A 72,089-nucleotide genomic window follows, 5' to 3' on the forward strand; every position below is an offset into this window, starting at 1 on the left:
TTTCTCTAGGTTTCTAGGAAAATTAAAAGTACATAGTTCAGATCTAAAGGCCATCTCAGCTGTGCTATACAAATTAATAGTTCATCACAGACTGAGAATGTCTTCCATTTACCAATGCAAGGTTCATTACTAATTGCTAGTTATTATTTTACTTAATATTTTAAATCCTTGTCTTCACAAAAGAGACTCTTTTTATGTTTAAAAACCATGAATTTGAAGAGTCTGAAATACCATGTGTTCTGAAGCTCGAAAAAAGATTTCTAACCTAGAGATGTGGGGATTCAATACACAGAGATTATAATCCATAGGGGAGATATCTCTCTGCCTTTGAGATCTGGCCATAAATCCTCTGAATCATTCTTGGATTTTAATAACTTTTGAGGAAGAGGAAATCTGTTCTCCAGACTGTGACCTATTCCTCCATCAAAATTGAGACTTCCAGTGTAATTTTATCATGCAGGCATATGAAAAAGATTTGGGAGACAGGTCAACATGGAAGATTAACAATATTTGCAAAAGAAAAGTGAATACATATGATGCAGATGTATTTAAAAATGAATTAATAACTTGACTAGGAGAACAAGTATCTAAAATTGTTAACTTGCATGGATGAAAACATATTTTATTTCTCCCTCATGTTTCTGAGCTTCCTTTCATCTTTGCGAAAGAAGGGAAGAATGTTTGTTATGTTGTTATCATTGTAAAGATTGAGGCAAGGAGCTTGTCCATAGAGACAGTACCATTATCACAACTAAATTGTAAGGAAATAATTCATGGAGACTTAGAGAGGACACTTTGTGAAGAAATGATATAGAATAAATTATTTTTCTTATAACAGCATTAAATATATTTTCCTACAGGCAATATTTGGTACTTTAATTTTCATTAAGTTGACTAATAGGCCACAGAAGTTAAGAATCCAAGATTTTGAAATTAATATGCTTTAAGCATAATGAACATGTTTAATAATTTCTTAGGATTTCAGAAGCTTTAAATTATTAGAGTTTCTTAATCTTCAGAAATACTGTTAATTAAATTTTGTTCTAAATCATCTGCATGGATATTTAGAAGAATGTGAAAGAATGTAAGATCTTTCATACTCAAAGCAAACATGGAATGAATCCCCCGGTTGATGGTGTGTGTAGGTGGTGTTTTGACATTTTTTTTTTAAATTTCTGATTATTTAGTTTAGTTTTCTTATGAGCAAAAGTCATGGAAAATTTTCTTTAATTTTTAAGAACTTTTAAAATTAACTCGTAACCCATGAGATACCATCCATAAGATCATGTACCAGCACTTTGCAGGTTATGAGTGTGAGTGGATTAAACCTTAAGTCTATGAGTCTTCACTACTGATTAACTGGAGATTAAACAGATTTGGAAAAATATTGCTTTTTTGGTTAAAATATAGTATGAGATTGACTTAGTGATACAGTTTCATTAAAGCAGATAATCTGTACATGTTTAATTATGTTTACATGAGATCAAGTTGCTTCTGTTCTCCTTTCAAAAAAATATGTGACAAAGAATGACAGTTGTAAGAAAAATAGTAGGGTCAGTAGGTCAGGCAAAGGCATGGGCAGTTTTCATACTGACAGCAAAGGAGGGGTGTTCTAAGATAGGTAAGACCTGATTCTCATTTTCCATGCACTGCAAAGGGTTATTTTTTCAGAAGGTGGATTTGTATTACATGTTCAAATGTGTTATTTCTGAATAAATTGAAACATAAATGAAAGGAGTTGATTTTTTTACTTGCATAAGAATTTGGTTATAAAAATTTGTTGTTTTGTCCTACAAGATCAAACAGCTTGAAAGCTGTTTCTGATGATTTAAGTATTGATCAGAATTTAATATTCACTAGACTTAATAACACCATTATTAGACAGTTTCAAACAAGAGGCCTGAACTTGTTTGTTATCTCTATTTTTCTGTCTCTATACCTGATTATTTACATTTCTATACATGTATAGATCTTGAATGGTTATGGGAACATGGTTTTGCTATGCTAGATGGGTTTCCCTTATGTCTACTTTGATGCAATATTTGTATTATTAATTTTCTTTTTTGCTCTTTTCTGCGTTCTTGGTAAATTCAGATCAGAGTCTAATTGTAATTTAGAGTACCAAAAACTATAAATAGGAACTGCTATTGGCATATATCCCTTATCACTAGTTCCCAAATTCAACTATCTCTGACAAATGGAAGTTCTGCCATAGTCCACCGGGAGCACTAATGGACTGATCCAAATGAGGCTGTTGATGAAGTCTCTCTGAACCCAGGGATGCCGATGGCTGCATAGTTTCTTGCAGAAACACTAATGGGTTTGCATCTATGCTGCTCACTCAGATGCTTTTGAGGCCTTACATGATGTCTGTTTCAAGTACTGCCTCACAGTTCTAAAATTCAAACCATTTGTGTATTGGAGGTCATCTGACTCCCAGATTTCACAGAAGGAATTGTGATTGTGTTATGAACCAGCTTTCCCATCAGCATAAATATTCTGTATGAAATGACTGCAGATACAAAATAAATAATTACCTCCAAATTATTTTTAAAAGGAAGAAAAATGACTATCATGAGTCTGAAGAGGTTAAAGAGATGTGACAGTAGAAATGAATCCAGAATATTTCATAATTTCACTTAAGTCCCCAACACTCAATTACTGGTAAAGTCAGGAGACAGACCCTCGTTCCCAGACCAGTGTTGTATAAGGCAGAGATCCCTCTATCCCACACAGGACAGGTAGCCAAAAAGGGAAGCCCTGAGCAGTGAATGCCAGGACAAGAAAAGGGAACAGTTACTGGGAAAACAGTGTGGAAGACCAACAGAGGGGGACATGAAAGGAAATTAGCAGAATGTTATTTTATTTTATTTTCCAAAATAGGCAAAAATTGGTAATTTTAATTACATATTATAGATGAGAAAGATGAGATCTCAGATTTACATAATGACACATGTCAGAAGGTGCCAGAATCAGCATTCAATTGATATCTGCTAATAAGGGATTTTTGTTCAATGATTTTTTTTAAAATTAAGAGATCAGTGAATTATAAAAAATAACATGTTCCTGATACAACAGAGAAATATGTTCTGCTCAGTTTTATAGAAATAAATGGAAGATAATTATAATGCCAAAAATAACCCAATAACACTGGCTAAACAAATATTTCTGTTTTCAAATGTACAATGTATCTGGAACTAACTAACTTCTGAAGTATTATGTATTAGAAAAGCAGTATTTCACAGATAGACAGAGCTAAGCTTAAAAACTGGTTCTGTTTTATCTCATGTTACTTAATTTCTTTGAAATGTTTTCCTATTCTGTGAAAGACAGGTGAAGAAATGTTGTTCATAAGTTTCATTAACAAGAATAAATAAGAAGAGATTTGTAATGTTCCTGGTGCAGTATTTAGCACATAAAGTAAAACTATTCTCAGTGTTCTCATATTATTAAAAATATCACTATATAATGAGGATGAAGGTGATTAAAAACATAATAGCAAAAGGCTAAACCATTGAAGTCAAGGGCGAACCACAGGCTGCTACTGAAACTTTGCCCCAGGGTATCCCAGATCAAGAACAAAAGTAATGAGACTGCAATGAGGATGGATTAATGATGACATTTTGTAAAAGTGATTTTCTATAGTGTTTTATGTTTTCTTTCCTTAATATTTAAGAAATTTGTGTCTATTTAATCCAATATTACTTTTATTTATTTGAAGTAAATCCTGTTTCCAAAACGGATAACTGAGGCTTCCGTATGGGGGCAGTGAAGGCACGGTGAGGGAGATTAGCCATGAGCTGCAGTGTTACCTGAATGAGTGAGTCAATGAAGAAAATTGAGGACTCTAGTTTCACACCTAATCCTCATATGACCTCTTCAATCTCCTGTAACAAAGTTTTCAGAGATCTTTTTTTTATATATAAATTTTTTAATGTATACAAGATCTGGAGTAGAGGCCAGAGGTGTGGGGGGTTAGAAGATTCACCAGAGACAGAGAGGGGAACAGAACAAGCAGAATGACTGAAATACACTGCTGAGGGGAGAGTGGGTGAGGCAGGAGAGGTCAGCTGTGCCATGTGGGTAGCTCCCTGGCCGGGGATCAAACTCCTCTGCAGTGGCTGCAGATAGCTTCATAGGTTGTGTCTTAACCCCTTGTGTCACCAGGGAAGCCCAGAAGATCTTCTTTTAATGACCCATTCTCATCTTCGTTCACCCAGAAAGGCCTCAGTCTTCATCATGCCATTGAGTTCCCTTTAAATAATGACCATGGAGTTGGCAAGCCCAGTCATCACTTTGTGGCTCATTTATTCCACTCTTCACAAAATCCCCAGTGATGAATTCTTCATGCTGCCTGAAGTTATCCCAAGTGGTCTAAGTACACACTAGTTAAAGTTCTCCAGGAGTTTCCCCAGATTTTGCTGTGCTTTCCCCAATGGCCTTAAGCCCTGCTGTGTAGTGAAGAGGGTCTGAGAGAAGAGCTGCGCCTTTTTCTCAGCTGTAGCTGTCTTCCAGATATCCTCTCCAGATATTCCAGAGCCTCTCCAGATATCCCTCTGTGAACTTCATTCAAATTCTACACTAAGAACACAGCAAAAGATACATGTCCAAGATCAAAGTGCTTGCCTAGTCAGGTCCTTTACTTGAGGTCAACTGATTGACTTTGTATGAGAGGGGAGGGTAGGAGGACACCTTCTGTGTGATCTCTTTTATAAAGGAACTAATTCTGTAATAGGGCCTCTTTCCTCATAACTAATGACCTCCCAAAAGTTTCACTGCCTAATACCACATAACCTTGGTATACATAAATTTCAACACATGGATTTTAGAAGAGCACACCATCATAAAAACCCTCTACTCAACCACTAATTAGAAAGCAAACCCACAGGTGCTGATGTTGGTCTACCTTATTTCAAATCTAGCACACCACCTGGCATATAGGAAACACTCAGTAAATATTTATGGTATGAACGCATCAGTCACTGTTCCAAAGCAGCTCCTAACACTGGCCTCCTGCCCTCAGAGCACCGGGCTTCATGTATCCCTCCAGCTGTGTGTAATGCTCTAAGGTGAGAACCAGGGTGCAAGTGTACCATCACCCTGACTTTGCTTTCCCGCTAAAGTCCTGATGGCTTAGTAGCAGCCAAGGTCTTAGCCCTTTTCCTGATGGAGGGCAGAATTTTTGTTGCCACTCTTGTCCAATGAAGTAGGCAGAAGGTATACAAAAAAAGATGAGACAAGCCAGAATAAATGCAACACAAAGGAAAAACAAGGGGGTCATTTAGCTTTTTTGTCAGACAACAGAAAGTATACTTCAGTTTTATTTTTTTTTCATATTTTCAAACAAATTGACAGAAAGAAGGAGCAGCATCACAAGATGTCCATTGCTAATTCAGTGGTGGTTTTTTTTAGGGTTTCTCTCAAAGCTTACTGAGCTGTCACTTCTCCCATCCTTGCCTCATAATTCAGGCTTTCAAAAAGTAAGAAGCATATGTTCTTGGGTAACATCAATTGTGCTCAAACAGTTTACTCTGGGAGAGCCCAGAGTAAAGTTGGCCAGGAATCAATGGCCATTCTAGAACTTCACTCAGAACCAATACAAATCTTTTCCCCCTAAAATGAATATGGTAGAAATTGTTGCTATCATGTTCTTTTTCTACACACAAAGAGATCCTGTGCATTTATAATTTGCTGCACTTCTTTCATGAGACGAGTGTGCCATTTAACAAATTATCATTGGTGCATATGCTGGATGGCAGTAGACTGGAAGAATTATTGCAGTTCCCAAATGCCCCTACTTAAAAGTCCAAGAGGATCTGACTTATCAATAATCCACAGATAAATACTTTGAAACCCATTTGAAAGAATATATTATCATACAATTAAAATCATATCACTACACCTCATCATAGATTATACAAAGTCCTCAAAATCTTCTTACAATCTGTGAGTAATCATTTGCCCATTGGAATCTCAACATATGTAGTCAATAAAATGTTCGTTTGGAAAGTTGTGTGATGCTGGAAACAACCTGCAATGTTCTAATGTTAGATACACCCTAACAAGGCCTTGGAGCTTTCAGCTACAAAAGCTTTTAATTACCCCAATAAAACCCTCTTATTTTTGTGTTGGATAAATGATTCTTCTCTACTTAGGAACATGAAAAAATTCAACAAAGACAAGGCTAAAAAATTGAGAAGCATTTGCTGGACAGCAGTATGGAAACAGAGATCCGCCTCTGTGCAGGCGGATGGAGATGGGTCAGGGACCCAAGTATTCAGTAGATGGTTGGAGGAAGGATGGAGGTCCCAGAGAGTCCTTGAAATCATAAGAAGACTAAGGATGAGAGATGATCTCATTTTTGAGTTAAAAGAAATGTTTTAGGGCCTCCCTGGTGGTGCAAGGGGTTGGGCACAGCAATGTGAAGCTATCAGCAGACTCTGCAGCACAAGTTTGATCCCCAGCTGGCCAGGGAGCTACCCATGTGGCACAGCAGACCTCTCCTGTCTCACCTGCTGCTCCCCTTAGCAGGGTATTTCAGTCAGTCTGCCTGTTCTGTTCCCCATTCTCTCTGGTGAATCCTCTCACCACCACCGCCACCCCGTACCTCTGGCCTGTACCCCAGTTCTTGTATGCAAAAATAAATCTTTAAAAAAAAGAAATGTTTTATTTTAATAATCATTAACTGGTGAGCTTAAAATTCCAATAGGTGGGAAGAAATTAGAACAAACTGTCAAATTACAAAATTGCATTCACCTGAAGGAGACCAAGGTTGAGTATAACCTCCTGCACTTTGAAAAGGACAAATGATGCCACATCAATTCAATTTCCTTCCATAATGGAGTGACAGAACTTTAGACTTCAGGTGATAAAGACAGAAAATGTAATCTCTCCGTGCTTGAGGAAGAATTTTCTCCTGCTGCAGGGAAAGCTGTCCCAATAAGACAGAAGGTAGTATCTACTATGTGGGTGGGTGATTAATTATGTGAGGGTTACAGAAGGCAATACAGGGAGGAACAGATCATGCCTAATCTCCAGAAAACATTCATTGGAGATGACTGTGAAATAGGACCTCCGTGGTGGCCTATAAGTTTAGTCTCAACACTATCACTGCTACAGCCTGAGTTTGATCCCCACCAGGGAACTAACCCACATATGGCACAGTAGACCTCTCCTGTCTTCCCAGCTGCTCACCTTAACAGCATTTCAAGAGACACACTTATTCTGCTCCCCATTCTGTCTCTGGAGAATCTTCTAACCCCCATTACCTCTGGGCTACACCTTAGTTCTTGTATGCAAAAAAAAAAAAAAAGGCCTGAGGGCCTCCCTGGTGGCAGAAGGAGATAAACACCACACTATGAAACAATCCGCAGCCTCTGTAGCACAAGTTCAATCCCCTGCCGCCAGGGAGCAACCCACATGGCGCAGCAGACCTCTCCTGTTTCACCCGCTGCTCCCTTCAGCAGTGCACTTCGGTCAGTCTGCCTGTTCTGTTCCCCACTCTGTCTCTGGTGAATCCTCTCACCCCCTGCATCTCTGGCCTGCAACCCAGCTCTTGTATGCAAAAATCAAAAAATAAAATCTTTTAAAAAAAAAAAAAAAGCCCTGAAACGAACTCATTCCCATATACTCAAATAAGTGGGTTATTGACTTAGGGTCATTTTTGTAAAACATTGCAGAAAGAATCTTAATATTGTGAAAAGAATCTTAATATTTTGAAATTTAGCTACAGACCTTCCACATACATAAATTTGCAATCAGGAAATAATTTTAATGTTTCAGTGAAGTCTCTGAACTGCATAGCTATTACAACTATCTTACATCTTGTAATAATCATTTATGCTTCAGGTCATGCTTATATCTAAGTGCTCAAAAGTTTAATAAAATAAATAATTAGACCATTTTGAATGCTTAGAAGATCCACACAAGATGAAATGTAAAATTGAATCAACCCTAGCAATTAAAGAAATGCAAATGAAAGTCAAACTGTGGCAAATGTTTGTACTTGCTAAATTAGTATTTCAAATTATAACACACAAAGATGACAGGTTAAGGGGCATGAATTACTCTAAAGTTTTGATAGCATTCTAGATGGATACAATCAATATCTGACATTATGGAAACCATAAAAGTACACTTATGCTTGATCATTAGCTCCGGTCCTGGGAATTGATCTTAAGGGAATAAGGTCACAGAGTACAAGTGTGCTTTTTGTTTATTTATGTGCCTTATATTTATTTGTAAAGAAATAAGACTAGGAAAGGTCCAATGTACATTTGGAAGAACAATGGATAAATCAATCCTATCAGGTCAGTAGAATATCTTGCAAGCACAAAATTAAACATCATGATATCAGGAAGCATGATGTAAAATAATTATAATTTTCAGAAGTGGTAAGAATAAGACTGAAGTGGAATGAACTGTGAAGCAGCTCCAGGAGTTAGAAGACCTGACATGCAGGCATGGTGTGCCTCTACTCCTGTATCCTTACAAGGATCCTCACCGGGAGCAAACTCTATTCAGCTATGTCTCTTTGTGAGGATGCCTGAATCTTGGGGTCTGTCCTCAGCATGGCTAGCCCAAGTTTAGTAAGAATTCTGCCCTTTCAGTTTAGGGAGAACCCTTCATCTTGATATCTGATCAGGTTCCCCTTCCTTATCCTTGGCATTCAAGTCCTTGGTTTGCCATTTGTAAATTTCCTGTTGGGTCAGATTAGCAAGCATGCCACCCTACTACTCACACACATTTAATGTCTTCTCCAAGTAATTTTCCACCCACTGGCCTATCCATGCCCTGGCTATAAATCCCCAGCCTTGGTGGTGGTATTTAGAATAGAGCTTGCTGCTCTTCTGAAGATGCCCATATTGCAAGGCACTAAATAAAAACAGCCTTTATGACCTTGAACTACTATCCAACCAGTTTCTCTTTCACAGTACCTCTAAGAACCTCTCAACATGCTTGTAAAAACAAGTGAAATAGTCTCTACCTTCCATGCCTGACTTCCTGACCTTTAGCAATATAACATGTCCATGAAAAAATCTCTTCTCTGAAGAATGGGAAAACACACAGATGATTTGTTCATTTATAATGTGAAATATAATTGTTGTGTGTAGAGCATACTGACACACACACTCTGTCCTTGAAGAAGGACCATGTATGAAGTCAGATTACTGGATGATCTCTTCTTATGTATGATATCAGAACAAAGGCACTTTAATTATTGGGTTTGAAGTTTTAATAGCATGAGGTTTTGTTGGCAGAGAGATTCTTCTCCACTCTGGTTAAATATGTACTACACAAGCTTTCTTTTGCAAGGCAGAAACCAGACAAGTTGAATGGACACAGTTTATATCTATTAATGCTTATTGACACATTCTTTCTTTTGGTATACTAATCCTCATAATCAGATTATAGTAGGTTAAGTTTGCTGAGGACATACTTTATTCTTAAGGTGACTTTGCATATTACTGCCAATCTGGCAATCCTTTCCTTAAAGTAGAATCCTTAAAGGAGAATCTGGCAATCCTTAAAGGAGAAATCTGCAGGATGTCCCCAGAAATGGTGCTCATTGCCCAGCTCAGACACCTGTGCCTCACCTGAGGAAAAAGGGTCTAAGTGTCTATGGGCTGTGTGCACCTAGAATGTGAAGACTTTTATGGATATTATGAAAGAAATTTTACAGCCATAAATTAATTTAAAAACATATATTACTATTTCAACTCAATTACTAATGTTGTGATGAAAATATAATATACAAGTTAAGATAAGACCTGAACTTAATGAAACTCTCCTACCCCAATACACATGCACATTCTGAATATCCCCTTCCACAGCAATAGGGACTTTGTGGATGTGATTAAAGTCCTTGCTACATCAAGAGTAGCCTGGATGAAACTGATGAACCTACATAAAATCTTGAGAGATTTTAGTGAAGAAAGAGGAGGTGATAATATGATGGTCACAGACACTGCCTTGCAGATTTTGAAGATGGAGGAAGGGTCCCTGGTCTATGAGATCTGGAGAAGGTGAGCAAACCTATACTCCCTGGGGTCTTTGAGGAAACATAGCCTTATTAGCACATGGGTTCTAGTCCAGAGAAATTAATTTCAGATTCTGACCTGCAGAACTGTAAGAGGCTATGAGGATTTCTCTGGCTTTAGGCCTCACATTTTTGAGAATGTGTTATGATGGCCTAGAAAGGCACTCCCCCACCCATGCTCAACTTTCCATGCTGAACATTCCTGTGATGCAAATGCACTTCTTCATTCTCAGACTGACTCTTCAGGTGTTGGGCCATCCCATGCCCTCCTCCGCCTTCTGAGATATTGAGATGTGCTTCAAGTTATCACAGAGTCCACCACAAAACCCAACTCTATTACCACAGCACAAGCCTGGATTGGTCTGTCCCAGCTTATGCCTTAGATCTGAATGGTTCAATGAATGGGAGAGAAGGGGAAGAGTTTGGTCTGTTAAATTCAGTTTGCAATTTGGTGTTCTATTACAATTGAATAGTAACTTATAAAGATCTCTATCATCTATCTATCTACCTATCTACCTACTGACAAATATATGCATATTTAGCTTTATGACAAGAAAAATAATAATAAAACTAATTTAAATTGACATCAAAGGAATACTTTTTAAAAATTATAGTGTCTTTGTTTTGCAAATGTTAAAAAGACTTAAGCATGTAAATATTGAATTTCTTTTCATTAGCTTTATAGCCTGAGGCATCTCTAGAGTATTATATCATCTGAGTATGCCCTTTCAAAATTCATATGGAACTTTACCCTCAACACCATAGTGTTAAGAGGTGTGACCTTTGGGAGGGGATTATGTCATGAGGGTGGAGCCTCAGGAATGAAGCTTAGTGCTCTTATAAAAGAAACCCAAGACAGTGCCGAAGTTCCTCTTGTGCATGTGAGGTCAGGCCACATAAGAACCACCTTCTAGGAAGTAGGAAGCAGGTCGTCCTCACCAGACACTGAATCTACCAGCACCTTGATCTTGGACATCCAGCTCCCAGAACTGTGAAAAGTGAGTAATGTTGTTTATAAGCCCTCAGTCTGTGGCATTCTTATGATAATCCATAACAGAGAGTGATAAGAACACAACAGTCCCAAATGACTCTTGTTCTATGCTCATTAAGATTTAACACCTAACTGAACTATAACTTTATTTTATTTATTTATTTTTTAACAGAACAGTTTCTTTCTTTTTTTTTAATATTTATTTATTTATTTATACAAGCACTGGGTACAGTCAGAAGCGCAGGAGGGTGAGAGAATTCACCAGAGCCAGAGCAGGGAATAGAACAGACAGACTGATGAAGTACACTGCTGAGGAGAGCAGCGGGAGGCAGGAGAGGTCTGCACGCCATGTGGGACCCTCCCCCGGCGGCCGGGGGGGCAGCCTGGGGTCGAACCAGTGCTGCAGAGGCTGTGGGCAACTTCGCAACCCAGCGCTCAACTGCTGTGCCACCAGGGAGGCCCTGAACTATAATTTTAAACTCCCCTAGGAATGTTAGTCTTAACTGGTCAGTGTGTAATTTTCTGATCAGCACCAATGAAGCAATCATTTTCATTCCCCATAAATAAATTAACTAAACCTGAAACAATTCCCTTTTTCTTTTCCTTCTTTTTGCCTACAAAACCTTTCATGAGAATGGCTTTTTGGAGCACCTTTCCACTTGCTACATAGGATGCTGCTTAATACATGAATTATTTAATAAAGTCTATAAGATCTTTAGAATTAAGGTAGATGGATTTTTGTTATTTAACAAGAGAAAAACTATTTCCTATGGTTGAGAACCAGATATTTGCTTATTGTACCAAAGGTGGAGTTGAAATATCAATCATTCTATATAGGTGAGTGCGTGTGTCTTTGTGTATATGAAGTGTATGTGTTGGTGGCAGAGTTAACTGTGTATTCATAGTAAGATAGCTAAACATATCTGAGAGGTTGCTGCAAAACAAAGAGAGAGGAGGGAAAGAATGAATAGAACACAACAGGATGACTGAGAACTTTTTTCCTTGGCCCAGTGATGGTAAATCAATTTGTAACATGAAGTTTTCTTTCTTCTCAAGTTTCTCTTGAATTTAATATGCAACATGGCACAACGCTTGTCCCTGAGTCTCACAGACAGATATTTAATTTGGTAATAATGTGCAAGCTCTTCTCTACCCTGCCAATATATCATTCCAAGGGAAGGGTTTCCTCCTGAGGTGCTCTTGGCTGCAAATGAGTGAGAAAGTGAAATATTCCAGTCATGCTCAGCCCACATAATAAAGGAAGGCAATCAACTATTCAGGCAGATGAAGCGGAGCCAAGGTGTAAGACTGACGCCTTAGTATAGCCCAAGGGATGCTAAATTACCCATCAACCTACTCAGCCCAATCAATAGACACCAGAAAACCTCCATGAAGAAAAATAACTGCCATGGAGAAAATGTTTCTGGCTATAACATACTATGGATTAAATCAGAGTTTGTATTAATTACTTAGATTTGAACCCTTGTTGTGCATTAAGTTACAAATAGATAATCGTGGATGCATTTCCATACCTCTAACATAAACACTTTGAAATACTGCAGCATAACTTTGAAATATTAACTAAAGTGCCTTTAATGTTTAGCTTTCATGGCTGGGAACATTTAGCTATGAAGAGCTTAAGACAAACCAGAATATTTCTTATAGTGTGTATCAGATTGATTGGACGATTCAATGGCAGTGGTGTCTTTTGCAGAACAACATGAATTATCAGGATGTCCTGTAAATTCTTCTTTTGCAAAGTGTCTCTAGTTGGGTCACCTGTATTACTCTGGTTTAATGGGGAGGTCGCATTTATTGGCAAACAATTGTTTAAATAAACTTGACAGTCTTAAACAAAGAGGCACTCTATCCTCCAAGTTCATTGATATGTCCCCCTTTGTCTCTTTTAAATTTTATTTTTACTTTAGAATAAATGTTTTTCAATAAAAAATTATAGGGAGTTTCACATTGAGTAATTTTCCTTTATTTGTACTTTAATTCAAGCATGAATGAAAAGAATTCCTTGTATTAACTCATTGTCTGTCCCCAAATGCACTTGTAAAAGCATGCCAGTGAGCACAGAACTGGTCTGACAGTCTACTGAGGGGCAAAATCACTCAGTCTGGGCCTTTTAAATGCTAGCTATTCTGAATATTACATGTAGTTAGTAATCATATGTATTTGAGTGAAAATTATATATCATGACTCTCTCCTTTCTCTCTTTTCATTTTCCTTTTTTCACCCCTCCTTCAAATCATTCCCTTGTTCATGAAGCTACACTAACCCCTAATTCTTCATCATTTATTGTCTAAATCTGACTGATAATTCTACCAGTATCTACCCACAACTTAGGTACTTACTCCCAGCAGAAAGCTTGCTTCCCTCTTTTCAAATCAATATCCACCATTTCTCTACAATAAATGAATATTTCCATCCTTATCCCTGTTTTCCTGTTTTTTTTTTTTTTAATCCGCTAGACAGCACTCCATATCTGTTTTTACTGATTGTTTTATAGCTGTTCATCAGTTCAAGTTTATAGCTCAATATTTTTTCCTCAAGTTCCAGTGTGTGTATTTATTTATCTTACAACCATTAGGATATCATGAATGTCCACTCCCTGCTAGGCATTGTTTCAGGAACAGAAATGCATGATAATGATCTTAAAGGTCTTGCAATCTAATGAACCAAACAAAAATTTTAAACATTAAATATTGCAAAAAGAGTTGCCAAAAATAATGTCAGATTAACTTTCAAGTGGATGGTTAACTCATTACTGAGATCTTGTAGAGAACACTGTTTTCATCAATTTTTGGTGCATCTCCACCACACCAGCCCAATATTTAATCAGGAGAGCTCCTCAAAGCACTATAGGAAGGCAGGGATGCCCTGACACTACCAGCTGAATTTTGCCCAACATAGTTACAGAGCTTTTTCAGGACCACTCATGCCAATTTATGCACACTTGCCTCTCTCTATGAAGAATGACTACACTTCAATTCAAAACAGATCTTTCTTTCCCCTAGAGACTGACAAATGAGAGAAATACCTATGAAGGCAGGATGGAATATGAATCCAGAAGACCTGGGATTGATTCCATGTTTATCAGTTCCTCTTTTAGTTGCTTAGTGCACTGAGCCTTCATCCATTTGTCTATAGACTGAGGATACTGACACCTCTCCTGCTGCCTGTTGTGAGGAGACCATTCGATGGATTGGATGCACAGGCATATAGTGACCTGAGCTCATTGGGGATCTATCAGCTCTCTCTCCCTCTAGTCATTTAAAAGATGACCTTGTGAGAAAATACTACATATAAGAACTGATACACAGCTAAAAGGGTTTTTGTTTGTTTGTTTTTTACCTCCCAGCATTATATTAAATGAGCAATCATAACCTATACAAAGGAGGAGATGGAGTTCAAAGAAGACTTCACTGTTGGACAGTGTCCACCATAGTCTCCCCACAATGAACTCCAGGGAAATTATGGCAGGTATTTAAATATTTGCACAAATATTTAGACTTATTTTGTTTTACTCATTCACAAGGCAGGATGTATATATCAAATTATGTCTCATTAAAAACGAATATAAGTCTTTAGCAGGTGAAACAAATAAGAGTACATGTTGAAAAATTGTAAGATTTTGATGAAATATCGCTCAAATAAACTGAAATACCAGAAAGGGGCATATCTACCCCAAGCCATTTTGTTGATTAAACTAGCCACATTTTGGGGTAGAAAACTATTTTACCAAGTCCTAAAATCCAGCCATCTCTTTATGTTTCCCTACGGTGCACTTTCTGTAATATTAAGCAGCCGATGAGTACATAGATTGAAATTTTTGATATGAAAGATGGCCATTTACCAGACTAGCACCAAATGAACTAAGATTGAAGGCTATATTGCCTTTTAAGCAAAATTGCAGTGTAAGTCACAAAATTTGTAGCTTCATGGTTATGAGGAAAAAAATAAATTGTTAGCTTGTGAGAAGCCTGGCTATTTGAAACAATGCAAATATTTTTTGAATGCTTTCAGCCTACTGTTTATAATGTTTCTAACCTATTTCCTTATAGTGAGGTGTAAACAGAAGTTTAATGCTGCTTAAATGGGTGCTGCAGAGAGATGGACAATCACAGGCAAGATGCTCATACTTAGTGCCAATTAAGGATAATGAAAATTTACCCACAGGAGAAAGAGGAAAGCATCTTCTCTGAATGTCAAGAAATTGACAAGCTCTTTCAAATTGGAAAATCAGGGGCACAAATTGTATTGAAAGCCATGACTCTCGAGTTCTTGGTTCAGCTTTTGGACAATTATCCGTGAAGTGCTGATTGCAATCATTGTTTACTCATGGTTCAAAAGTCCTTAGCGTGAGGGTGACTGTTCTGGGAATGGAACCTGATCTTGCAGGACCTTATGGGCACATTACTATTTCCATAGAAGAGTAAGTTGTAAAATTGAGGAAATGTCATTTGGGTAAAAATTAATGTGTTAACTAAGACAAAAGGGAAGGTAAACAAGATTTATTTAGAGACAGAGTATCCATAAATAGAGAATTAATACATGAAAATATAATCCCCAAAATTACCTCAATCCAGAAGATTTGACCTAGAACTGACTTCTCTGTAAGAGGCAATGACTTTTTTTACAAATGTGTTGAATTTAAAGATTTCCACTAAAAAGTATGTACTTCAGTGACATTGAATTCTAAAGAGTCACTAGATTCATATTTGTTATTTTTAATGAACTTAAATTTTTAGAGCTCCTTTAAGTTTACAACAAAAGAAATGGAAATAATCGACTCCACATATGCTCCCTGCTTCCTCCATCATGTGTGACCTCCCCCACCACCAACATCCTTGACCAGATGGGCAAATTTGTTATAATTGATGAAGTTACATTGGCATGTCATTATCAACCAAAATCCACAGTCTACATTAGGGTCCATTTCTAGTTTTTTACAATATGTGAGGTTGCACAAATGTATAATGACATGTGTCCACCACTATACATCATACAGATCAGTTTCACTGCCCTAAAAATCCTCTAGTGCTCCAACTAGTCATCCCTCCCTTCATACTTACACCACTGATATTTTGCTGTCTCCATAGTTTTTTCTCTTTTCCAGAACATTTTATGGCTGGAAACACAGTTTTTAGCCTTTTCAGGTTGATTTCTTTACTTAGTAATATGAATTAAAGATCCATATTACTAAATTTTAATACGTTTTTATGACATGTTAACTAATTTCTTTGTAACAGCAAATGATTTCTATTTTCTGAATATACCAGTTTCTTTCTTTGTTTTTTATTAAGTCACCTACTGAATTGTATCTTGGTCGCTTCCAAATTTTGGCAACCAAGGATATAATTGCTGTAAGTATAAATATCCACATGTAGGCATCGTGTGGGAATAAATGTTCAACTCCTTTGAGTAAATACCAAGGAGCAGGAGAGCTGGATTTTAAGGTAAGTGTATGTTTAGTTGTGAAAGAAACAACCAAATAGTCTTCCAAAGTTTTGTCTTATTTGAGATTTCCACCAGCAGTGAGTGATAGTTCTTATTGTTTTACTTCCTTATCAACATTTGGAGTTGTCTGTATTCTGGCCATTCTAATATGTGTATACTAGAATCTCATTGTTTCAATTTGCTTTTGATTGATATATAAGGTGCAACATTTTTTTCATATGCTTCTTTGGTAAGGTATTTGCAAAGATCACTTGCACAGTTTTAAATCAAGTTGCTCATTTATTTATTGTTGAATTTTAAGAATTCTTTCTTATATTTTGGATACCAGTCATTTCTCAAATATGTTTTGTCCAAAAATTTTCTTCTAGTTTTCTCATGCTTTTGAAAGATCTTTCATAGAATAGACAATTTTAATTTTAACAAAGTATCTTATGCATTATTTTTATCATGGACTATGACCTTTTTGATATCACTAAAAAAAATAATCGCAATATCAAAGGTCACCTATGTTATCTTCTAAGAGCTTTACGTTTAGGTCTATAATCCATTTTGATTAATTTTTGTGAAGAATGTAAAATCTGTATGGAATTAGCTTTTGTGTGTGAATTCTCAGTTATTGTAACATCATTTGTGGAAAAGACTTTCCATTATTATATTGTCTTTGCTCCTTTGTCAAAGATTAGTTTACTATTTGTAGTGTATCTGTGCTCTCTTTTCTATTCCATTAATCTGTCTATTTTTCCCCCAGTACATTCTCTTTTCATTACTGTGGTTTTCTAATAAGTCTTCAAGTTAGGTACTATCAGTCCTCTAATTTAGTGCTTCTTGAAAATTGTTTTGGCTACTCTGGTCATTTGCTGCTCCCTATAAACTTTCAAATTAGTTTGTCAATTCTACACCGAATTCATTTTTACACCACTTCCAATCTCTTTTTCACATAACAGTTTAGCATTATTTCTCATCAAAAGCATCATAAATGTAAGTATTAAAAGAAAATTTGATTTTATGACTAGAATAGAGTAGATTATTGTAATCAGTTACTTTTACTTACTAAAATTAATATTTTCATTTTGAAATATGTAAATTTTAACAAAACTGAAAATATAATAATATTGTAGATAGAGTTCCCAATAAAAGAATTATATTTCCTACCTTAAACCTAGTGTAAAAAAGCTTAAAATGGATTACATTTATAATGTCTTCAATTTCTGAAATGATATTAAGTCATTTTACCAGGTCAAAAAACTGATTTGATCCTCTGCTTTTCCTTAGCCTCAATCATAAAAAATAGGAATTCTGATACATTCAATTCTCATCCCTAGCAGCATTATTCTGCTTTACTGTGGTGAAAATATCTTATTCTAGCAGAATACTGTGGGTTTTGCCAGCGGGATCCAATAAGTCAAGGCATTCGTGGCAATGGATAAGTAACTCTAAGTGTTGCAATCGGATTTAACTCACTCTACCTATGACTATATTCCAAAGCTCAATTCATGTCATCATTATGTAACTGTTAACTTTGTCCAGGAAGGAATAAGAATGTTCCATCCATTGGGTGGTAAAATTATGTTATATGTTTAGTAATGAGTTAAAAGTTTTGACTTCTTTGCCTTAATATTGGCTATGGTCCAGAACACATTGACTATCAATAAAAAGATAAACAAAGGATCAAGAATATACACTGGAGCAAGGATAGATTCTTCAATAAGTGGTGTTGGAAAACTGGACAGCCACATGCAAACAAATTAAACTGCATCACTATCTCACAAAAGAGAATATAAATTATTGGGACTACATTAAACTAAAAGGCTTCTACACAGCAAAAGAAACTTTCATTTAAACAAAATGATACCCACACCTGACAAGGATATTAGCCATGATCTAACAACTAAAACAACAACTAATATAACTAAAACAACAACAATGAAGATAGGCAGAAAAGTTCAATAGGCACTTCTCCAAAGAAGACATCCAGGTGGTCAACAGGCACATGAATAAATGTTTGTCATCACTTATTATTAAGGAAATGCAAGTCAAAACCACAGTGAGTTACCGTTTCACTCCGGTGAGGATGGTTCATATCAAAAGGACTAGGAAAAACAAATGATGGTGAGTATGTGAGAAAAAAAGGAACCATCTTATATTGTACTTGTATATTGTGCAAATATTTTCTCCCATACAGTATTGTTTTAATAAAGTACTTTTGTTTTAATGAAGTTTTCTTTTGCTGTGTAGAAGCATTTTAATTTGATGTAGTCCCAATTTGCAAGTTAATAAATTTTGCTAGTTAATAAATATAGGTTAAGCCACTATATTTTAATGCAGCAATTGCTAATTTATTTCTGCTTATGCTTATATATTAAAAATATAAAATCTCTTCAAATATAAATATGCTTTTGTTTGATGTATCTTTGAGAAAGAAAATATGTTGCTAAAAACCATGATTTTCTTCTTACTCGGAGTTTTTTGTATGCTGAGTCCAATTCTGAACACTTAGTACTCTGAGTCTTTGATACTCATGTATTTCTACACAGTGTTATCTTTTATAAAATCACAGGAACTATTGTTTATCATTTCTCTAGAGGGTAGCACTAACATCTCCAGGGTATTTCCTAAAACTCATGAAGGACAGCCATGGGCAATTCACAACAGTCACCTGGCTAACAAGGTGTTGAAGTATCTTGACTTCAGAAATGCCAAAATATGAGCTAGCATACAAACTGGGTATATGTAGTTATTTGGAAGGAGAATTAACAGAATTGGCTGAGTGCTCCTGTGTAATAGAGGGTAAGGGGACATGTAGGGCGACTATGTCATGGAATGATAAAGTTACAATTTAGTGTGGTGTGACAACAGAATTTCTGCGTTGATCCTGTAGTATTCTTACATCATCCACAATAATTTAGGTGACTGCACATGAGTCAGGGGTCAAAGGCTAAAGGCATACATTCCTAATAATCAACACTGAGGTCATTTGTAAAGCCCTAGGGCTGCATGAGACCACTGAGAATATTATTATTCATAGAGAGTAAGGACTACATTCTTGGCATGTAGAGGTTCAGAGAGGGTGAAAGACAGTAAAGGAAGAAGTAACCTCTGTGACCTCAGTGATAGGCATAGCCAAGAGACAGTCATTTCAAGGACAACCATCTATCAAAAAAAGGACTGAGAGTTGACCTTTGGATTTGGCCATGAAAAGCACATATTTTTCAGGTTACCCTTATAAGAGCCACTTCATTGCAGTGATGAGAGCTAAATTCTTATGTTGGTGGACTCACTAGAAAATGGGAGTAGAGATATCAGAGGTCAGGAGTGAGGGGAATCTTTCTAATGATTTTGCTATAAGAGAAGAAGTGGAGTGCGCAGTAGTTGCAGGAAAAGTGGAGTCAAAATGTCTTCTTGTTTGTTTGTTCTTGTATGGGAAGAACAAGAACATATTTATGCTCTAAAGAACAGCCAGTCTTATGAGAATGTACAGGGACTGGCACCGTTGATGGCATTGGTGGAGGATAAGAATAGAAAAACTAGAAGGGAGGTGCCAATATATCAGAAACCTGGCTCACACAATACCAACAGCTGGAGTGGGGGGTAGAAGTGATTAACATAGTCATTAAACCAGCTATAGGAACTAAAAATCCTTAGGTGCCAAGACACAGACCCAAGTAGTGTCAGATGCTGTGGATGTCACAGACCGGAGGTAAAGATGTGGTGATTGAGAGACATTCTAGAATCTCTGGTCCTTTCAAATTCTATAGTTATTCAAAATCAACAGCAAACAGGCCACTCCAAAACAGGATTAATCCCTCCCCAAAAGAAGACTATATCAGTGCAATCTCTGCACTGGCACGGGACAGCAGTCCATCTGCCCACCTGTGCCTATACAGGTGTTTCTTTTTGCCAGCTCTCCCTCCGCAGGGCAGCAACCTCCTGCCAGCCCATGACCTGTACCATGCCTTCTTTTCTCTTTACTGACCTTCCTCAGCAGATGCAGCTCTCCTGAAGGCCGCCCGCCTTTGATCATGCAGGTAGGTCTCTCTTAGCAAACCTGTCATTTTCGGAGGAGCCCTTTCTTCTCGCTTGTATCTATGCAAGTGTCCTTCATTCTTCTCTCCTTTTTATAATAAACCTGCCCTTTTGGATATAACTAACATCTCTGTCTCGTGGAGAAACTCTCCTGGGAAACTCGCCTCCTGCTGCGGAAAGGGGAGCTCTGGTGAAACCTTTCCCAGAGTGAACCAAAGGGCCCCCCTCTCTGAACCCAACTACTCAATAATGACTTCACTATCAGGGATTCCTAAAAAAAAAATATCTTTGGACTCGTATTTAGTGTTTAGTTAAGCATGTCTAGCAGGCAAAAGAACAGGCTTGTGAGCTGAAGACATCGATGATATGTCCTCTCCCACCTGCCCATCCCAATTTAGCATCCATGGTGTGAGGAGCAGGCAATACCTTGCATCCATGGGGCTGGGAATCCTGTGAGACTCAAAGGGATACGAGGCTAACATGTCACACCTAAAGCTAGATTGGTTCACTGTCAGCCCCCAGAGCCATACTTCCCTGAGTTCAGGTAAAAAGTCATGACATTCTCAGAAACACAAACAACAGGGAACCATTCCTACCCCTTCTTGCTCCTCTGACTTTCTCATAATAACCAACCCTTAAAGCCAAAAATAATGACACTGAAGAAACAGAAGGAAAGGGCCTTCCAGTCCATAATTGTTCCCTTTGCCAGTCCTTCCTTACTCATCAGCAAGGTCAGTGCAGAGTGTGCACACCTGGAAGTGCACTAATCCTACTGTGCTTTTAAGAATGGAATTGATTTTTACTTTTTTATAATTAGTCTTTTTCCTGGTCCCTTATTTAGATTTTCTAAATTCCTGCTATGGGTGAGACCATCCGGTATTCAAAATGAACAAACAACTATAAACCAAAGACACACTATTGGAGGGGAAGGGAAGAGGGATTAAGGTCAAAATGAGGGGGGTGGGAATTGTATGGGGACTATAACCAAGATGAAAATGCATGCATTGTGCAAAAATGAAAAAATGATATAAAAATATATAAAATAAAATAAAAAATAAATTTAAAAAAAGTTATCCATCTTTTCCAAATACACTTTAAAAAAAAAAAAGAATGGAATTGAAGGGTAAGTACATACATGAAATACAAATGTCTTAACCATGACACATAAACTAATAGAAGATAAAACACTTGGATCCTACTACAGGCATCAAAATAATTAGATCTTGAAAATCATTTTTATTTTCTTAGAATATAACATTATAAGTGAATTTGAGAAAGAAAATTGGATGCTATAAAATTTCCATGACAATGTTGGGCAATATATTATGTACACGTTAATAATATGCTGATTTTTAAACACATAATATTTCATATGAAATTTTCTTTCAAAGGAAAGGCATATACTAATAAATAAGGGCTTCCCTGGTGGTGCAGGGGCTAAAGACACAACACTATCAAGCTATTGCCACCTACTGCAGTGCAAATTCAATGCCCAGCCAGGGAGCTACCCACATGGTGCAGAATGCATAAATAAATAAATATTTTAAAAAATGGGATTTTGAATTTAAGGTTTAACTGTTCTTATTTTCACTAATAAGTAGGATAAATAAAATGATTGCCAATTAAAAAAAATTAAGATTTATTTTGTTTATACAAGAACCGGGGTACAGGCCAAACGCACGGGAGGGTGAGAAGATTCACCAAAGACAGAGTGGGGAACAGAACAGGCAGACTGACCGAAACACATTGCTGAGGGGAGCAGCAGGCGAGACAGAAAAGGTCTGCTCGCCATGTGGGTTGCTCTGAGGCCGGCAGGGATCAAACTGGCACTGCAGAGGCTATGGACAGCTCCACAGCGCTGCACTCAACTGCCTGCACCACCAGGGAGGCCCCTGATTGTCAATTTTAACTTATCAAATTTTATACAAGTTGATTTGAGAGAAATAGCGGTGTTTTATTTATTTATTTGGTATATTCTGCAATCTAATTCAATACAGGTATAATTTTGTAAGACTTGTTTTAATTCAGGGTGCTCTTTACTTTTGAATTCATCTTCGTTTTTCTTTTATCAGTTATTCACTTTTTTCTTTTTTTGTTAATTACCATTGGTTTACAACACTGTGTATAATTCAAATATACAGGATCACACAGCTTCAGAAGTATGCTACCACACTACTCCGACCACCAATTTTGAGTTAATGTGTATGACTCTTAATGTTTCTACTTTTCTCCACATCACCATTATCTGAATTTTATGGATTGGAATTATAAAGTCTACAGTGCATCAGTGTTTTTGTATTTGTTTGTTTCTTTTGTTTTTATCTATGTTGATTTAGGTAGCTTTGGTTTACAGCACTGTGTGTGATTCTGAGGCATTGGATTAAACCCCCAGTTGAATGTCACCAAACGGAGTAAAAAGCAAGGTACATACTGTTGGGAAAAGAAAACCACAGCAAAACCTTTCTTAGAATGTCTATTGGAAATGCTGGCGCTGTATTGTCGATTTCATTATCGTGTTAGAAACACTTTTGCCCCAAGTGCTTCTCCTAGTCCTGATTCTTAATTGTTGTTATTTTGCAGTGTAAAATATTGATGACATTGGTCAAAAAGATTGACAGTGGCATGAATTGTTATTAACCAGACTGTTGGTTGCAGCTTACATTTCAATACACACCAGGATGAAGCAGGAGCCCTCTGGGGGATTCTTTTTCATTCTCCTTTTCAAATAGCAGGAAATTAACCCTTTCATAACTTTCTTTGCAATTTTTTTTATTCCTTTGAGCAATTAAAACACCAGTTATTGATTTGTACCATGAAACATAAAAGGACTAACTATTTATCATGTTAGAGGGTGGAAATCATCCTGAAAGGTTAAAATAACAAAGGAGGCAAAATGCCTCACCTAAAAAGTGAAGATTATGAAAACAGAGTATTACCTGGAGAGTGCAAACCTCAGTGATGTTCAAGATTGACCTTGAAAAGACAAAACAAAAATAAAAGCAGAAAGAAAGATTGCATTAGAGAAGATAGAAAAGTGTTCCCTCTCCACCTCCAGCACACAGAAAGTTAGTCCTATGGATAAAATTTTAGAAGAAACATCTACCTGTTTTTGTCTATTTATAATCCATGAAATCTAGCTAGAAAATTTCTAAAGTGACTTGTTTTTTTTTAGGTTTTAAACAATATTCTTCTTATTAATATTTTAATTTTATATATGTTTTTACATCATTTTTCATTTTTGCACAATGTATGTATTTTCATCTTGGTTATATCCCCATGCAATTCCCAACCCCCCTTATTTTGATCCCACTCCCTCCTCGCCCCCCGGTAGTGTGTCACTGGTTTATAGTTGCTTGTTGATTTTGATTTTTACTTTATTATAATTTGTCTTTTTCCTGGTCCTTTTATTTAGGTTTTCTAAATTTCTGCTATTAGTGAGGCCATCTGGCATTTTTCTTTTTCTTTCTGGCGTATTTCGCTGAGCACAATCCCTTCTAGCTCCATCCATGTTGCTGCAAATTGCATGTGTTTATCTTTTTTGATTGCTGAGTAATATTCCGTTGTGTATATGTACCACATCTTCTTGATCCAGTCATCTATTTTGGGGCATTTGGGTTGTTTCCATAACTTAGCTATTGTAAATAGAGCTGCTATAAACATAGGGGTGCAGGTGCCCTTTGGAATTAATGTTTCTGGGTCCTTTGTGTAAATACCTAGGAGTGAAATTGCTGGATCATATGGAAGCTCCACCTTTAGCAGGTTGAGGAATCTCCACACAGCTCTCCTTAGTGGTTGGACCAGTTTGCACCGCCACCAGCAGTGCAGGAGATTTCCTTTTTCTCCACATCCTTGCCAACATTTATTGTTGCTAGATTTTTTAATATGTGCCATTCTCACAGGTGTAAGATGGTATCTCCTTGTAGTTTTGATTTGCATTTCCCTGATTACAAGTGATGTTGAACATTTTTTCATATGCCTGTTGGCCATTTGCATTTCCTCTTTGGAGAAGTTTCTTTTTAGCAATTCTGCCCATTGCTTTGACTGGATTATTTACTTTGTTTTTTGTTGAGTTTCATCAGCTCTTTGTAAATTTTTGTGATTAGTCCTTTATCATTAGTGTTGTATGCAAAAATTTTCTCCCAACTGGTGGGGTGTCTCTTTGTTTTGGTTATTGTCTCTTTTGCTATACAGAAGCTCTTTAATTTCATGTAGTCCCAGCTGTTTATCTTTGCCTTCACTATCACTGCTTTGGGTGACGTGTCTTTAAAGATGTTACTGAGTTGTATGTCATGTAGTGTTTCACCTATATTTCCTTCTATATACTTTATGGTTTCAGGTCTTTTTTTTGGGGGGGTCATTTTTTTAAAGATTTATTTATTCATGCATAGAAGAACCGGGGTACAGGCCAGATGCGTGGGAGGGTGAGAGGATTCACCAGAGACAGAGTGGGGAACAGAGCAGGCAGACTGACTGAAATACACTGCTGAGGGGAGCAGCAGGTGTTATAGGAGAGATCTGTCGTGCTATGTGGGATTCTCGCTGGCTGGCTGGGATCAAACCGGCGCTGCAGAGGCTGTGGAAAGCTTCACAGCGCTTTGCTCAACTACCTGCACCATCAGGGGAGGCCCTGGTTTCAGGTCTTATGTCTAGTTCTTTCATCCATTTTGAGTTGGGTTTTGTGCATGGTGTGAGGCAGTAGTCAAGCTTCATTCTTTTGCATGTAGTGACCCAGTTTTCCCAGCACCATTTACTGAACAAAATTTCTTTGCTCCTTTGTCAAAGATTAGTTGACCATAAATCTGTGGATTTTCTATTCAGTTCCATTAGTCCATGTGTCTCTTCTTGTTCCAATACCATGCAGTTTTGATTACTATGGCTTTGTAGTATAGTTTGAAGTCTGGGAGTGTGATACCTCCATTCCCTGGGTACAGTCAGAAGCACGGGAGGGTGAGAGGATTCACCAGAGCCAGAGCAGGGAACAGAACAGGCAGACTGAGGAAATACACTGCTGAGGGGAGTAGCGGGCATGGCAGGAGAGGTCTGTCGTGCCATGTGGGACCCTCGATGGCAACCAGGGATTGAACTGGCACCACAGAGGCTGTGGACAGCCTTGCAGCCCAGCGTTCAACTGCTGCACCACCAGGGGAGGCCCTGTGTCAATTTTTAAAGCAGTGTATGGTCGGAGTGAGGGGGTGATACAAAAATAAAAAGTAAAACAAAAATAAAAAGTAAAACAAAATAACAAAACTGTATTCCAATTACTTTCTCATTTACTATTCACTTAGTGAATTTTAGTGCAGACTGAGTACATTTGGTAAAAATACCAAGAAAATCACTTTAGAGTGTATAAAACATGCAGATTCCAAGACAAATTACAGACCTACTGAAAAGGAATTGAAGAGGTGGAGCCAGAGAATTGATCTTTATAACAAGTTCTATGAACCATCATGACGGAGGAAGTCTGCCCTTCCAGTACTTTCCTCCATTCCTAAATAATTAATTATAACATTCAAAAGCATCTCATGTTTTATATCATTTTTAAGAAATCAAAATATTAAATAATACAGATAACATCCTAAAATCCACACTTTCTTCCCCATTTCTCCTGCTAGTGAATCAGCCATCTGAGGCCAACACATTAAACCATTTTACTGTACATTTCATATGCAGGTTACCATTGCATGCATTTGTAACAGCTTTTTAAATCATCCACCTTATCTATAGATTTCCTTCTCTTATCATTTAAAATGCCATTTATCTACACCTCTGCCTACCACTTGTTGCTTTTAGTTCTATATAATTAATTTGTTCATAATTAAAAAAATTAAATCCTTATTTTATTTCATAAACTTTAGACAATAGCTCTAACATAGTAAGATGAGAATATTATTCACTTGTCCATTCCTTCCCCTGCTTTCCATTCTTTGCCTTTTTTTTTTACTTTTAAATGGAATTAATGACTTTTGTATTATTTTTATAACCAAAGATAAAGATCATGTGCTTTGTTGATAAATTAATTTCAACTGAGCAATAAGAAAACTGCAGACAGCATTTACATTACCAGTACTATACAAGCTTTAGTTAATAATAGAGATTTTATTTCCACAATCCTCATTCCACCCAAAAAATGTTTCAAATAAGCTCTCATATCCATGCCACATTTTAGTTTGCTCCTTCTGTGAACCATAACTTTTAAAAATTAATTATTTTTCTTGGCCTTTCTGGTTACCCATATCATCTTAATACCTGAATAATATACACCGAATACCTTCTTCACTTGAATCTAGCATGTTTTTACTTAATGTGTAAAAACTAAAAATATAATGACTTCTTATTCTGTAAATCACTATGACTATTATAAACTTTAAGCTGAAATTCAGGGCTTCCTATTCCACTTTGGATTGAATATGTCCTATTTGGAATATTATCTTTAATAATGTGTATTTAAATTTTATCTGACTTCTTATAAACTACATTCTGTGTATTACTATAGTTATCATTTTATTTGCAAGCAATCTACATTTCTACATATTTGTGGGGTCTTCTAATTTTTTTGAGAGCTCTAGCTAAAAGCCTTCTCTATCCTCATCAGGCAGGACTGGTTTTTCTTTAAATCTGCTGTTAACTTATCTTAGGAATTCCCTTTTTAGAATTTTTGAATTGTAATTACTGTTCTATATATCAATTTCTTGGTTTTCAAATTCAGTTTGAAAAATATTTCAAAAAGAAAATTTTCTAGCAATGTATACAGCACCTGAAACATTCTTGAGGCCCTTACGTGGATCCAAATGCTTCTCCTTTCATTCACTGTGACCGGTCCATGATGACATGAAATGTCATTTCTCCACTAGCTGAAATTATCCTCCCTTCATCTTAAGCAACCTTGTGATGCCAGTTTTTGAGAGATAATTCCTCACGGTGTTTCTGCATGTCATATGATAGCTTTTATTGTAGGTTATCCTCTAAAGGATTTTTGTCCAGCAAACAGACTGGGGGGACGGAAAGGGGTCTTTTTCTAGGACAGAAGGCAGAGATTTGTTTCCTTACCAATACAATAGTGTCACTCTGGGCAATACTTGGATAGATTTATTAGCTGCTCCTTTTGAGACTGAGGATTTCCTGGGGCTCCCAACTGTGCTAAGTATGTGTATGAAGCACCCACCTATATCTCACTTGGGGAGCAAAGGAAACCTATTTGAATAAAAAAACTCAGGCTGCCTGTGGCAGGAGAGGTCTGCTGTGCCGTGTGGATAGCTCTCTGGTCTGCCAGGGATAGAATTCGTGCTGCAGTGGCTGCAGGTAGCGTCATAATTTGCATCTTAACCCCTTGTGCTACCAGGGAGGCCCCCTCCAATGTTGTGTTTGTGTTTTACTAAAATTTATATTTTGAAATTTAACCCCCAACGGGATGATATTAGGAGATGAGGTTTTGGAAGTGATGAGATCATGAGGGTGAAACATACATGAATGGATTAGTACCTTTATAAAGAGGGAGACCAGTAAGTCCCCTCACCACTTCCAGATACCCCTAGTTCCACAGCAGAGAGTCTGCGATCAGGGTGCCTGCATGGTCAAATTCTGGTCGAGAGCTTTCTTTTGTTTACAGAGGACAGCATCTAGAATTGGAAGAAATCAGTGTCTTATTTTTAAATTATCTAGTCTCTGATATTTTGTAATAGCCACTTAAGCAGAAAAAGACATCATTTTAGGCAATACATTAGATTGCAAACAAGATAAAATCTTGGACCCCTCATAGTTCTTGAGTTTGCAACAAATGAAAATGCTCTGAACTTCTCACTTGATACCACCTGATCTTGAACTTGAGTTCCAGCTGGCTATGAACATTTTTTTTTTTTAATTCTAATCAACTCAGGATAGTCTTTTATACAGAATTCCACTCTTTCCACAGAACTTTTTTGCATTTCTATATCATATCCTGGTACCACTGTTGAGAAGTTGATAACATACTTTCATTCTCTTGGACACAAACACCCTTTTTCAGTCTGTTTGTTAATGCCATTGTACTTCCCTCTTGGATATTTTTGTGGTATCCATTTTTGTCACACATCTTCTAGAAATTATAGTCATAAATAAAGTGATAATTCTTAGTGTGTTACACCATGAGCAGTTCTGGTCCTTGGAAAGACCTCAGTTAAAAAAAAAAAAAAAACATATATGTAGAAACTGATGCTGATAAATATCGATGTATATTGATGCTGATAAATCTTTGACAGTGGTACTTTTTTTTTAATCTAAATAAGAAACTAGATATTAATATTGTATGTGAAGGGCCTCCCTGGTGGCACAGGTGGTTGAGCACCACACTGTGAAACTGTCTGCAGCCTCTGCAGCGCGGGTTCAATTCCGGCCAGCCGTCAAGAATCCCACATGATGAGCAGACCTCTCCTGTCGCGCCCTCTGCTCCCCTCAGCAGTGCTTTTTGTCCGTCTGCCTGTTCTGTTCCCCACTTTGTCTCTGGTGAATCCTCTCACCCCCCTCCCCCAACTCATCTGGCCTGTACCCAGTGCTTGTATAAAAATAAATAAATCTTAATTTAAAAAAAAAGATTGTATGTGAAGATAGTCACAGTGTAGATAAACAGCTGAGCAAGACATGTATTGGTGCTAGAAAGTAAATGCAACAGCTTTCTCGGTGATTGGGATAAACACATGATTAGGAGGATCCACTTTCACCTGGTCGAACCTGATTCTGTATGGGTCACATAAGAGAGTCATTTTAAAGGATTCCGGAGACAGAGATAAGGGGACCTTGTGAACTATAACAAAAATGTTATACTTAGATTTAACTTATAGGAATGCATTGTTTACTTAAGTTATGCAAATGCTTAGCATTACTTAAGCACAGTCCAAGTTTCCTTTTTCTTTTTCTTTTTTTTGAAGATTTATTTATTTATGCATACAAGAGCTGCGGTACAGGCCCCAGAGTTATGGGGGGTGGTAAGAGGCTTCACCAGCGACAGAGTGGAGAACAGAACAGGCAGACTGACTGAAATACACTGCTGAGGGGAGCAGCAGGTGAGACGGGAGAGGTCTGCTGCTTTTTCTAGGGGTTGAAATTTTCATTCATAAACATTGGTGATCATGTCTATTTCAATTTCAGTTTTTTATAAACATTAGTGCCAATTTCCATTTTGAAATATATACTTTTCATTAAGTAATTTTTAATCATACAACCCTAAATAATTCATTATATCAAGATAATGAGGCTATTTTCAACCAAGAATTCCCCCAAGTTCTACAATCCCCCAGGAATACCAACAGTTATCTGACTTACTCTCACTATGGAGGCAGCTATGGGGATAGACATAAAGAATATAATCATATGTCAAGAAGAATTGCCAAGTAATTTATTTAAACAATGGCTACTATTGTGCTTTCTCCATTTCCTGTGTCTCTAGTAATTTAACCTATAGCATTTCATTCATGACATTTCATCAATACATGCAAATCACTTCAGGGACCTATTATATCCTGAATTAATTAATCTATTTGGAAGGTTTCTTGGTTGAGGTCATAAAGAGGATGATATTGTAAGAGACACTATTATAAGTCCTTGAGACACTGCAGTACACCAAATATTAAGGGGTCATTTCAACCAGTGTTCTCAGGTAGATGTATTTTACAGAAACTTGATCATGCATACATGTTGGCATTTTATTATTATTACGGTTATTACTTCTATTCAAAAGGGAGTATCTGATAGAAATTATAAAATAAGCATTTAATCTGTAAAAACATTGCCTTATTATCATGGAATATAAGGTTGAAAGTCACACAGTATCATTTCACTTGTGCCAGTCATCAATAGGAATTTGGTTTACTGTTGCACAATAAGAAACCAATAAGATCAAGTATATTCTTATGATATGTCATAAAATATCTTTTAATGCTTAGGCTTTTGCTAAGAACTGATTTATTAGAGGTCTGAGATAGATACAAATTAAGTTTAATATAATGTGATGCAGGCCAATCAGGCTACTATTGCATTAAATTGACATAAATTGAATTTTTTTTATGACATGAGTATGCTGCAGGGTTTAAGAATTTTTGTTATTATTCATAATAGAAAAGAACAATGAGGCATTTTATGATTTTCAGCTGTTTTTATTCCTTTGTTGTATAGTCCATCTGTTGTCTATTTTTAAATTGCAAAGATTGGTTGGCATTACTAGAAGAGTCTTTAATAAGTAAATCTAAAATATGAATGTTCACAGGTATGTCTAAATCATGTGTGTCTGACTTTTCATAGCATAGATCCTGGAAAGTAAAAATGTTAGCAACTCACATGTATTATGAGATTACTGCATATAATGGCTACTTAATCAGTATCACATCTCTAATTAAGCAACACTAATTAAATGGTCCAGCCAAAAGAATGGAGTTCTAACAATGTGGATTGGTTAATCTCTCTCTAATGAATGCCTTATAAGAGATGATAATGGTCATATTCTATTTCATCAGCACATGAATTTCCGTACAACTGAGAACATGAGGGTGTTGTCTATGTACAAATATGCAGAGATTTCCAGCTTATATTTATTAGTGAGAAAAGCAACAAATAGAGTATTGAGTTTTTTACATCACTCACTGTGGGGGTAAACAAAAGTGATCAGGTGTTTTCTGCCGTCCCACCATTAGCATCAATGGTCAACACCTGTGGTCTTACACGTGTACCTGATGGCAGACACCTGGACTATGATGTGGGCATGCATAAGTGAGCACCCCTGAGCTGAGAGATTTAGCATATAAGGGCAGGGTGGCAGAGGACCATGCAGCAGAGTGGTGGAGCCACTGCTATGAGAGAAAGAGAACATGAGAGAAAGTCAGAGACCCCAGAGAGAGTAAAGGTTTGCTGGGGTCTCGGAGGTCTGCCAGTCCCCTTTGCTGCCCCCCACCCCTTGCCCTCCAGCCTGCTCTGAGCTTGGTTACTGGCACTACATTAGCAATCTGGTTTAACCTCCCTTATAGAGCTGTGACCTGAGGCCACAACTGCCTTGAGTGTTGATGCTTATTGCTCAGCTGCATGCTTCTCCTCACCCCAGCTCTGATTGCTTCCCCAGAATGCCTAGGAGGTTATCTGCCCTTCCAGTTATGGTCATCCCAAGCCCATAAAGAACTGTTCTGAAGACAGGCAAGCCCCCTTTGCCTCACAGTGGAAAATCCCAGTGATCCTGCACACCCAGGCCTCCCTCCCATTGGAGCTGCAGATTTACATCATACCAAAATGCACTAAGTTACTTCCTTTTTCTGTGCTACCCTGCTTTCCTAGCTCCTGATGGATTTCTCCTGAGAACACTCACTCAAAATGCAACTTATATATGCTACTTCTTTTCAAATTCTGCTTTTTTAGTGTCTCTGTCTTAAGCTAAATTTCTTGGAGCAAAATTTAGAAGCAGCATGCAAAATAGTCTTAAAAATAAAGGACCTCCACTGGTGACAAATTATTAAACCATCCATGTAAATGGTTCATGCCATTTTTATTGTAGTTTTTCATTTCTAAATTATTGCATTTTATGGATGATCACCTAAGGAAAGCCAAGTGAGGCATATGTAGACAAAATAATATACCTCCTTATTAATAATGGACAAAGAGATGATTTTGACTGCATCAATGGAAGGTTCATGCGTTTCTTACCTGCCTTTACTATACTACTTAATTATATTGAAGTTAACTTTATCCATTGCTCCCACTGTGAATTTAAGGACCATTATCCATCAATGAGAACTTTACTGAAAAATAACAATCAACCATCAACCATCAACAACAGCCCATCTGAGGATACTGAAAGTTCAAGTACTGTGACTCTGTGTGTTTATGGCAATGGCTGGAATTAGCAGGGTAAAAAGTGACCAGTCTACAAATGAAACTTTGATGGAAATCTGTTGTGGTGCAAAAATATTATGATACAGAAAATAAAAAGATGAATTTTGAATCCAGTTACAGAGCAAACAAATTAACCTTCTTAAATATAAACTGGGACAATATCAACTTTATGTTTCCCTTTGCCACCCCCCTATGGATTAGAATATAATATAGTATAATAAAATGTAATGTAAGCACAGTATAGAAAATATGAGTGTAGAAAGGTCTTAGAAACTGTTACAACTAGGTTCTCAGTTATGGTAATTACTCTTCCCAGGACTGTACTTGTTTTTTGTCTAGGTCAGTTTGTTGTCAGCAACTCATATATTGGAAAGTATAAGTGTCTATTATGGAGAGATCCCCTCCTATCAAATCTGGTCAAAACTTCATATAGTCCCTGAGAATTTATAATGTTTATTTCTTTATTATTAATTTTAATGTTTTTTAAAGTATTATGGTTATAGATAAAACATTGTGTATGGGGGGATGCCATTTTCCTGGCATTTCTCCATAAGGAGATGGGTAATTTGGGGGGGAGGCATTAATGGGGAACTATTATTAAGAATATCCTCTCTATCTTCCCTCTCTAGACACTATTTCTATTAAAGATTTTTCACACTAAGAGTGTTTCTTTTGCCTCTGTGCAACGGAAAACAGAGTCCATTTTAGAATGGGTAACCCTTAGCAGTTTGTGGTCCATGAGTGCCACTTGGTTACATGCTAACAGTGTATCATGGAACATGGACATTTCTGGGAAATATTTAGGTGGTTTCCATTTTCTGCAATTTTTATAGTTATGAAAATCAATAAAGCACTATAATAGATATAACACTTTCAGCATCTGAGAAAGTTTCCATGAAAATAAAGGTGTTTTATTATTATAATTTTAATTTGGTCCATGGGAGAAAGGGCTCAGTTTCAAATGAGAAAACATTCTCTGTATGATAATTGCTGAATTATCTTCTTTCCAAATAGAATTCTTATAAATAATGCTGCTCATGGGACTGATGTAGGATGAGATGCGAGGATAAAATTTAAAGCTTGGAGGATGTGATAAAATGAGTGCATTTATTTTATTAACTAAAAACATACCAACTCTTTGATCTTCACCTGGTATATCTATAAGTATAACATTGAAAGGAATGCACTCATTTTAAACTAAGGTATTACCTAGAGTTAGTCAGACTGAAAAGTCCCCCAGTCTGCCAATATTACTGATCCCCACTGCAAGTTCTCAAGTTCTTCAAAGCCCCCTCATTTCTATTAACTTTCTAGAAAGACTCTATGAAATCTATTATGATTATGTTGCATCTATAACAGTAAAAGAACTCAAATGTGAATCAGCTAAAGAAAAATACACGTGGGCTTCAATCCATGTACTTCAATCCATGTAATCCAGGACTCTTCTGGTTCATTCCCTCCCCAGCATTGATGTTGGATTTATGACAATACACTCAGTTTTGACAACTTAGGAAACCCCAAGCTTTGAATATATGGCTTTTATCAGAACTTCATTATGTAGGTGTGGGTGATGAATTGATTGTATGGTTTGTTGAATTTATTCTCTAGGTTGAATTTGGCAAAACCCCAAGCCCCAATGATGGTTGCAAGGCCAGTCCCCATCCTGAATTATCTCTCATTTAAATTCATCAGAGGAAGGACTAGGGTCAAAATAAGGGGGGGGTGCAATTGTATGGTGAATATAACCAAAATGAAAATGCATAAATTGTGCAAAAATGAAAAATGATGTAAGAATAAAATAAAATAAAATATTTTTTTAAAAAATAAAATAAATAAATTCATCAGATGTGTTTTGAGAACCCACTCTGAATAACAAAAACAATTCTTATCACATGGCCAATGAATTTTAGAAATTGCCTCCCAGAAGCTGGTGAGAAAAGCCACAACTTTCTTTGGACAATGTCAAAGTCCTTACCATGCAGCCATTCATAACTTTGAGCTATTGAGGTGCAGTAGAGATTGAAGAAATAATTACATTGAACTAAATAATTCTTCACTAGGATGCATGTGAGTCATATCTAGTCTTTCATACCATAAAATCAGGTTAAACAGGACCTTCACTTAACCAACACTTTCTCTTCCTGAATTGTTTTGAATGGCAACATGGTCATCACACAAACTTGGTTTATTAAAGAGAAAAATAATTTCCTGTGAAGGTCAATGAGTACCAAATAGGAAGGGGCCTCTCATCTTTTTCAAGTCAACTGTAACATACAAAAGAGTTATCCAATCCTGTTGGTAAAGGAGAAGACCGGATAAATTCAAGTGAGGCTGCATCTCAATTGGGGTCTTCTAAGAAATAAGCCAGAAAAAAAAAAAGAAAAATACCAGATGGTCTCACTCATAGCAAGAATTTAGAAAACCTAAATAAGGGACCAATAAAAAGACTAATTATAATAAATTAAAAATCAAAATCAACAAGCAACTATAAACCAGAGACACACTAGGGTGAGGGGGGAGGGAGTAGGATCAAAACAAGGGTGATGGGAATTGTATGGGGACTATAACCAAGATGAAAATGCATACATTGTGCAAAAATGAAAAAATGATGTAAAAAATATATAAAATAAAATAAAAAAATAATGGTCTCTGACTAAGTTTCCCTTTCCAATTAGACATATTTTTTAAATTAAATTGATTATACTTTGGGCTTTAGGCATTGTTTTTTTTGTGAATTTCAGGTAGTTAGAGATGAATTGTTGCAGAGAAGAGTCTCCATAAAAAGGGGAGTTTCCATGTCCCCTGCCCCACCTAATGAAGGGTGGAGCTGAGCAGTGAGGGGTGGCTAGAGAAAACTTGGAGAGGACTGGGAGAAGACAGAGAAGGAAGAACATGGAGCAGGGAGCCATATGAAGAAAAAGTATACACTTGTTTCTTTGTTGGGGCTTACACCAAGGACTTGGGAGAGACACACAGAGAGAGACGTGGGAGAGAAACACAGGAAAAACATACAGGTCAGGGTGCATGGGAAGGCTGACAATGGCAGCCTTTATATTGATTCGTACTTTCACTTTGCTCTTTTCATCCCAGACTTGCCTGGCTCTTTTTGCCCCTTTCCTATGGTTCTTTGTCAGAAATTGCCTTGGACTTAAAGCTATTTTTCAGCTTCAGCAGCCCCATCTTGAGGCAACCTTGTTTGATTGGGTATTTCCTCATGAGGAGATGGGTAATTTAGATGTTTTATTGGGAAACTATCCACTATCCTTTCTTCTCTTTCTGTACATGATAAGCCTATTCCTGTTCTTTCACACTAAAATGATGCTTTGTCTTTATGGAATGCATCATATAACACCTGTAGAGCAGGCAAATTTGGGGACTACCAGGGCACCCCTAATTCTACACATTAACAAGATTGCTATTCACATCAAGTCTTTATCCAAACTACTCTTTAAGTTTCACATGTACAAAGTTATTTTGCCTCAGCCATAAAACTGCCTTGCTTTTCATCTCTTTACTAGTTTAATTCAGTGGCAATAAGAAAAGTATTATTTATTTAAATCTTAGAAAACCAAACAAAATCTTCTCAAATATATCCATGTATCTTACCTACAATTTCTATTAGGACACTTGCATTGTAATTCTAAATGCTAACTTTACTGATTCAGTATAAAAAAATTAATGTAGGGGTATTCCAACTTCAAATTATCTCCCAGATATTTCATAAAATTTGTTACAGTTTGCTATTAAAATGAATTTCATATGATTGTCATAATTGTGGTATTGGAAAATTGTATTTCTCAAAACTGAGGGATATGATTAGGTGGTTGATAATTAATACAAGTTTTATTATAATTTGTTATCCATCCATTCACAGAGGGTTGTTAAAAAAAACACTACACTGGTACAACTTTTTGCGTATTTTGGTTTTTTGTATGTTTTTTAAAGATTTAGTTTTATTTATTTATGCATATAAGAACTGGGGTGTAGGACAGAGGTACGGGGAGGTGAGAGGATTCACCAGAGACAGAGTGGGGAGTAGAACAGGCAGACTGACTGAAATACACTGCTGAGGGGAGCAGCGGGTGAGACAGGAGAGGTCTGCTGTGCCATGTGGGTTAGTGCCCGTGCTGGGGATAGAACTCATGCTGGGAGCTATCGCAGTGGCCAGCAATAGCTTCATAGTGCTGAGACTTAACCCCTTATGCCACCAGGAAGGCCCCCTTGTTTTTTTATTTTGGTAGGAAATTTTATGATTTACTGTGTTTGTTCTCTGTTTAAATGTAATTAGTTTGATGTTGGGCCAAAATCAATCACTGGTGTGTTTTGTCAATATATGTCTATATAGTTCACATGTATAAATAGCTGATGGCTACATATCCAAGGTAGTCACAAGAATGTTAGTAAAGTTTTAAATTGCTGCAAGGTCTCCAAATACTTTGTCAGCACAACTTATAAGGTAAAAGATTTACAGTTCTTTTCACTTCATCTATGGAAATTTCTACTGTAGGCTTATTTCAGTGGGTAAGTGTGTTTGGTTGTGAGAAGCAAAGACTAAATTAAGCAAATTTGGCAATTTAAAAAAATTTTAGCAATAAACAATCAGCAAATTGATTGTTGCTTACATAATTTGTCAGCTCATTCTTGGCAACTTTTTAATAAATTGATATTTAGTAATGTTCTGAATGTATAATATTATCCCCATCTTCATATTTAAGCCAGAATATATATTATGTGAAAGGACAGGAAAACACCTTATGGTCCTTTGATTAGACTAGTGTTAAGTGCTCTATCATATGCTGCATGCCTAATAGGTCATGCATTATCTTGAAACAATGGAAAGACATTGGAGATTTAGCTTCAGGATATAGATAAGATGAGGTTTGTGTTTTATGAAGACAATTACTGCAGGTAATTTGAAGGCAACGAGGAATTGAGGCAAAGCGATCAACTTAGAAGTATTGCAATAATCTCAGTGTGGAATAACGAAAGAACTAGCTATAAATGTGGCAGCAAAGAATGGTGAGGAGAAGATATAGTCAAGAAATACAGGTAATCATATTTGATTAAATTTATTCTGATTGAAGTTATCCTTTTCTATTGAATGATATGAGCAAGCATGAATCATAAACAGAAACATTGATATTTAAACTATAATTCACTTCAAAACTAAAAATCAGTAACTGGAGGGTGATCAAGGATTCATACGCAATTCACATCATATAAAAACTGGCTAAATTAAATGTAACAGCAGATCTGCTTGGCTTTATTCCAGTTCCTTCTCCAGATGGTTTGCCCCTGTGCAGGTAGAGATATGAAAATGAAAAGTGATTACCTGCTAGCCTGGTGTTTCTATGCCAAATAGAATTATTTACACATTTCTTTCAGATTAATAAAGAACATAACCATTCAAAGAAGAAAACTTTGTTTAAAAGACTGTGAATGAGACTTGGATGAAAATCAACCTAGACAAAGCTTTAAAATGTCTCCAAAAATCTTCACTTTCCTTTTTATCCTCTTTCTAAGTAGTCCTTGCAGGCCAACAGTCAAAATTGCTCTCAGAAATAAGATGGTTGCAATAACCTACTGTATTCTTCTTCTCAGGATAAAATAGTTTCTATTAAACTAAAAAACATATAATGTGTGCATTAGTAGCCACTATTGAAATTAATAGAAAAATAAGAAAGAAAGTCTTTGTCTTAGCCCAGGCATGAAATCACATTAATATTGAATATGTTATGGGGAAATGCTTGGTTTCATAGAACACTAATTCTAACTCAAGCTACAAGGTTAATATGTTTGTTTAACTTAGTGTTTTCAGGCTCATTAGACAGTGTTTAGACATTACATATTATAATTATTAATCATATCTTAATGGAGAAAAGAACTGTATCCCACCAAATACCTCAAAATTATTATTCATCTTGATTCCTATTAATTTTACAAATGGAAAAACACTAAGGATGTACTTAAAGATTTGTGCATATGATACAATTCATCTAAATCAATATCTACATAGGATTTTAAAAATATTTTCTAAATGTCTTAAAAATAAAAAACATTTACATTTATTTAACTATCAACTTCTAATTAGAAATTACAATAGTAACTGGATATTGTAGAAAAAATATTGATTTTGTTCTCTCCTTTATTCAGTAACCATAGAATATCATAAAAATTCAATGCAGTCTGAGTTTTCCAGCTAGCATTTAAAGATTCATGGACTTTAAAGGATATTCATCATCTGTCTTCTTGAGCATTTATGTTCCAATCTATAGCACTATAATCTCCTTAGGAGTTTGGATTCATAATTTTCTCTTAGAACTTTAACAGAAACAGGCCAACTTTATCATTGAACTTGAATCTTTAAATAGTTTCTCTTTCAAATACTAACCATGGGTTATTAATTTAAATGTTCCCTTTGTGGTTCCATCAATGAGACCTTATAGGTATGATCTGTAATTATATCACAAGGTTGTTAATAAATACAATAAAATAAAATAACTCAACTTTTAGATTTAATGTAAGGTATCAGCAAAAAGGTAACATTTATATTAATGAAAGCTACTTTTGTTTTAAAAGATATTTGTAAAGCAAAAATGTAAATGTGTTTAAAGTTTAATATTTTGGTGAAATAAAAGTATATTCAAAGATAAGACTAATAAATTGTATCCCAGATTTACTACTCACTTTGTAACCATTTTAATATAACATTTTGTTTTTCCAAATTATACTTTTCCCTTCTTCTATTTTGGGATAATAAAATTTCACCTTTTGATTTAAATTTAAATAGAAAACATATATGTATGTTATATATGTATTTTTACTCATAAGTCTAGTATTGCGTAGAACGATTGGGAAGTATTTGATAAGGATTTAGCATGCTTATACATAGAGTTTAGAGAAGATGAATGATATTTATTTGTAATATAAATATATCTAGATTAAATTTTGGTGATGTATTTGATAGAAAGATATGATGTTGTGAAAACCTAGATTCATAATAGAATCTAAAATTTATTCTTATCTAAATGGTTGCCTTAGGTTAGAAATACATCTTCAATTATTTTATCACTAAAAATGCACAAGTGGGCCTCCCTGGTGATACAAGGGGTTGGGTCTCAGTACTATAAGGCTATAGGTAGCCACTGCAGGACAAGTTTCATCCTGGCCAGGGAGCTAAACCACATGGTACAGCAGACCTCTCCTGTCTTGCCCGCTGCTCCCCTCAGCAGTGTATTTCATTAGATCTGCCTGTTCTGCTCCCCACTCTGCCTCTGGTGAATCCTTTCATTCAGCACACCTCTGACCTACACCCCAATTCTTATATGCATAAATAAAAATAAATCTTTAAAAAAATTAAAATACACAAGTGGAAATCCACTTCATGCATGATGAAACAGAATATAAAATTGTAGGAAATACTTAGTTTCAACCAGAAAATAAAGGGATGATGGATGCAAGGACTGGAGAAACAAAAGAGTTCATTCAATGAATAGAAAATAGCTTTAATATGATAGATATTATCCTTCTCTATCAAAAGAAATTTGGAGAAAATATGTTAATTTTAGACAAAGCACACTTTAAAGCAGGTCTATTTTAGTAAGGAATATACTATAATAATGGTGCCAATGATGAAATAATATAGAGCTAACATCTTAAGAGATGTTTTACCAATAGGGCTAAGAACAAGCTATGATATTCTCATCACCATTTCACTGCTCTTCAACATGCTACTGGTATATGAAATATGAACGAGAAGAAAAGAGAAAAAAAGAACATAAGAGGAAGGGTGAGGAGAAAAGAAGAGGAAAAAATTATATATCAGAAAGGGAGAAATTAAACTATTTTATTTGCAGATGACAAAACTGGCTATGACAAAATCCTAAATATTTTCTGAAAACCTCTGGGAATTAATAAGTAGGTAGAGCAAAGCCACAGGATACACAGTTGCCTAGGTTAAAGAAATATGGGTGCTCTGATGGTGGATGTGATTTTTAAGATATATCTGAGGAGGTGTGAATCTATCCCTTAAAGCATGCATAGTATTATAAATGAATGTTACTTAAAGAGAAAAAAAAGTCAGATCAGACACCTCAATGGTGAAGATATACTAATGCATAGAAACATTTGACAATATCTCACCTATAGTATTGGGTACAATGTTACCTCAAAGACCATAAATAGTAGGTGACAGGAGTCTTGGTTCTCCCATAGTGGAGCTGATGGATAAGCAAGGGAAGAGGACGGGGTGATTCATGTTGTGATGTGTTGCAAAGATATACATTAGAATGAGCTGTATATAATTTAATATAGATATTATATTTGTATATAGCTTAATATACTATATTTGTATGTAGCTTAATATAGATATAGATGTATATAGCTTAATATAGATATAGATGGTTGCATATAGAAATATTTGAGGCTGTGTGTTTGTATAGAATGTAGTATACACATACACATTTTGTTGTCTGTTGGCAGAAAGAGGCCAATATCAACCACAGTCCATTAGCAACAAATTCTTTTTTGCTCCCAAAAATGTAGCCAGGGCTCACTAGAGAAATGCATGAGTCTGTGATGCGATAATCCTGGATTCACTTTTAATGTCTAGAAATATCAAGAAAGACCTAAATAAAATTGTAATAAAAGGGTACAAAAGAACACAGGAGTCAACTATAAGTGTTATCAATGGCTAAAACTGGAAGAATTTGAGCAAGAAAGCAAATATTGTTGGATTAAAACCCATAATAATAAAAATCTGTGTTCACCCTAATTTAAATCAATGATTAAATAAATACATGGGGGGCACATAGATAGCCTATACACAATAATTAATGTAGATACTCTGCTCTCGATATGAATTATAATGCTCTACTCATTAAGTAGACAGAAGGAAGAATGCACGATGGTACAGTGGAGAGACCTGAGAATATCAGTCAGGTGGTCACCACCTGCATCAAGGTGACAGGCTATGCTTATAGTATGCACTTTTGATATGAAGTGATGAGAAGGGACTTCTACTTCTGTGATTTCATTCCAGGAATGCAAATGCAGTCTAATCATTTGAAAATTTCAGAGAAATTCCACCTGCAGAACTTCTACCTGTATCCTCCAAACTGTCAAGACCATCAAAAGATAGTCTAAGAAACCAACTGAGTCAAGAGGAGCCTGAAGAGACAAGAAAACTAAATGGAATATGGTTTCTTGGATTGGTTCCCAGCAAAGAAAAAGGAATCTAGGTACATAGTAAGGAAATAGGAATGAAAAATGGACTTCAGTTAATCATAATATATCAATATGAGCCCATTTGTTGTAACAAATATGCCATTCTAGTGTAAGATGTTACTGATAGAGAAAACCAAACATGTTGTTTATGGAAACTTACTGTGTTAATTTGCATTTTCTGTAGTGTTCAAAGTATTCTAATTTAAAATGATTATGTTAAATATCTTTTACAAAAATGACACAATAAAGCAGAGATTAAAATATATTGAGTTTCCTTTTATAACCTAGAGTATCAAAATACACATATCATGATTCAGTTGTACATTTAGTCTTATAAAAAAATTTATACCATCTGCTATGTTCCAAGTATATTTATTTAGAAGTGCAGGCTAAATGTTAATATATCTAAATATTATAATTGCCCCAAAGTTTGGAAAATATGACACTTCTATGAGTAACTTGCTCTTTAATTGCTTGCTTAGCATTTATTTTGTCACCTATTGTTTATTTTACATGCAATCATATACTAGCTTTATTCATACAAAAATGAATCATGTAAGTTGGCTGCTGGAATGTACATTAGAAAAGCATTAGACTTGGGAACTGTGGGTATATTTTCTGGATCTGCCATTTACAGTAATGTAATTCTAGGGTAGAAGTCTGACTATATATATATATATATATATATACGTTTTAGTTTCTCCTTCTGTACATTGGAAATAGTAACATTTACACCAGTTGATTTGACATTTCCTTTAGGAAATACATAATAATTGTGATTTCAAATACTAAATATTGCAATTATATTTGGATAACACAATCTGATTCACATATTTGTACATTCACACTTTGAACTTCTTTGATATTGGTCATGATAATAGATAAAGTGAGAACTGGAAATGAGAGAAATGACAGATCAATTACATTTCAAAGAAGAGATAGTGCTAGCTGGAGAAACCCATATCTGCCGAAAGTGGGAAGTGGATAAAATGAAAGAACAAAGAGAGGGAATTTAGGGACTATGGAGATAAAGGAAGAAGGAAAAGATGTGGCTATATCTCACAAAGAGATGAATATTATGAGAGAGATATGTTACAGGGGGCCTTCTATTCAATGAGCTGCTCACAGATACCAGATTTTTCCTATAAGAAGCACAGTTACAGTAACTCTTAAAGACACTATTTATTTATTTATTTATTTATTTATTTTTGCTGTTGTGTTACAGGAAATTAGAAACTCATAAAAACAAGAACAGAGAAAAGCCTGCTCTCACTCAGTGTAACATGCCACATCCAGAAGGACAAGCAGCACAGATCTTCAGAGCCCATCCCTAAGGCAGCTTCATTCATGGTCTCTGGGTGGCTGATCCTGCTAACTGGCACCACAAGCCATGAATCATGTGACTGTCTGCCCAATTATGACCCATCACATGCTCCATGAACAGGACGGGAGTATTAAATGCTCACCTCATTTCATTTTTAGTGCATAAATATAAAGGTGGCACAGGCATACTAGACAGGCATCCTTTTTTTTTTTTTTTTTGGCGGGTCCACAATTCTCAGGGAGAGGGTTCCACGTGGATGCACCAACTTATTACTCATGTGCAGCCCTGACAACTGTACAAATGAGGGTCCTGAGTGAGGCAGGCCACTGCTGACTCAGCCAGCATCAATGCCACATGCAGAAGGGGCACTGCCAATTTCTGGCTTCATTTAACACATGCCAGAAAGCCCGTGGCATAGCTGTGCTGCTTGCAGAGAAAGCAGCACTATTTTGATGACTGTTTTCCTAACTGGAAGAAAAGGAAAAAAGAAAAAAAATTATGAAGGCAGCATGTCCACACACTTAACTCACTCACAGAACATGGTCCAAGTCACTTTTCTGTTGAGCATGAATATAAAGTGAGGCATTGGATTGTGCATTATTTTATGTTATTGATCATATAAACAGCAACTGTCAATTACTATAGGGCTGTTTTCTGGCATTTTGTCCTCATTACTATCTTGGTACTTAACCATATATTTTTTTACACTAATAAATTTGTTACGTGTATTATAAGAACTTTATTATTAGAATATAATTAAGTTAGAGTTCTCAGTATTCCCTTTATGTCTCAAATATCCAGAATAGTATTTTGCAAACAGAAAAGTGGTCAATGAAAATTCTTATTTATGAGTAGAGTGAAATGACTGCAACTAAATAGAGTGATCCCCCAGTCCTTTGACACATCTTCTTCAATATGCCAGAGATTAAAGTACTTAAGAATGTAACTTATTCCATCAAAGTCATGGAAGGCATGAGATAAGAGGGGAAAGTCATCATAAAAACCTCCCTAAGTGGCTACACAGTGAACTCCCATTTATGACTTGTGCTATATCTATAATAGATGTAATTCTTGTTCCTGGTCAGTACATGGACACATTTAAAATACTGGTGAGCCAGTTCAAGTTCAGGCAATATGACTAAGCTAGGGAAAAGGAAAAGCTTTGACATTTATTCTGCCACTGACAGTGAGACCTTGTAGCCCTACACTATTTCATTACTTACTTTCCAGTTGAGAAAGGAAAGCCTTGCGGACGCTCTGGGGCATGTCAGTGTTGATGCTGAATTTTGATGTACGGGTCGATGCCTTTTCCTCACTTTGGGCTATAACATTGTTAAGACACATTTTTGATAAGTGAAAACCGAAGTCCGTCATATTTTTAATACTACCTAGCAACGCCAGGCTATCCAGGTGCCGATCTGTAGGGCTCTGCGCAAAATTTACGCTGGAGGTTTTTATTCTAAGGATGAGGTTCAAAAATAGGAAATATGAAAAGGACACTTCAAAGAAACAACAACTGATGTGACTCTGTCACAGTTGCCTGATCCTGAGGAAGGAGGAGACACTTCCCATTTGTTCTGTGAGTCATTTGGGGAGACAACTGACAGTGACTAACATGGAAAGGTGTTGGAGGATGTGGCAATGGGTCTACCACTGAGGCAGGATCTGCCGCTGTGGGATTTTACCTGCCGCCAACCTGAGTTCAAGGCTGCCTTGTGTCTTTAGGGATGTACTCACAACTCACAGTTCTATAGGACTCTCTGAGAGAGAGAGACAGAGAAAGAGACAGAGACAGAGAGAGACAGAGAGACAGAGAGTGAGAGAGAGAGAGAAAGAGAGAGAGAGAGAGAATTTCAGTTATTTTAACAGGAATATATAATTTACTTCATACTTTAGGTGATTTGAACAACAACAACATGAAGAGTATCTCTAAAACTTAATTTAATAGTACTTAGTTCAAATAAAATTCACTCCAAATCCCCCATGCATACTTTTAATATCAATTTCATAGAGGCGTTATTTACATACAATGAAATACATGCACTTAAGAATACAATTTGATTCATTTTGAAAAATGTATTCACTTGCTATACATCTATTTTAAATTATATTCTTAACTTTTTCAAAGTTATACGGAGGCAGATGTTATGGGCTATATTGCAGTCTTTGAAAATATATATGCTGAGGTCCTAGGGCCTACTATTGCAGAATATAGTTTTATTTGGACATAGGATCTTTATATGAAAGTGACGAATTTAAAACGAGGTCAATAGGGTGAACACTGATTCTCAGGAGTTTAGGACACAGCACACATAGAGAGACAACCATGTGAGGGCACGGGGAGAAGACCGCCGACTATAAGCCAAGGAGACAGACTTCAGGAAAAACCCATCCTGCAGACACCTGATTTAGAATTTCCTGGTTCCAGGACTGAAAGAGAATAACGCAATCAAACATGTCAGAACCCACCTTTTGGTTCCTTTCTCCAGCATACGGCCATCTGTCTTGGTGCCTAGCAAGACCCCTGCCAATCTAGACTGGTTAACCTCTGGGTTTCTCACTCAGAGAAACTTTGAGCTTCTTCCCTGTATTAGGTTTTCTCACTGAAGAATTCTGTCTCCCCCTTTACTGTTCTATAGGTCCATGAGAAAGTGGCACATGGGAGATTTTTTTTTTTTTTTTAGATATATCACAACTTAAACCATATATTCTACCAACACAATCACTAGATATTTGGACTGGGGAGAAAATTTGAATTGGAAAGCATTCTCTTTTACATTTTTGAAAGCATTATGACATTATCACCTAGCTCTCATGACTGCAGAGAAGACTTATGCTAAACTTTGTATTTTTTTAATATTTGAACATGCATATTATTTTGTATCTGATTTTTTTTTCATATTTTCTCCTAATCTTTCATTTTAGGTCTTCTGTGGTTTTTTGGCCATTCATCCTAACATCCTTGGTATGCTGCTTCAATTTAGAAAACAACCCAAATACCCCAAAATAGATGACAGGATCAAGAAGATGCGGTGTGTATATACACAATGGAATACTATACAGTAATCAAAAAGATAAATTAATGCCATTCTCAGTAACATGGATGGAGCTAGAGGGGATCATGCTCAGTGAAATAAGTCAGAAGGAAAAAGAAAAATATCAAATGCTTTCACTAATAGGAGGAATATAGGGGAACTAATTAATGGATCAGGACAAAATTAACAATAAAACAACAAAACTAGCAGGCAACCATAAATCAGAGACATTCTGCAAAGAGTGGGAGGAAAAGGGCTCAAAACAGGGAAGAGAGGAGCACAAGGGAGTAAGGTGATGATTCACAGGTGAACTGGTGGTGGGAATTTTATGGGGACTAAACAATGATGTAAAAAATAAAAATAAAAATAAATTATTCATAAAAAAGGAAAAGAAAGTATTTAGTTCTAAGAAATGTTCTCTGATATTTGATAATTGCTGATAAATTCTCATTGTTTCTTGATTCTGCCTTTTTAGAATTCTTCCTAACTGAATTTGGAGTCTCTGGATTAACCTCTAATCTTTTATTTTCTTTCCTATTACCCATTATTTGGACAGCTGATTCTTTGTGAGGGATTTCCTTACTACAATTTTCTGCGTACAGCAGTTACAGTAAGCAGTAGTGCCAGTTTACCTTCCAAGAGTTCTTTATTTTCATATTGGTGACTTTTCTCTGTAAAATATTTTCTTTGTTGTATTGATTCAGCTCCTTCTCTTGCCTCTCTGGGGATTTGTCATAAATTTTCTAAAAGTTTTCTGTCATATTTTCTCTGTACATTTTATAAATTTTGAGGATATACCATTTAATGCAAAGAAGATTTGAATCGTTATGTCAACCTTTTATCATAGCATGTCAAGTAGGACTTCTTGACTTAAATTTCAGTCTGTCTGAAACACTGTACACACATCAGTGTGCTTTGTACTAGTGCTTGCGCATGAAACCCTTTTCTGTCCTTTTCTCTAAATTGTCCTATATGCTTATATCTAAATGTCTTCTGCAAAGAGCATCTCATTGTTGTTTAGACACTCCAAAAATGATTATGTTTTCTATTAAAAACTGACATAAGTTTTCTAAATTCCTGCTATGAGTGAGACCATCTGGTATTTTTCTTTTTCTTTCTGGCATATTTCACTGAGCATGATTCCTTCCAGCTCCATCCATGTTGTTGCAAATTGCATGAGTTTATCTTTTTTAATTGCTGAGTAATATTTCATTGTGTAGATGGGCCACATCTTCTTGATCCAGTCATCTAATTTTTGGGCATTTGGGTTGTTTCCACAGGTTGTTTCCATAGCTATTTACAACAGGTATGTTGTAAATAGTGCTGCTGTAAACATGGGGGTGCAAAAATGATGTAAAAAATATATAAAATTAAAAAAATAGTAATTAAGACAATAAAAAGACATAAAAAAGGTAACACTTAAGATATTTTCACTGTAAATTCAAATTGCAATGAATATCATTTCTGAGATGTTGCAAATATTAACACTGCAAAATAAAATATCTTCTAAAAAAAAACTGACATAAGATCACCTGCACAAAAAAGGACCCAAATGGCTCATCCCTAGAATAGTCACCTTTACTGCCTGGGACCTGTGCTACCTGGCCTTGGTCTCTTCTGGCAAGACACCCATTCCTTCACTTAATCTGAGATGTGATGTCTACAGATAGCATATCCAGAGGTAACCTATATGCCAGAAGAAAAGACCAAATGCTATTTTCAAGAGACTCAGTGTTTCCTGTTGTGCGGGTTTGGTGTTCTTCAGGGTCAGGTTCACAGCTTTGAGCTGGGGGATCACGCTGCTACTCACCCCTGTGACTGTTCATGGACCTGTGTCCCGTTCTTCAATACAGGGGCACAGTTTCATGACTCAGTTTACCCAAATATCACAAGTTTCATCACAGTGGGGCTCTTACCATTTCAGTCTAGTGGTCTGATTCACCAAGGAGTCCCAATACCTGCAAGTAAGAATGGCCCCAAAGCCAGCTGCCAGCCATGGAGGAATCATCTTTGCACTAGAATATTCCATGTATTTAAAGTTAGCAAATTCACTAAAGTATTTGGATTTGCACTGATTATTTACTTCTATATTCTATTTCTTCTATGTCCTTATCACTCTTCCTTCTTTCCTTCCTCCTATATTGCTTTTAGGTGTTCCATTTTTTCACTCTAGTAATTGGTTACATTTTTTTTCTTTTATTGATTACACTACAAGTCACAACATGCATTTTTTACTATTAAAGAATAATAATTAAAAATTGAGCCCTATTAAAAATCTGAACCTAATTATTATCTGTGAAAATTTCACAGTAATATATTATTAACAATATAAATCTAGAAACTAGGATGAAAAATAGAGTAGTTGCATCGCATTGGGTCTTGAAGTAGCAGTAATCTCTTTTCCGTTATTCTTCTGTCAAGCACTCACTTCCACTGAGGTTTAGAACATTGGAAAACTTGATTGTTTTACTATCATTTCATTTTCTTCATGGTATTGCTTTATATACATTTTTGTGGTTCTGATTTACCAAGGCTCTGTATTCTGGTAGACTTTTGAGGAAGTGCGTATTAGCTTTTATGTAAGTCTATAGTAAGTCCTTATCCTCATTTTGTTCTTGGAAACTGTGATGTTAAATGAAATAAAGTATAATTAAAACAAGTACTCAAATGACTTAGTTTTGAGAATGTCAGCTGGGGTTTTTATCAAAACTATAATGAAATGACATAATTTGAGAAGCTACTGTAGTTATTTGATGATATACTCAACATACAGGCATAGTAATGAACTTATCATTAAAGACACATTCTTGGAATAAACAATTTGATTTTCTGAATTGCTTTGTCTGAGAGACACAGCAACGGAGCCACATCTTAGGAGGAGACATATTACATAGGAAGGCCTCAACTCTTTCTCTATTTCTAGACAATCTTGGCTCCTTAGAGGTTTTCTTGGCTTGGTGCACATATAAAAAATTTAAACTCAAATTAACAATAATCTAAGCTTTAAATATTGCATAATGCTTATTAGATTTGTTGCAATAATCTTTTCTCAGAAGAACCAGTTAGCGAAGCCAAAATCAAGAAAGAAAATATATTTTGTTGTTTCTGCAACTATTTTAATTTCAGAGGATTAACTTTTATATTATTAAATATCATTCTTCAAAGCAGCCAGTTTTATTCATATTTGATCTATGAATAATAGAAACAGTTGGGCATTGGGCCCACAAAACCTTCAATATGCTGATGAGGAAACTTGAGTCCAAATAGATGAAGTTACTTGCCCAAGGTATATATGACTAACTTTCATAGTTAGTCATGGACTTTGCTCTTACTGCTTCTCACATTGTTCACTACGTTTATCCTTCCATTTTCACAACAGGACCAGCAAGACAAAGTTATTTTGCTCATAAACAAAAAATTGTAGGGCCGCCCTGATGGCACAAGGGGTTAAGACGCAACCTATGAAGCTATCCGCAACCACTGCAGCTCAAGTTCAATCACCGGCCAGGAAGCTACCCACATGGCACAGCAGACCTCTCCTGACTTGCCCGCTGCTCCCTTCAGCAGTGTATTTCAGTCAATCTGCCTGTTCTGTTCCCCACTCTGTCTCTGGTGAATCCTCTCACCCTCCACACCTCTGGCCTGTACTCCAGTTCTTGTATGCATAAATAAATAAATCTTAAAAAAATTGTATTTTTATCCATGGTAGACTCTGTAGACTTACCAGCAGGCACATTTAGTTACAAAAATGCTAGCTCAGCTTCACTTTTATTTCCAAGTCTTCCCTGCTCTAGCTGTATTTCTCCAATGATATGACAGCCATTGTTTCCCTCATTTTTTAAAGGATAATATATATTAAATATGGAATTTTAGGTTTTAACACAGTGGCATGGCATTTTGTATGTTTGGATTTCTGTTACCATATTATAATGTCAACCATAAAATATATGCAGCCTGTTTTAGCCTGGAAGTTAATAGTACCCTTGCTGAGTTGAGGATAAGATAGTCCATGTGTACGTTGAGTCTTATATTCTAGATCAAAACACTTACTACATTCTCTCAACTTTCATTAGTGTTAATGAAAATCCTTTAGGAATGCAGGTGGATTTCCCCAAATTGCCATTCTGTCTATGTATCTATGTATCTATGTATCTATCTATCTATCTCACACACACATACAAATTCATTCAAATTAGCATTATGCGGTAGCTTGGTGAAAATGAAAAAAAAGTTATTTAATTTCATGGTAGTACTGTTTTTCCTTAGTCAATCATTTTCTCCTGGGGAACAGTGAGTATATTACCTGTGTTCTTTTTAATCAAAATGAATGCAAGTGCTTGTTTCCAAAATATAAGTTTCTATTTAATTGAACTAATGATTATAGGTACATTAGATGGGAATGGCATTTCAACAATCCAGCAGTGTAAAACCTGTGATAATTGTTTTATAAGTAATGTATTTTGTAATTTTTCTTAGAATAAAATAAGTAGCATGTAGAAGTAAGATTTTATATAAACCATTAACTTAAATAAGCAGCCTTTCATTAATTTTCCTAAATATAAATTTGAGGGACTCCATTTAATTCATGTTTCATCTTTTAGGGGTTCATCAATTAAACCAACTTTGATGATTTTTCAAGTTTAGCAATAATGTTGAGAATTCACACTTCCAAGAACTGGTGTTTATAAAATACAATTGTAGGACTGATTATAATTAAAACAAACCAGCCTTTCACTAGTCCAAAAAGTAGTCAACTGTAGGCAAAATATAATGAAATGAGATATTTATCCAGTCTGAAACCTGACAAAATGAAATGACAAGTTCTGAATATTAGTTTTATGTTACAAATAGGCTTTTATAACAATATCAGTAGGTACACAATTACAATACATTTGAATAGTGATGCATTTGATGCATGTTGACGTAAATTTTCTCATTTGATATAAAATTGTCAAATAGGAAGTTTTTCTGGTAATATTCTTATTTCATAGAGGGAAACCTGAGACACTAGGGAACAAGACTCAGACTTGAGATCAGAATTTATTATGTCCTCTCAACTTTTTTTTTTTTTATAAAGTTCTTTCTGTTCTCTCCAGTGACCTTCATCCACTATCTAGTGTTAACGATGAGATTTCTTAACCTGGACCTTCAAAACCAGTAATAAAAGTCACTAGGTTGAAAATTTTGAAAGCTTCTTGAGACTAAATGCTTATAATTTCAGGGGCTAGAATGTTTCTCAAAATATAAATTTTCAAAGCCTTTTGGAATTAGAGGGAATTTTATTGGAACAGTCTTCTATAAATGACTATTATGCTTACAAAGGATGCACTCAAACAAGGATTTTAAAAAAAAAAAGTAGAACAATGAGTGAAAATGATAGTAATTCTCAAGTTCCAAATCAGAATTCACATGTCCATTTATGTCAGGGGGGAAAAATGGTCATGAGACTGGGAGTCCTCTTAGAATATTTTTTGAAGAAGGATAAGTTTCTTGATCACATCATGCATTTAATTTTCATTAGTAGTATTATTTGCTAAATTTTAATCTAAATTTAAAGTTCATTTATATTCAACAAACTAGAAATGAGAACTTTTTCAAAGATACCAGAAGGTATTTCTGGGCATTAATATTCTTCCTGACTAGACTAAAACTATTAGTTTTATGAAGAAAAAGAAAAAAACCCTTATAAAGAAAAAGAAAAAAACCAAAGGTGAAAAAAAAATCTAAAATTGATATTAAAAACAGTACTCAGGTCTCCGTGGTGGCGCAAAGGGTTAAGAAGCAGCCTGTGAAACAATCCACAGCCTCTGCAGCACAAGTTCAATCCCTGGCCAGCCAGGGAGTTACCCACATGGTGCAGCAGACCTTTTCTGACTCGTCTGCTGCTCCCTTCAGCAGTGTACTTCCATCAATCTGCCTGTTCTGTCACTCTGTCTCTGGTGAATCCTCTCACCCTCCCACACCTCTGGCCTGTCCCCCAGCTCTTGTATACATAAATAAATCTTTTAAAAAAGATAGTACTCATAGATTACTAATGGTGCTAAAAATTGATAGTCATGTGATACAGAAAGTTTTATTTGAAGATATTAAAGCTAAAACTCTAACAACCCTCAATGCATGGCCATCACCTGAGAGTGCAGAAATCATAGGTGCTAAAATTACACTAGTAATAATAATAATAATAGTAACAGAAATTAAGGAAGTCAGGTTCTTATTAACTGGATTTGCAATAAAGAATATTAACACAGTAAGAGTACAATGAACAGGAAAAAGGAACTCTTAAAGGTTGTTGGGGTAATGTACCTTGTAAAATCACCTGGGAGAACAATTCTGCAACAACATCAAAACTGAATGAAATAGTGAATCCACTTCAATATTTCTAGAGAATTCTAGATTTCTAGACTACATTTTTATATAGGCCTACTGGAATAGTGTAAAGATAGTTCTTTGTTTGTAATAGGAAATATTGGAAATGAGATTATTATCCTTTAGAAGAAATGGTTGTATTATTACATCAATATTTACATTTGGAATTAACTAAGTGACTCTATCCATCCAAATTTATCCATATTTCAGATATGTAATATTTATGGAAAGAATGATTTGGTCTCTGTCATAGTTGGATATATGACTCTAGACTTCATGAACAAGGTAGGAGTAGAAAAATACACTTAGGATTATTAGCACATAGATGTTAACAAAACCACAAGAGTGGTAACCATCTGTCATGGAAGTAGAGAGGAGGAGGAGGAGCACAATCTTGAGCATTTCAAATTAAAAATCCAAGGAAAAGGACATAATGCTTCCCTGAAGCCAAATGAACATAGTATCATTTACTATTTATATTACATGTTATTAATAATATGTATCATTAATAATGTAATACATATTAATATGTATTGCATATATTATTAAGAACAGAGTCTTGATCATTTTCTAAGTATAAGGCATTGGAGACTTTGAAAAACATTGTGTTTTGAAGTTTGGAGACAACAATTTAATCATCAATGTTGAATAAGAATAGGAGAAGACTCTGAGGTGGACTTTGGCAGAGAAGTGGCCATGACAAGAGGGATTGGGATACGAGCAGACAGATGCCATCACTGTTGTTTCCATGGCATTCCCTTCCTTCCTTCCTTCCTTCCTTCCTTCCTTCCTTCCTTCCTTCCTTCCTTCCTTCCTTCCTTCCTTCCTTCCTTCCTTCCTTCCTTCCTTCCTTCCTTCCTTCCTTCTTCCTTCCTTCTTTCTTTCTTTCTTTTTCTTGATAGAGCTGTACATTTTTTTTTTTTTAATAAAGTATTGAGATTTTAGATTGGGGATGTCATGACTCAATTTTCCAAGTTTCAGTTTTGTATTAAGTGCAAGATTGAAATTGAGAAACAGTATTTTTTTTTTTTTAAAGATTTATGTATTTATTTACACAAGCACTCTGGTGAGAGAATTCACCAGAGCCAGAGCGGGGAGCAGAGCAGGCAGAAGGACCGAAGTACACTGCTGAGGGGAGCAGCGGGCGGCAGGAGAGGTCTGTGCGCCATGCGGGACCCTCGGCCGGCAACCGGGGATCCAAGCGGTGCTGCAGAGGCTGCGGGCAGCTTCGCAACCCAGCGCTCAACCGCTGCGCCACTGGGGAAATAGTTTTAACAGAGATCATGATTATTCAATATTAGACTCCAGGGAAATATCTAATATCATAGGTTTAAAGATATTTGAACTACTTGAAATGTAATGATATACAAGTGCACATAAGTTATTTCACTCTTTCCAGTGTAAGCACTATGATTTAAAATTAAAATAAATCACATGAAATATGAGATTGCTTTATGAGGGCTTTAAAAAATGACTCATTTTTAATGCTTTGCTTCACTAATGTTCATTAATTAAATCTCTCACAGAGGTTGAAATAGTGGGGGAGGGGTACTAAATGAATCTGCTTGAAAGTATGTGAATAAATCTAACTTATTATGAATGTATGTAAATATAATAATAATATAATATATGTATGGTTACATGCAGCATAAAAATTTAAGGGTTCCCAACATCAAACCAGAGTACAAACTAATAAACAGACTGTTTTCCATAACAGGTATTGAAGGTAAATTTTTCCCTCCAAGGAATTTTACATGCTAATGAACACACATAACACTGGAATTTGAGGACTCTGTTCAATTCTGATTTCTAAGCATTTGACAGAAAGTAAAATGGAAATGAAATTCCAATTTTTCTCCACTGTGAATCACTGTGACCGAATTGTCAATATGGAAACCAAATGCCTGAATACTTCGAAGGAAACAAAAAGAAAAATGAGGAGATATTAATTATGCAAAATCTGATATTTCCATTTAACTGACATTTGACTTTCACAATCTTTGAAATGACTGGATTTGTTAATTCTACTTACTCAGTACTAAATCCACACTTTCTAAATTGAGCTGTATTTTAAAATTAATATAAATAAATGACACCACTCATACAGCAGTCATTTTGTACATAAAGAGTGGCAAGGCACATTATCAATAAAGGAAAAATGGAAATCAAATCAAATAAGCAAAAACACCAATGAAAGGAGTGTTGAAGTTTTGTCTTCATCATAACAACATATCTTTCTAGTTTTAGATATAAATCAGGGCTCATCACAGACATTTCAGTTTTCCCAATTCATGCAAATTCAGCAGGGACTGATTATTTGATTCTTTGGAAGAAGTTTATTCTAAAACACATACATGTGTTGTAAGATTGCTTTGGAGTACACCTTTATATAATGTGTACAAACTTCAATTCTGAATTCATGTAATTAATGATTCTCACAGATTCAGTCCCCAGAATGTATCTCACTTATAGGTGACTGCACCATCAAAAAGAACTTGCACAAGTGGGGAGTAATAATTTAGGCTGTGCAACCATTTAGCTTCAAGATTGGCTTTAGATAACTAAGGCTTTCATTTACATAGAGGCATGTTGTCTTAGTCTCAGGCTTTCTGGGTCTCTTAAGCCAAGACCTCATAGATTTCTTGATTGGAGGTATTTTCTTAATGTCTCTGCTTTATGAAGAAAGTGGTATTCATGAAACTGGAAATGAGCAGGAAATCATCACTCAATTTACAGGCTGGAATCCCCCAGCACATCATTGCCTGCAAGTAGACAACTGTGTTTGGGAAGCAGATTCTAAGAAAGATGAATATGAAGAAGTGTGAAGGAGAGTTAATCAGGTGATTTGGGGAAAATGGGAAGAGGGATGGTTGAGTTTTCATTCAGTTTCATGGCAGCCTCTGTCAGTCTAATAAAAGATCCTGGATATGGGATAAACCTATACATCCAGAGATTTTCCAAGTTGAAGTGAGAATACAGAGCTCTTTCTCATACCCCTCTGTCATTCAGTCGCTCACATCTGAGACACCTTCAGGAAGCTGTCTTTAGTTGAGTCAATCCAAGAAGATGGAGCAATTGAAGTCTGTCTTCAATACGCCCCCTGTGCAGCTGGGGAGCAAATACTTCCTTTCTGAAAAGCACTCTGCATGAGCACTGCTATGCTTTATACGTGGAGAAATCCTTCCAGGATTCTGGAGCACCTCTTTTGAGGGAAATAGTAAAGAGGGAAAAAACTGGAAGAACCACAGCCCCTGGCTGTTGCTCCTCAACTTCCTTTATTTTTGGTCTCCATTCTGGAACTCCCTTGATCTTGGTCACTGTCACTACTGGTCTCATTGCTTTATATAATGTGGAGTATACTGCTTTAGATGCCAAACAGGGTGCTATACTTATTTCTGGGTAATAAAATATACACTGCACAGTAATTGGTTTTTATTTTGTAGGGATATCCTGGTTTGCCAAACAACAAACACTTCCATTATGCATGTGTCTCTTTTAGAGTTCACTTATCTTACTGATTCTCCAATGCACCAGCCACTTCTTATTCACTTCAATCAGCACTAAGTCTATAAGTTCTATAGACTATGTTTGCCAGAAGATGTGATAATTAGCAGAATCCTGAAACTGGACTCTAAATGGGTATGTTTATTCTTTTCAAGGGTATGAGAACTGTTTCTGATATTTTTTGGTAGAAATGGAAAAGAATGAATGTGCTACATACCCAAGATGACATCTGGAGAAGAGATCACAGTGTAACGAGCTGCTTTCAGGGCAGCTAACATCACGTTGTGGGGTCTTCCTGGACTTCGAGGAGGTCTTTCTAGTGAAGTAAATGGAGATATGTTGGTCACCACCACACCTATGACATTAGGTCTTTAATGGTAGCAGTATTTTTTTTAACTTTCCCCTCCAGGGTAAAATGCTGTGTAGATGTCTTGTTTTGATTGAGGGAGGAAAGTTTTAGAGGCTCCACGTGGTCTTCCTAAATACAATAGCTGTTAACCCACAAGTCAGGGAACATATATGAAGATTATTTCAACTGCCAAGTTCACTTTGGAACCAGAGTAATAACCACTATGTGGATCCCCAAGCAAGAACCACTGTAAATTGCAGGCAATTCAGGGGTTCATTTAATGAATGTCCTAGAGATACCCTCCCCTCATGTTACTGGTTCACATCAAGGCACTCCCATGGCTGCCACTCCCATCTTTTTTAAAAAGATTTATTTATTTATGCATACAAAAACTGGGGTACAGGCCATAGGCGCCGGGGGTGAGAGGCTTCACCAGAGACAGAGTGGGAAACAGAACAGGCAGACTGACTGAAATACACTGCTGAGGGGAGCAGCAGGCGAGTCTGTAGAGGTCTGCTGCACTATGTGGATAGCTCCCTGGCCAGCTGGGGATCAAACTCATGCTGCAGAGCTTCACAGTGCTGTGCTTAACCCCTTGTGCCACCAGGGAGACCCTGCCACTTCCCTCTTGATGGCAATGATAATCATTGAATCCATTTGGCTGTGATAATGAAGCACTAATAATTTGCCTTGTGTTTGGGGGTCCATTCTATTATCTGTAGTGGAGTGAGGACCCCTTTCATCAGTATTCTTCTTTGCTTCTCTATTCTGTGAAAACTCCAGTTCCACAGGGTGTTTTCTGACCAGACTATCCTCACAATTTAACTCCTCAGACCTCACTAGTCCCTGCTCTGACATGCACCATACCAGGTTAGGTATCTCTGCCTTATTTAGTTTTACATGCAACTCTGTTTTTTGTGCTGCCTAGAGATGTCTCTGTACCAGGTGATGAGGGGGTGCCCAGTTCTCTGGTCTTGCTGGGGTGCCCAGTTCTCCAGCTTGGCAGAGTTATCCCAATGTTCAAACTCTTTCATTTCCACCCTGAAGATTTACTCCCTTTGTCATCACCGTGAGAAACCAGTGCTAGGCATACTTTGTGGAGGCTAGTTTCAATGCTAGTTCAATCTCACTGCTCATTCGGGTATAATCTCTGTGCTGAGGAATCACTGGAATCCTCAAGCTTTCCAATAGGGATCTGGAAAGTTCATGAGCCCTCCACACAGCATCCTGCGCAGGAGGGAATTACGAGGCCGGTGTTAGCCCTCTTCCCCTCCCATAAACACTCACCTCCCCAAAGAGGTATAGTTGTGCCAGTAAGACTCTCTTCAACAAGATCTGTCTGGGCATGCAGCTGCTGGCTGGCCCCGGCCTCACTCCCAGCTACTAGGTAGTTAAAGATCCATCACTCCCCAAAATGAATCTGGGCAGTGTTTCCCAGGTCCACCAAAGAGCATGGTGCTTGCTACTAATGAACTCCCGCACCGCTCTTCACAGATTTCCTAGGAGCACTGGCCTCCCTTAATCTCGCCTCTTTGTTAAATAATTCAAGAACCTTTAATTACTATCTGTCTTCATTACAGCCTTTAAATCCCTGTTTCAAAATGGTTCCATAGCTCATCTCTCAACATCTTTCACAACACATCTCCAGGAATTATCCTCTTATTTTACCATTAAGTTCTTAAAGAGATCTGAGACTCTCCTGCTAAAGACAGCCAAACAAACAGGAGTAGGTTATAATTATGGTTATATATTTCCTTAACAAGGGGGAATTTAATACTTGCATTACCACCGTGACAGTTTTCAACAGCGGCCCTGTTTCCAGCCCATTAGAGGTATGCCAATTTGTAATCAGGCAGGCTTGCATACACTGATGGAAACTTTGACAACACTCTCAAAGTGACATTAAAATCTGCTTGTGTTAAATACTTACATACTGAGCCTCATTGGACATAGCTGTGTCATACGATGCAAAGTAAAATTGTGAAATTGATAGTGATTCCTTTTCTTCTTTTCTTTTATCTAAAATCCACATTGAAATGAGCTTTGCTATTTAGAAATCAGCTTCCTATTCACTGAGGGGAAACTTTGTGACAAATACCATTGTTTGGAGTCTGTATTAATAGAAATAGTTCATACTTCAAGGGCCTCTGGCTAAACCCTGGCTCCAGGATCATAAAGCCTCTCCCATTTACAGAAATAAATTACATTATGTTCCTTTCTCCTGTTTTATAGTAGAAAATACCAAGTGTTTTGGTAGACAAACAACAAGCTACAGGCCTGTTCCTATTGGAAGCTACTGACAGATGTTTGATAACTGCAGCTATCACAGAAGAGAAGGGGCTGTGTCAAGATAACTTCTCCTGGGGGGCTATTAGTCTCTGATCTGAGATATGCTATGGGGGAAAAGAGAAGGGAAATAGTAAGTCCTGACATTAGAGCCATTTATCACCTACTGCTGTGTGTAGAATAAAGGATCCTCTTTCAAGATAGTCTATTATCTGCGGCTTGCTGGCTTCATGCTGTCATATGTTTTTTTCAGTAGTCAATAAATTGCTGAAGGCCATGTTTGGAGAGTAAGTACTGTTGTGCATCTAACTTTATATATTGTTCTTTTATTTACAGCAGTATTTGCCCATTTTCTAGAAGACACTCCTAGAGACCAGGAGGTATTTCTTATACTTGCCAGATCATTTCATTGATGATAGTTTGCCAAAATTATTTTTATAATAAATAAACCAGCAAACACGTATATTTTAAAAATCTTACCCAGTCTCGAAGTGCTTAAAGAAGTGCACACACTTTCATTTAGCTTAACCATTGCTTACTTACTCCTTTGATTTAATCTCATCTCTGTTTTAATCTATGCCTTCCTTCTATCAGTGTGTATGCCATATGGGCACCTATAAACCATGCATTAATTGTGTTAGAAGTGCTGCTTTCTTTTAACACCAAACCTTTGCCTGGATAACTGGAAATTAGTTCCTAAGCTTTATTTTATAAAACCAGGTCTGGAAAGCAAGGTTGGGAATCATTTAAGAGTATTTACAGGTAAGGAATTTCCAACAACCTTTGTTCTGCCCAGCCAGGCGTTCACCCACTAATTTATTAGGGACAAGATCAATAGCCTGAAACTAGATTGCTGTGCTTAACTTGAATCGAATTTATGCCATGTTTACAGCTGTTTTCTCTGATAGCATCCTTGGAGGAGATGAGCTGTTAATCTAATGTGTTTTTGCCACCATTTTGCATGTGTTGATTGCTTCAATGACTTCCTAGAGATTCTTTATATTAAGCCCAAACACATAGCCAGAAATCAATCAGAACAGCACTTTTTTTTCCCCCTTTCTCTCTCTCTAAGGAATAGTAAACTTATCAGAAACAAAATAGTGCCTCTTACCATGGTTAGCCTGGGGCAACGTATGTCCACCAGGTACAAGCAAGAAACAGTGGGCAGTGTTATTCACTCTAGCATTGCAGACACTGCGTTAGCACTCAGTGCTCTGTAACTGATTACCCCAAAAGCAGTTGCTTGAAACAATGATTATTTATTCTCCCACTGTGTCTTTGGGTCAGGAGTTCTGACAGAATGTTGCTGGGCCCTCAATAAGAACGTTGGAGGAGGAATCAAACATTGTACAAAAATGAACAATGATGTAAAAATATATAAATAAAAATGAAAAAAAAAAAGAATGGAATCAAGGTGTCATGCAAGACTGGTTTCTCATCAGGTTCTCAACTAGGGAAAGGGCCTCTTCCAAGATTACTTGTTTTTTTCACAGAATTTATGGCCCTGGGACTGAAGGATTCACAGCTGCTTCCTTCAGGGCCAAAAGAGAGAGTAAGATTAGAGAAAGGCTGCTAGCAAGAGAGTTCTCTGTAAAGTCACCAGGACACCCACATCCCATTCCCTTTGACATATTCTGTTGATTGAAAGCAAGTTGTGTGTCACACCCAGCTTCAAGGGGAGGAAACTACTGAGGATGTCACCACCAGGTGAACATGACAGGCACCACCTTGAGGCCTGTCTGCCTCGGCTTCACTTTCTGTTTCTAGTGACCCTCCTCCTTCCCACATGCAAATGCATTCATCCATCTCCCAAGATTTCAGGAGTTTCATTCTTAAAGCTTCAAACCACATCATTAAAATCCTGGTGTTTCCTTCTCCCCCCTCCCTAACCTGCAGAATGTCTCTGATTTGCAGTTGCCTGTTGATTTTGATTTTTTCATTTATTATAATTACTTTTTTCCTGATCCCTTATTTGGTTCCTCTACATCAAAACAGGGGTGGGAAGCACAAGGGGCCATGGTGATGGTACAAGGGTGAATTGGTGGTGGGAATTTCATGGGGACTACACCTGAGAGGAGAAAGCAAACATTGTACAAAAATGAAGAACAGTATAAAATATATATAAAATTTAAAAAAAAAAAAATCCTAGTGTAGAAAAAGATTTCCTAGTATGACCTGGAGGGGGCATAACACTTCCTCCTGCAGATGTGTAAAACTGGAAAGAAGCCAGCTTCCCTTCGTATCCAGCAGACCTTGGGACTACAGGTAGCAGAGAGACAAGTTAAGCAAAAAAGGGGTAAGTGAAGTTGTCACTGGTCCATGTCAGATTTGAAAACCAACCAGGCAAATGCTGAGTTCCCTCAATAGACTCCAAGACTTAAGAATCATTTTCTATAGCTCCTGACTTCCTTTTAGAATATAATCTCCTGTCTCTCAGTTAGATACCTACAAACACATCCTCCTGCTATTCATTCTATACTGGCAACACAACCATGAAGAATAAAAGTATTATCAGTTAGAAATATATTTATTTAATAGCAGAATAAAATTAAAATAAATTATGTTTCAATATTCTACTTTTGAGGTTATCTAATGGCATTCATGAGAAAGAAGGCATGTTCTATGAATAGAAAATGAATATAAGCGGGCTTCCCCGGTGGCACAGTGGATGAGCGTTGGGTTGCGAAGCTGCCTGCGGCCTCTGCAGCGCTGGTTCGATCCCCGGCTGCTCTCCGGCCACCAGAGGAGGGTCCCACATGGCGCGCAGACCTCTCCTGCTGCCCGCTGCTCCCCTCAGCAGTGTACTTTGGTCCTTCTGCCTGCTCTGCTCCCCGCTCTGGCTCTGGTGAATTCTCTCACCCTCCCGCGCTTCTGACTGTACCCAGTGCTTGTATAAATAAATAAAATAAATCTTAAAAAAAAAAAACAAACATGATCTTTTTTTTAAAAAAAAAAAAGAAAATGAATATAAGCAAAACTATAAATACCTCATTTTCCAGAATTGTATGTACATTGAGATAGTCCTTGAAATTATCATTTTCAAGGCATATTTCTCAAGATCTTACATAACATAGACATTCAACTGGTTTCTTTAAAAAGTAGTTTAGATTCACAGTTTTGTAAAAAGATACTTTACCCTATTTAAACAAGGTAATGTCAAGAATGAAGAAAAAAATTTTTTTGCAAAGATACCTGGAAAACTGTACTAAATAAAAAAATATATTCTTCCCAATAACACTGTAGAAAAATAGCTATTTCCTCCAAAGGGAAGTGGGTGCTGTTATCAAAAGAAGGAAACAGGAGCAGCCAAATACACAGTCACCATGTAGCTTTGCATGGTGGGACAAGATGCAGAGGACCTGATGTGACAAGATCCAGAGTGGGCCAACTTCTGTAAAGATGTGGGAAGCATAACTCTGTCAAGTTTGGGTACAGAACTGGACCTGGGGGAAAGCCAGATCCTGGGAATACACAAGGAAAGCAAGTGTGAGTGGGGTATCTAGAGAAAAATTCCTGGATATTTTATATGAATTTGGAGTTGAGTCAGACCAGATATGTATCCAAGCTTATGGAGGGCAATTCTGGGAAGAGTTGTATTTCTGTCAGACTGGTTCAAATAGTTTTGTCTGATGAATGATGGGATCACTGTGGAAAACTTCAGAGATAATGGAGGCTCAGTTCCCATTGTTTCAAATGCCTCTTCTAGAGGTGGGCATGTCTCCCCTGCCACACCCATCTATCTTCCCACACACCATGAGCAAATGGGGGACCTGTCATCTGTGTTGTTGCAGTTAATTAATATGCTGTTAATTCTACCAGTGGGGGAGCTTTGCAGTACAGGTAAGGAACCCTGAAAAGTGATAGAGTACTTACCTATCAAGAGTCTTGACAATCCAACAGAAGCCTAAGAATCTAAACTTTTTCTTCTTGGCTCTGCTATCTTGCAAAATTTAAACAGTTTTATTATTATTTATGTTTCTCAAAAAGCATTAAACAGTAGGAAGCTTAGAGGTTAATGCTTTCCTTTGTTGGGTAACATTGACTGCCATTTGTTTACTAGTTCCAATTTACAAAAATACATCTTCAAATTGCTATGTGTATATTTGTATGTGTGTATTTATAGAGTTTTTATTTATATGTATATAAATGTATATATGTATATGTGAAAAATGGAAGTTTGAGAGGTAATGTGCTTATCCCAGGTGAGGCAACCTAACAAAACAGAGTCAGTCATCTTCTCAATACCTTAATCTTTGTAGTAAACATAACTTCCTAGGTTGACTAGTCCACAAGATTTTCACTTGATTCTCTTAATAATTTACATTGAAAACAAAATGCATGCTTGTATGGAAAATACTTGTCTGTCACTTTGAATAGATAGTTGAATCCTCCCAAGTAATAGATAAATACAGATGATATACACGCTTGGTATAATTCAAATCTTTTAAATAAAACCCATTCCTAGCATGCTGTTACTTATACATTTAAAATTTTATTGTAGCACACAAAAGTTTGGGGTCTGCCAGCATATTGATATTATCTGGAGGATTAATCTTATTTTCAAAGCAGTTTCTATTGCATTTTTCAGACTGTGATGTTGGAAATCCACATCACATTTTTAAAGCTTACGTCTTTCCAATGTGTACAGTAGCAGAGACCAGGAACATAGGGTGCCAGGTAATTTAGGGAGTTAGCAAACCATGAATTTTCAGCTTGAGCTACATTAGCCTGTGGCTCTATCCTTATGAAGCTTGAACCTACCCTACTGAAACAAACATTTTAGGTCATCAAATCCAAGGGAAAAAATTTATTTAAAAAAATTCCAATTACTTGGAAAGTAAGTTTCATTTTTTGTGTGTTCATGCAATAATTTAAAATAAACTGTCTTAATCATGTTTTTGTCTTGGCCAAGCCAAAATCACTCAAAGGGAAAATAATGCAATATAAACACAACAGATATAGTGAGACACTTTGGATGAAAGAAAGAGAATAATGATGAGGAACCAAAGAAGAAACTAAGGGTCTGTGTGCCAGTCTAGACTTTGCCAAGCAAATATCCAGAGGCAACAGTGAAGAAAGTCGCTGTATATTACACACAGAAAATGTCTTCTTGCCAAAGTTAAGTGGTTGATTAAACAGAATGAAATATGGACTCTTTCTGGTAAATGAAGAACAATAGTCTCATTAACAAACTTGTTAGAAAAATTTATTGCAGAAATCATTAAAACAACCCATTGTTGTTATGGCATGTTTTTATATTAGTATTTATTCTTAAATCACTTCAGATTTATAGAAAGTTGCAAATATAGTACAAAAAGCTTTCCTATACCTATGACGATTTCCCATGATTTTTCATGTTTTACTCACCACATCTGCTTTGTCATTTCTCTTCCTATATATCCATATTATTTTTGTGAAACATTAAAAGTAAGATGCATACATATGCCCCTTTACCTCTAAATACTAAATGTTTTTCCCCAAGACCATTACTTTGGTACGATGAAATAAATCTGGAGGGCCTCCCGGGTGGTGCAGCTGGTTGAGTGCAGTGCTGTGAAGCTGTCTGCAGCCTCTGCAGCATGAGTTCAGATCCTTGCCGGCGAGAATCCCACATGGCACAGTAAACCTCTCCTGTCGCACCTGCTGCTCCCCTCAACAGTGTATTTCGGACCTTCTGCCTGTTCTGCTCCCCGCTCTGTCTCTGGTGAATTCTCTCACCCTCCTGCTCCTCTGGCCTGCACCCTAGCTCATGTAAAAAAATAAATAAATCTTTAAAGTGAATAAATAAATAAATAAACCTGGAAATTAATATTAAGATAATGATATTACTAATATACAGACCTTAGTTATATTTTCCAGTTGCACCAATAATTTTCTTTATAGAAAAAATTTCAGTAGTCAAGACTGAACATTGCAATTGGCATGATAATGGTAATTAGTCTCCGGTAATGGGAACAGCCACACCATGCACCTGCTATGCGAGTGGAACATGTACAGGAATGCAGGCTATTATTTGGGGAAATATACCTCAATTGTGTTTGTTTCAGGCATACTCATAACCGGATTGAGATCATCAACATTTGACAAAAGTGATGCTGTTTGGTACTCAGGATACCAAAATAACAAACTTATTTTACTTTATTTCTATAAAATTTATTTATTTATTTGTTTGTTTGTTTGTTTGTTTATTTATTTATTTATTTATACAAGAACTGGGGTATAGGCCGGAGGGTGAGAGGATTCACCAGACAGAGCTGGGAACAGAACAGGCAGACTGATGAAATACACTGCTGGAGGGGAGCAGCGGGTGATTCAGGAGAGGTCTGCTGCGCCAGGTGGGATTCTCGCTGGCCGGCGGGGACCAAAACCATGCTGCAGAGGCTGTGGACAGCTTCACAGTGCGATGCTCAATCACCTGTGCCACCAGGGAGGCCCAACAGACATATTTTAAAGGAAAATCAACTTGAAAACATTTTACCTGAAAGCAATTAGGAGGAAATTACAAATCAGCCATTTATTTATTCACTAATAATAATAATTGGAATTAGGTTTGTAAAGATCATAAAATGAGCATTTACAATAACTTGGCATTATTGAATCTACATTTTTAACTCAATTGTTTTTGATGATTCATTTCATAAATGACTAATTGGTTATCACTAGTTAGGGCCTAAGTTAAGACACCATTATTTTGCAACTGACAATTTCTAAATCATGTTTCTTTTCTTTTTTAATTCATCAAAGACATGGATTAATGCTGAAATATTTTTCAGTGTGTTGGTTTTCTTTCTTTTATTGTATGAAAGAGTGGCAATTTTCAGAAGTTTCACTTAATGTTTCAAATGATTTGCGACATACATAAGAAAACACATTTGTAGGAAATAAACTTCAAAATTATCACATATATTTGAGATAATTATGAGCAAAGTTAGTCTAAACTTTTAGCATGACCAGGAGACAGAAATAACATAAAGTGGTCCATTAAAACCAAAAAAATCAGGCCTCCCTGGTGGCGCAAGGGGTTAGGCACAGCACTGTGAAGCTATCCGAAGCCTCTGTAGCACGAGTTCAATCCCAGGCCGGTCAGGGATCTATCCACATGGCAGAGCAGACCTCTCCTGTCTTGCCTGCTGTTCCCCGCTTCGTCTCTGGTCAATCCTCTCACCTCCTACAACTCTGGCCTGTACCCCAGTTCTTGTATGCATAAATAAATAAATCTTTACAAAAAAATAAAAAATAAATAAATAAAATCAAGAAAATCAGGGACCTCCCTGGTGATGCAAGGGGTTAAGCACAACACTGTGAAGCTGTCTGCAGCCTTTGCAGCAGAAGTTTGATCCCCAGTCAGCCAGGGAGCTACCCACATAGCGCAGCAGACCTCTCCTATCTTGACTGCTACTCCCCTCAGTGGTGTATTTCAGTCAGTCTGCCTGTTCTGCTTTCCACTCTGTCTCTGGTGAATCCTCTCACTCCCCGCAGCTCTAATCTGTACCCCAGGTCTTGTATGCATAAATAAATGAATCTTAAAAAAAAAGAAAAAAGAAAATCAGAAATAAATGGAAAAATGCAAATAGAATTAATGCAAAAAGTAGAAACAACAATTGTGAATATCATACATAGTAGGCCATAAAGTAAAACTTTAAATGTAATTGAAGGAATAGATTGATAGGACACATAAGGAAAATAAATCCTGCCATATTAATATAAGAAACTAATTTTAAATATAAAGACTCAAAAAAGATTAAAATAAATAAAGTCTCATAAAGGATAAAAGAGAAGATACAGACTTCTGATTTTCAGTTCTGGCATTTAAATAACTTGGGAGTTGTCTCACCTATCCTTACAATAATGACAAAATATTGAAAAAAAATAAAATCCAGCAACTTTTCTTATATCCTTTGGAGCACTGAGGTTGCAAAGTCAACTTCTAATCTGAAATCTGGAGTGAAACCAATAAAAAGAAACATGGTCCAGATCTGTTAATTTTTATCTGGTTTCACTGTATTTAGGCAGGTGAAAAAATTCAAGTGATGACTTCATCCAATTCCTGGAGATGGAATGAGGAGTAAAGTGGGAGGAGTAACTGTAGCTAACAGCTCGGGGAACCCTCAGTACTTTGGAGTTTCAGGATCCTCATCAGGCTCTCTTTCTCAAGAACCTTTGTAGCTCTGGCAAAGGCAGAGAAAAATAATCATCTTTAAATACATCCAAAGAGTTCTCCATTTAAAGTTATTTTTGGCAGAGAAACAAACTATCAAAGCCTTCTCCAATATGGGGGTTGAAAAATTATACAACTATTGTCCTCTCATCTAAGGAAACTAAAAATTGATTAACAAATGACATGCCCACCGCTCAAGGACACAATACCAAGAAAATAATAAAATTTAATTATAGGATTATAGAATGTTTCCCTCCACATAGATAGGAATTTAAAGTACCAATGATTAATAATCATAGATTCTAACAGAGTAGACAGTGTATAGTTGATTGAAGATTCCTTGATATGATATGATGAAAGTATTTCTAATACTTGAAATAAATAATATTATTTCTAATAGCATTTTCCCCAAACTCCATAGCTCCAACCTAATCATGAAAGAATGTTAAACAAATCCCAACTTGGTTGTATTCTAAAAAATGTCTGTTCTCTTCAATATGTTCAAAGTCACAGACAAAAGGAAACTAGTAGCTAAATATAACATGGTACCTGGATAAGATACTGGGGCCAGAATGGGACATCTGGTAAGCCTAAGGAAATCTGAATACATTATGAACCAAACTAATATATTGATTACAGAGGAAGATGGGTATGAGCTATAGGATGAATTTGTACTATCAATCAAATTTTTCTATAAATCTAAGGCAAATATAAAAGTTTATTTTAAATCTATAGTAAAAAAAATGAAATAGGTGGTGAATAAAAACTTAACTAAAAAAAATTTTAATGACTTTTCAAAATACAACCAAGTACCACAGAAAAGATGAAAAGGACAGTGTGTAAGTAGGAGGTCAAAGTTATCTTGTGATAAAGAGGATTAGTTCCTTTGCAAGCTCCCAAAGGCATAATTGCAGAAAAAATATCTGTGGCTGGCTCCCTGATGCAAATAACTTGCTCCAGATGAGATCCTTGGGATGGAAAAGTCACATATATCTGATGAAAAGAGTAATGGGATAATTTATCAGACATTTATTCATCTCTAAACTAATTTGGTAGCTGGTCATAACACAATCAGAATTCAATTAATGAAAACAGAAAAAACTGTTCTTTTACTGGGAAAAGACATGTAATAAGCAACAATGGATTTAAGCTGGAATCCTGATTTCTCTGTTTATGTGGAGATCTACTCCCATTCCTACCTCTCTTTTTCCTGCTCAGTGTCATTTCTACTTACAAATGGTATATACCTGTCTCCATACCTGCCTGCTCACAAAAACTACCAGTCTTTTCTTCCACTTGTGTGTAGCAGCTCCTATGAAAAGCAGCTTCTAGATTGTAGTTACTGCTCCATCCATTATAATTGCCCCTTGTTCAAGAAGCTTACTCACATAATTCTGTTGACCCAACCTGATCTTTACCTAGTAAGTAATATTATTTATTCATCATGTGGTACTATATATAATTTTGTCTTTTAAATTACCTTAAATATTTCCTCCCATTTTAATTGTAGTGCCTTAGAATTATAAGCTTCTTTTATAGAGCTATGCACATATCTATTGACTGATGAAAAGAAGGCAAACATTTCAAAGTTGTATTTGTATGCATATGTAAAATCTGGTCAAATTCCAGATATGCCAGATTTAACTTCGAATTTACAATGAAATTGACCTTTAATGAGATCATTTTGAATACAGTTGATATAAACTTGGGCAAGTTAGACCAGTAGTGTAAAATAATTAAATTCAGGAACTTTAATAAAGCTTGTCTTCATAGAAGTGACATGTAATTTTTAACAAAATGCCTCACTGTTGTTGATGAAAGCAATCTATTGTTATCAAAGTATAAGTGATATCATGTTCACACCTTTGTTTCCTACACATTGAAGAGTCTTGCCTGAAAGACAAGTCTAACCTGAAAGAATGTTAACTACATTTTTTATTGTGCAGCTTTGTTAAACTTTCCACTCCACAGATGCAGGATGTTACCTGCTGTAGGTGACAAATAATCCACGTTATGCTCTCTTCTTAAATGAACTTCCTCTCTTAATGACTACCCCTATTTATTTTTCTTCACATCCTGCTTGCTCATTACTCACTTTCAATTAAGAGTCAGATATCTTCTGGAGTTTAATTACTCCTCTGGTTGAAGATAGTAAATTAATTTGCTTATTAACTCTTCATCACCTTTTAAGTTCAATGAATTAGATGCCATTTAGCAATTTATTTTCTGTGGTAGATAGCTGATGTTTTACATGAATTGCAGCAGTAAGAGGAGGAATTTCATAGATTAAAACAAAGGAGTTAGCAGGTGTGCTTTGCTCCCTTAGAAAGCATTCCTAGCACAAAGGATCAAAAATTAATGCTAATTTAAACACAACTTTTCTCAAACCATAAAATTATTGAACTCCTTTATATGTGATTATTTTCTAGATTATTATTTCCTTCAGAAAAAAAAATGTGTTCTGTGCATAAAACATTTATGGATAAAGTTCCATTCGTAATCTCTACTACTGTTTAGTCCCCCAAGCAGCAATAAAAATCTGGTCATGGTTTAAGCTCGTACCTTACTTTCTTATTGCTTTTTCCATCTTTTAATTTATATAAATTCTACTCTCAATATTTTAAATGAGCTTATAGGAGATAGAACTCTGAATGCTACAGACATTATTTTAAACTAAGACAAGTTTTAGCTTTATAAAAAAATTGTCTGGATAAAATCTCAATAAAATTGTAATAAAAGGAGCTTACTTCAACATAATGAAAGCCATACATGACAAACCCACAGTCAACATCATACTCAAAGCTGAAAAACTGAAAACATTCTCCCTAAAATCAGGATAAGACAAGACAAGAATGTCCATTTTCACCACTACTATTTAACATAGTATCGTAAGCTCTATTAGGCAAAGAAAACCCAACAAAAAAATGGGCAAATTACCTAAATAAACATTTGTCCAAAAAAAAGACCTTCAAACAGCCCACAGGCACATCATAAAATATTCAACATCATTTATTATAATGGGAATGCAAATCAAAATCAAAATCACAATTAGGTATCATTTCACCTTTGTGAGAATGACCTATATCAAAAAGACTGGAAATGACAACTATTGCAAAGATGTAGAGATAAAGGAACACTGACCCAAAATTAGTAGAAACATAATTGGTATAGCCTCTTTGGCAATAGTTTGGAGATTCTCAGAAAAAAAATGAAAATACTATATGATACAATACAGTAAAATCACTTCTAAATATTTACCAAAAGGGCCTCCCCGGTGGCGCAGCGGTTGAGCGCTGGGTTGCGAAGCTGCCTGCAGCCTCTGCAGCCGGTTCGATCCCCGGCTGCTCCCCGGCCACCGGAGGAGGGTCCCACATGGCGGCAGACCTCTCCTGCCACCCGCTGCTCCCCTCAGCAGTGTACTTCGGTCCTTCTGCCTGCTCTGCTCCCCGCTCTGGCTCTGGTGAATTCTCTCACCCTCCCGCGCTTCTGACTGTACCCAGTGCATGTATAAACCAAACAAACAAATAATAAATAAATAAATAAGACATGCCTCTAGAAAAAAAAAAAATAAATAAATAAATATTTACCAAAAGCATATGAAAACACTAATACAAAAATGTTTATCCTCTCTGTTCATAGCATGCATTATTTACAACAGCAAAATCACGGAACCCACACAAATGACCCTTTGTGACAGACAACTGTATAAAAAAATTGTGGAATACTCAGCGAAATACTAACTACTCAAGTATTTAAACACATGCATTAGTACTTTTTAGGTCAACAAGGATGGATCTTGAGGTGATTACACTAAATGAAATAAGCCAGAAAATGAGAGACAGATATGGCACTGGATATTTGGTGGAGGGAGGGAGAAGCATACGAAGTTGTACTCCCATAATTATATAGTCACTTAAGCAATTGGCACATCAATAAAATTCTAATAAAATTGGCTGCAAGTACAGAGAATTTCCATATTACTTTACCCCCCAGTTTCTATTATTAACATCTTGCTATTGAATATCTGTTTAATTGTTGAATGAAAACTGGTAGATTATTACTGAAAATCCATAATTGATCAAGAATCAATGATATTATGGGCAATAAGAAGATTTTTCCATACAAAATGTTGGAACAACTGGGCATCTACTATAAAAAAATTTAATCTAGACACAGATCTTATCCCACTCACAAAAAATTAACTCAAAACAGATCATTGAGTTAAGTAAAAACTACAAAACTCTAATATTCTTAGAAGATAGCGAAACAGAAAATCTCAATAAGCTTGGGTATGACAATTACATTGTAGATACAACACCTAATGCACAATCCACGAAATAAATAATAGACTAAACTTTGATAAAAACTTCTCTGAAAAGACACTGTTAAGAGAATCAGAAGACACAGGCTAGAAAAATCTTCCAAGAGATATGACTGACAATGAGCTCATCTAAAATATACAAAGACCTCTTAAAACACAACAATAAATAAACAAGTAAAGAAACTAAACACAAATTACTACTAAACATCTATTAGAATGTCAAAAATCCAGAACACTACACAACAGGTGCACTCATTCATTGCTGGTGGGAATGCAGAATAGCACAACGACTTTGGAAGATGATTTGGCTATTTTTTTTCTTTTTTAAAAAAACATTTATTTATTTATGCATGCAAGAGCTGGGGTACAGGCCAGAGATGCAGGAGGTGAGAGGATTCATCAGAGACAGAGCAGAGAACAGAACAGGCAGACCTACTGAAATACACTGCTGAGGGAGCAGCGGGAGTTTGGCTATTTTTTATAAAACTAAACATTCTCTTACCATAGGATCCAGCAATTGCACTCCTTGGTATTAACTGAAAGAGTTGGAAAACATAAGTGTCCACACAATATTTTTACGTTGGTGTTTACAGCAGCTCGATTCATAATTGTTAATACTTGGAATCAACCAGGTTGTCCTTCAGCAGGTGAATGGATAAACTGTGGAACATTCAGATGATGAAATATTACTTAGCACTAAAAGGAAATGAGATATCAAGATATGAAAAGACACGGAAAACTTTAGATGCATACTACTAAGTGAAAAAAATTAATCTGAAAATTTTAATGATTTCAGATAAAAACTAAGCTCTATTATATTATACTTTATGTACCACTGGTATGATTCTCAAGCAAGTGTTAAAGTGAGGCTGCCTATTGTACATAAGTGTTTCTCATCTGTGCTTTATTTATAATCCCCTCCCCATTCGTAATGGTCACTTGAGAACACTAGATGAAAAATGAGATATTAGCATAAAAACTTTTAAATATTTTATTCAGAAGGATTTAATAAAAAAAAATTAGTGAAGACATACTGAATTCAAACAGAATTTCTTAAAATTTGTTTTGGGGATTGCATATGTGTGATAATTTAATAATGGATAGAGATGAAAGTTTATAAGACCTATGCAAAAAATTGGATGTATCAGACACATTTTA

General features: G+C 36.3%; 1 long non-coding RNA gene across 2 annotated transcripts; it reads left to right on the top strand.

Moving 5' to 3' along the window:
* Nucleotides 1-20,261: 20,261 nt before the first annotated feature.
* Nucleotides 20,262-43,224, top strand: LOC129145831 (uncharacterized). 2 transcript variants are annotated; one of them, XR_008551924.1, is made up of 3 exons: nt 20,262-20,521; nt 41,404-41,602; nt 42,814-43,224. It is a non-coding gene; the product is annotated as an uncharacterized LOC129145831 (long non-coding RNA). The 2 variants fall into 2 exon arrangements; XR_008551925.1 differs by having other exon boundaries at nt 41,440-41,602.
* The last annotated feature ends 28,865 nt before the right edge of the window (nt 43,225-72,089 follow it).

The sequence above is a fragment of the Talpa occidentalis genome, unplaced genomic scaffold, assembly GCF_014898055.3.
Source record: "Talpa occidentalis isolate TD23 unplaced genomic scaffold, MPIMG_talOcc4v2.1 talOcc4.14, whole genome shotgun sequence".
Lineage (NCBI taxonomy): Eukaryota > Metazoa > Chordata > Mammalia > Eulipotyphla > Talpidae > Talpa > Talpa occidentalis.